The 72,089-nt window shown below is 52.4% G+C and overlaps 2 protein-coding genes across 2 annotated transcripts in view; one reads left to right on the top strand and one right to left on the bottom strand.

Annotated features, from left to right (window-relative positions):
• LOC139268203 (dispanin subfamily A member 2b-like) overlaps positions 1-10,006 on the top strand; it is a 16,833-nt gene extending 6,827 nt beyond the window's left edge. The window contains exon 2 of the mRNA XM_070886253.1: positions 9,576-10,006. Within this exon, the coding sequence (XP_070742354.1) occupies positions 9,576-9,758 (183 nt within the window). The 3' untranslated portion in view covers positions 9,759-10,006. The remainder of the gene's footprint in view (positions 1-9,575) is intronic.
• A 34,121-nt stretch (positions 10,007-44,127) lies between these two features.
• On the bottom strand, positions 44,128-61,758 carry LOC139269204 (ice nucleation protein-like). Its single transcript, XM_070888296.1, has 10 exons — positions 61,553-61,758; positions 60,313-60,799; positions 58,796-59,092; positions 57,461-58,003; positions 56,585-56,862; positions 53,290-53,602; positions 51,955-52,497; positions 51,044-51,356; positions 47,768-48,088; positions 44,128-44,642 (listed from the first exon to the last, which is right to left on the bottom strand). The coding sequence occupies exons 1-10, from the start codon at positions 61,756-61,758 to the stop codon at positions 44,128-44,130; spliced, it is 3,816 nt and encodes a 1,271-aa protein (XP_070744397.1).
• Between the last annotated feature and the right edge of the window lie 10,331 nt (positions 61,759-72,089).

The following is a 72,089-nucleotide window of genomic DNA, read 5'->3' as shown; positions in this document are numbered from 1 at the left end:
GGGGGCAGAGCCCGGGGAGTGAGGGGGGCAGAGCCCGGGGAGTGAGGGGGGCAGAGCCCGGGGAGTGAGGGGGGCAGAGCCCGGGGAGTGAGGGGGGCAGAGCCCGGGGAGTGAGGGGGGCAGAGCCCGGGGAGTGAGGGGGGCAGAGCCCGGGGAGTGAGGGGGGCAGAGCCCGGGGAGTGAGGGGGGCAGAGCCCGGGGAGTGAGGGGGGCAGAGCCCGGGGAGTGAGGGGGGCAGAGCCCGGGGAGTGAGGGGGGCAGAGCCCGGGGAGTGAGGGGGGCAGAGCCCGGGGAGTGAGGGGGGCAGAGCCCGGGGAGTGAGGGGGGCAGAGCCCGGGGAGTGAGGGGGGCAGAGCCCGGGGAGTGAGGGGGGCAGAGCCCGGGGAGTGATGGGGGCAGAGCCCGGGGAGTGATGGGGGCAGAGCCCGGGGAGTGAGGGGGGCAGAGCCCGGGGAGCGAGGGGGGCGCACAGAGCGTGGGGAGCGAGGGGGGCAGAGCCCGGGGAGCGAGGGGGGGAACAGAGCGTGGGGAGCGAGGGGGGGAACAGAGCGTGGGGAGCGAGGGGGGGGAACAGAGCGTGGGGAGCGAGGGGGGGAACAGAGCGTGGGGAGCGAGGGGGGGAACAGAGCGTGGGGAGCGAGGGGGGGGAACAGAGCGTGGGGAGCGAGGGGGGGGAACAGAGCGTGGGGAGGGAGCGGGATGAGGCCCGGGGAGGGAGCCCAGGGAGGGAGCGGGAGGGGGCCTGGAGAGGGAGCCCAGGGAGGGGGCCCAGGGAGGGAGTGGGACGGGGCCCGGGGAAGGGGCCTGGAGAGGGAGCCCGGGGAGGGGGCCCGGGGAGGGAGCGGGACGGGGCCCGGGGAGGGGGCCTGGAGAGGAAGCCCCGGGAGGGAGCGGGACGGGGCCTGGGGAGGGGGCCCGGGGAGGGAGCGGGACCGGGCCCGGGGAGGGGGCCTGGAGAGGAAGCCCCGGGAGGGGGCCCAGGGAGGGAGTGGGACGGGGCCCGGGGAAGGGGCCTGGAGAGGGAGCCCGGGGAGGGGGCCCGGGGAGGGAGCGGGACGGGGCCCGGGGAGTGGGCCTGGAGAGGGAGCGGGACGGGGCCCAGGGAGGGAGCGGGACGGGGCCCGGGGAGGGGGCCTGGAGAGGAAGCCCCGGGAGGGGGCCCGGGGAGGGAGCGGGACGGGGCCCGGGGAGGGGGCCTGGAGAGGAAGCCCCGGGAGGGGGCCTGGGGAGGGAGCGGGACGGGGCCTGGGGAGGGGGCCCGGGGAGGGAGCGGGATGGGGCCCGGGGAGGGGGCCCGGGGAGGGAGCGGGACGGGGCCCGGGGAGGGGGCCTGGAGAGGGAGCGGGACGGGGCCCGGGGAGGGGGCCCGGGGAGGGAGCGGGACGGGGCCCGGGGAGGGGGCCTGGAGAGGAAGCCCCGGGAGGGGGCCTGGGGAGGGAGCGGGACGGGGCCTGAGGAGGGAGCCCAGGGAGGGAGCGGGATGGGGCCCGGGGAGGGAGCGGGATGGAGCCCGGGAAGGAGCGGGAGGGAGCCCGGGGAGGGAGCCCGGAGAGGGAGCGGAAAGGAGCCCGGGGAGGGAGCGGGATGGGACCCAGGGAGGGAGACGGGGGAGGGAGCGGGAAGGAGCCCGGGAAGGGAGAAGGGGTATGTGACTGACAGGAGAGTCTGCAGCAATGGGAACCTACTGGGGCCGGTAACGACCACTGCCGTCCCGCCCAAACCTTCCGTGAGGACACAGACCCGTGATACCCCGGGTCTACTCTGCTGTGGGTAATAATGGTAGCAACTTGCTGGGCAATCTCTGCCATCTTGGATATATTTTGAGACAGTCCCTTACACTGGAAACTGTTACAGACTGAATACATGTCACCAACAAGCTGAGATATTGGGCCGGATCAGCGGTGAACGAGCGGCACTAACCTCCGCCCACGGGCTGTTTGTGGCTTGTGCTGGAAATTTATGGTATTTAGAGTTCAGCACAGCGCCCTCTACAGGGGATCTGGGACTCCTCAACCAATCAGATTGAAGAATCCTCACCTGCCATGCAGGCAGTGTGAGGTAGAATATTTATTTCAATGTTATATCATGTCCAGGAAGCAAACTAAAGAGAATAAAAACATGGGATGAAGAGAGAGAGATAAAATTCTGGATAAAATTTAGATTTTAGCTAGGCTTTTGTTAAGGTCCCACATGGCAGACTGGTCACAAAAGTAAAAGCCCATGGGATTCAGGGCAAAGTGGCACGTTGGATCCAAAATTGGCTGAGAGGCAGGAAGCAAAGGGTAATGATTGAATGGTATATTTATGACTGGATGGCTGTTTCCAGTGGGGTTCCGCAGGGCTCAGTGCTGGGTCCCTTGCTTTTTGTGGTATATATCAATGATTTAGACTTGAATGTACGGGGTAGGATTAAGAAGTTTGCAGATGATACTAAAATTGTATGTGTGGTTGATTATGAAGAAAGCTGTAGACTGCAGGAAGATATCAATGAACTGGTCAGGTTGGCAGAAAAGTGGCAAATGGAATTCAAACCAAAATATTAGGTAATGCATTTGGGGAGGGCTAACAAGATAAGGGAATACACATTAAATGGTAGTACATTAAATGAGAAGTGTAGAGGAACAAAGGGACCTTTGAGAGATGTCCACAGATCCCTGAAGGTAGCAGGCCAGGTAGATAAGGTGGTTAAGAAGGCATACGGAATACTTGCCTTTATTAGCCGAGGCATAGAATACAAGATCAGGGAGGTTATGCTTGAACTGTATAAAACACTGGTTAGGCCACAGCTAGAGTACTGCATGCAGTTCTGGTCACCACATTACAGGAAAGATATGATTGCACTAGCGAGGGTACAGAGGAGATTTACGAGAATGTTGCCTGGACTGGAGAATCTTAGCTATAAGGAAAGATTGGATAGGCTGGGGTTGTTATCTTTGGAACAGAGGAGGTTGAGGGGAGACCTTATTGAGGTATATAAAATTATGAGGATAAAGTGGATAGGAAGGACATATTTTCCTTAGCAGCGGGGTGAACAACCAGGGGGCATAGATTTAAAATAATTGGTAGGAGGTTTAGAGGAGATATATGGGGACATTTCTTCACCCAGAGGGTGATGGGGGTCTGGAACTCACTGCCTGAAAAGGTGATAGAGACAGAAACCCTCACCACATTTAAAGGAGGCTGACAGGAGACCTTATTGAGGTGTATAAAATTATGAGGGGCCTAGATAGAGTGGATAGGAAGGACCTATTTCACTTAGCAGAGGGGTCAACAACCAGGGGGCATAGATTTAAAGTAATTGATACCATAACCTACAGGGCTGCGTACCAAGAGCTAGGCAGTGGGATTAGGCTGGATAGCACTTTGTTGGCCAGTGCGGACATGATCGGCCGAAATGGCCTCCTTCCATGCTGTAAATTTCTATGATTCTATAATTCTATGATAAAAGATGCAAAGAAAAATTAAAAAAATGTATTTACATTTTTAACTTTTTAAAATCTTCAACAATAATTAAAATCTGAAGTATTGACACTCCACACTTGTAAAATAAATTGTCTGTGCCAGAGAGGTCGTTTGGTAGTAATTGAGCCTTAGGAAGCTGTTAAAAATTCACTTATTCTTGAATGCATTGTCCCAAATGTTTTCTGGTGTGTTTAGCGGCTAATTACCATAATTTCACGCCATTCGTGGTTTTAATGCCAAATCTCTTGGAGAGCTACCAGTGCAGCGAAGCTTGTGGAGAATCAGGGCAATTGGACAGCAACTTCCTGATTTCTGTGATCAGCCATGCACATGTGGAGGCCAGATGTTGTTGCTGTCCGATTTACTCCATAATAATGGTGAAAGTTGATAACTTCACTGTTATTCCTACTGCAAAATCCTGGCCCTTGAGTACACGTAATCAACACACTGTTACAGATTGAGTACATGTATCCTACAAATGATTACAGACTAGGTACATGTAACCAACAAAGTGTTACAGATTAAGGGTCTGGACCAGGGTCCGGACCGGGGTCAAGCAGGTCTGCGTCATCGCCCCAACCCTCTTCTCAATCTTCCTCGCTGCCATGCTCCACCTCACAGTTGATAAGCTCCCCGCTGGAGTGGAACCAAATTACAGAACCAGTGGGAAGCTGTTCAATCTCCAGGCCAGGTCCAAGACCACTCCGTCGTCGAGCTAAAGTACGCAGACGACGCCTGCGTCTGTGTACACACAGAGGCTGAACTCCAGGACATAGTCGACGTATTTACCGAGGCGTATGAAAGCATGGGCCTTACGTTAAACATTAGTAGGACAAAGGTCCTCCACCAGCCTGTCCTCACCGCACGGCACTGCCCCCCAAACATCAAGATGCATGGGGCGTGGCCCTGGACAACGTGGACCACTTCCCCTATCTCGGGAGCCTCCTATCAACAAGAGCAGGCATTGATGATGAGATCCAACACTGCCTCCAGTGCGCCAGTGCAGCCTTTTGCCACCTGAGGAAAAGAGTGTTTGAAGATCAGTCCCTCAAAACTGCCACCAAGCTCATGGTCTACAGGGCCGTAGTAATACCCGTCCTCCTGTATGGCTCAGAGATGTGGACCATGTACAGTAGACACCTCAAGTCGATGGAGAAATACCACCAGCGATGTCTCCGCAAGATCCTGCAAATCCCCTGGGAGGACAGGTGCACAAACATTAGCGTCCTCGTCCAGGCCATCATCCCCAGCATTGAAGCACTGACCACACTTGATCAGCTCCGCTGGGCAGGCCACATGGTTCGCATGCCAGACACAAGACTCCCAAAGCAAGCGCTCTACTCGGAACTCGTCCACAGCAAACAAGCCAAAGGCGGGCAGAGGAAACGTTACAAGGACACCCTCAAAGCCTCCCTGATAAAGTGCAACATCCCCACTGACACCTGGGAGTCCCTGGCCATAGACAGCCCTAAGTGGAGGAAGTGTATTCGGGAGGACGCTGAGCTCCTCGAGTATCGTCGCTGAGAGCATGCAGAAACCAAGCGCAGGCAGCGGAAAGAGCGTGAGGCAAACCAGGCTCACCCTTTCCCTCAACGACTATCTGTCCCACCTGTGACAGAGACTGTGGCTCTCGTATTGGACTGTTCAGCCACCTAAGAACCCATGCTAAGAGTGGAAGCAAGTCTTTCTCGATTCCAAGGGGCTGCCTATGATGACAGATTGAGTACATGGAATATAGAGATGTTTCCACTTGTGGGAGAGACTGAAACTATGGGCAATAAATATAATGAGTCACCAAAATAAGGCATTGAGTGGAAACTTCTTAGCTCAGAGAGTGGGTAGAATGTGGAATTTTCTACCACATTGAGTCATTGAGGTGAATAAGGTAGATGCATTTAAGCGGAAGCTACAAAAGTACATTTGGATGCTGCCGGTGTTAGCTGGAGAGGTGGGAGGAGGCTTGTGTGAAATATGAAGGCCAGCATAGACAGGTTGGGCCGAATGGCCTGATTCTGTGCTTTTAATTCCATGTAACCAGAGGAATTGCTAGTGTCTAAAGGAGATGTAGGTGAGACATTATTGGTCTGAGAATAAATGTCCCAGGTAGCCAAGTCTTACCACAAAGGATTCCAGCTAAGTCTTTATTCCTATAGTTCTCATCTGCAATAAACCTAATACAGGTTAAGATTTAGCTTTTCAGATTACTTGAAGTTTTTTTGGGTTTCACTGAATGAGTGAAACATAAGAACATAAGAAATAGGAGCAGAAGTCGGCCATTCGGCCCCTCGAGCCTGCTCCGCCATTCAATCAGATCATGGCTGATCTTCGTCCTCAACTCCACTTTCCTGCATTGTCCCCATATCCCTTGATTTCCCTCGAGTCCAAAAATCTATCGATCTCAGCCTTAAATATACTCAATGACGGAACATCCACAGCTCTCTGGGGCAGAGAATGCCAAAGATTCACCACCCTCTGAGTGAAGAAATTCCTCCTCATCTCCATCCTAAATGGCCAACCCCTTATCCTGAGACTGTGACCCCTGGTTCTAGACTCTCCAGTCAGGGGAAACAACCTCTCAGCCTCTACCCTGTCAATCCCCCTCAGAATCTTGTATGTTTCAATGAGACCACCTTTCATTCTTCTAAACTCCAGAGAGTATTGGCCCATTCTACACAATCTCTCATCATAAGACAGCCCTTTCATCCCAGGAATCAATCTAGTTTTATTCTACATTTTATGTTATATTCTATATTTTCTTGGCAAAATAGTCAGTAATCTCACTCAACTGCCATAGTGGCTCCCTATCAGTTGGTCTTCTCCTGGAATCTCCCACTTAAATTGAAGTGTAGGACTGGGATATCGCTGATCTTGTTTGAAGGAGCTGCAGAAATCCCACTGTTGCTGTGGGAAGGAATCACCAAGTTTAGGAAGCCAGAACACAATAAGAGTTGCTTCCTGATGTTGTCAGGGGTTTGTGAAAACTGCTGGTTCTACACCAGTACAGTCATCATAGGCAGTGCCTCGGAATCGAGGAAGACTTGCTTCCACTCTTAAAATGAATCCTTAGGTGTCTGAACAGTCCAATATGAGAACGACAGTCCCAGTCACAGGTGGGATAGATAGTCGTTGAGGGAAAGGGAGGGTGGGACAGGTTTGCCGCATGCTCTTTCCGCTGCCTGCTGAATATCTCTGTGTAATCTGTACCAAGGAGCCTCCGACATTAACACACCATCATGTCACCTCCATGATTTTTAAATGGATGCTTTTGCTGATAAATTCACTTGCATTACCACTATCATATTTTTGAAGGCTTTGGATCACTGTAAACACTTACCGATGGGAAAAAACGGATTCTCCTTTTATGGTGGTGACTGAAATCTGTCCTCTGGATGTTTGAGAAGCAACTTTCTTCCTTCAGAAGATGTTTAAATGCATTTGTCTCTCTCTCAGTGTCAGTTTTTGTAAGAGAGAATCGTTGTGCAGTGACTTTCAGATCCGTGGGATGTCCCAAAGCATTTTACAACCAACAAATTACTGGTGACGTGTAGTAGCAGTCATGTATGCCAATACGTGGTAGCCAATTTATACAGCGAGATCCCAGAACAGTGATGAGATAAATGACCAATCTGTTTCAATGTTTTAGCTGACCAATAAATGTTGACCAGGACACAAGGAGAACTCCCTGCTCTACTTTCAGTTGTGCCATAGGATCTTTTCTATCCACCTGGAAGATGACATCTCTGGCAATACAGCACTCCATTAGCAGTCCTGCAAGTGTCTGATGTATTGGGCTCAAGTCCTGGAGTGGGGCCTGAACCCATGGTCTGATGACAGCTGTCAGCGCTTTCAATCATCCACGCTGACATTTACACCAGCATTCATTTTACTTTGAGTCATGTGGCATGAGACAATTCACCAATACAGAGTCCAGTCCACCTGCCAGACCGGACAGCTTCTAACATTATACTTACTATAACAGTAGGGGCCCCTCGAGCCTGCTCCGCCATTCGATAAGATCATGGCTGATCTGATCTTTGCCTCAATTCCACTTGCCTGCCTGCTCCCCATAACCCTTCACTGCCTTACCGTTCAATAATTTGTCTATCCCCATCTTAAATATATTCAATGACCGAGCCTCCACAGCTCTCTGGGGCAGAGAATTCCACAGATTCATGACCCTCTGAGAGAAGAAATTTCTCCTCATTTCTGTTTGAAATGGGCAACCCTTTATTCTGAAACTATATCCCCTAGTTCTAGATTCCACCACAAGGAGAAACATCCTCTCTGCATCGACCCTATCAAGCTACCTCAGAATCATACACCTTTCAATAAGATCACCTCTCATTCTTCTAAACTCCAATGAGTATAGGCCTAACCTGCTCAACCTTTCTTCATAAGACAACCCCTTCATCTAAGGAATCAACTTAGTGAAGCTTCTCTGAACTGTCTCCAATGCAAGTATATCCCTCCTTAAATAAGGAGACCAAAACTGTATGCAGTTAATTATGTGATGCCTACTGATCTATAGTTTCCTGCTTTCTGTTTCTCAACTTTTTTAAATAGGGGTATTACATTTGCGGTTTTCCAATCTGCTGGGACCTCTCCAGAATCCAGGGAATTTTGATAGATTACAACCAATGCATCCACTATCTCTGCAACCATTTCTTTTAAGACCCTAGGATGCAGGCCATCAAGTCCAGGGGACTTGCCCACCTTTAGTCCCAGTAGTTTGCCTAGTACCTTTTTTCTAGTGATAGTGATTATTTTAAGTTCCCCCCCTCCCAATAGCCCCATGATTATCCACTATTGGGATGCTTTTAGTGTCTTCTACCGTGAAGGCCAAAACAAAATATTTGTTCAAAGTCTCCGCCATTTCCCTGTTCCCCATTATTAATTCCGCAGTTTCATCCTCTAAGGGACCAATGTTTAGTTTAGTTACTCTCTTCCTTTTTGTATACCTGTAGAAGCTCTTTCTATCTGTTTTTATATTTCTTGCTAGTTTATTCTCATAAACTATCTTCTCTCTCTTTATTATTTTTTTTGTCGTCCATTGCTGGTTTCTAAAAATTTCCCAATCCTCTGGCCTCCCACTATTCTTCGCAACATTGTATACCTTTATTTTCAATTTGATACTATCCTTTACTTCCTTAGTTAGCCATGGATGGTTCATCCTTCTCTCAGCATCTTTATTTCTCACTGGAATATATCTTTGCTGAGAATTATGAAATATCTCCTTAAATGTTTGTCACTGCTCATCTACCATCTTACCCTTTCATCGATTTTCCCAGTCCACTTTAACCAACTCTGTCTTTATGCCTTTGTTTAAGTCCAGGACGCTAGTTTGAGACCTAGCTTTCTCACCCTCAAACTGAATTTGAAATTCTACCATATTATGATCACTCTTCCCAAGAGGATCCTTTAGTGTGAGATCATTAATTAATCCAGTCTCATTACACATTACCAGATCTAAAATAGTCTGCTCCCTAGTTGGTTACACAACGTATTGTTCCAAGAAACCATCCCGAATACAGTCTATGAACTCTTCCTCCAGACTACCTTTACCAATTTGATTTGTCCAATCTATATGAAGATTAAAATCATCCATGTTTATTGCCGTAACTTTCTCACAAGCCTCCATTATTTCTTGATTTATACTCTCTGCTACAATGTAGCTACTGTTAAGAGGCCTATAGACTACTCCCACCAGTGACTTCTTTCCCTTATTATTGCTCATCTCCAGCCAAACTCATTTTACGTTTTGATCTTCTGAGCCAATATCATGAAAGCTTGAGATAGAGTAAATAAAAAGAAATTGTTTGCAATGGCTGAAGGGTCGATAATGAGAGAGCACAGATTTAAGGTGAGTGGCAAAAGAACTAGAGGCAACATGAGGAAAATCTTTTTTACACAACGAGTGGTTAGGATTTGGAATGCGTTACCTGATAGGGTGGTGGAAACAGATTCAATCGTAACCTTCCAAAGGAAATCTGATAAATACTTGAAGGAGAACAAATTGCGGGGATATGGGGAGAGAGTTGGGGAGTGGGACTGACTCGATTGCTTTTCAAAAGAGGCGGCACAGATGTGATGTATTTACACTTGTTTCCTTTTAGTCTAGGGATCGGAAAGTGGTGGGAGATGTAGAAGGAGCTCGGCACTATGCATCTACAGCCCGATCACTCAACATTGCAACCACGGTGCTGAGCATCCTTGTCTTCATAATCCTCATTGCAGCGGTGATCGTTCCCTACATAATGTTGATCAACGCATTGAGAAATCAACATCGCATGTACTGAAGTGAAGTGAAGTGATTACGGCAGTGCTTTATTGTCCATGGCTGCAGCTGTTTTGGGACCAAACTCTTTCAGCACCTTGCTGCACTGTCTGTCTCTTACTTCTTTTCTATCTCTAATGTCTATGTAGTGAAGACATGTTTAACGTAATTGCCTCGCAGCGATACTGATATCTTCTGTAAAACTTGGGCAAGGTGTGGCCTTGATTTATATGAATAAAACAACCGATAACAAGTTTGGGGAGTCCTGTATTTTACTGGCAATCTTCATTATTTCGGCTGCAAAATCTTCCAAGAGGCAGTGCAAGAACCGCGTACTTGCATCCACATTGCATAGAACGGGCTCTTAGTAAATTGCACGGTGAAGTGCTATTGTTCCATGGCAGTGGTACACTTTGTTCCACTCTGGGAAACAGTAACTTGTAGAATGTCAATCAGTTTCACAGGGCTGAGGATCTTTAAGAATCAGATGCTTCTAATTATACTTTGGAGTTGCCATGACATGTCCCAGGGGTAGGATGCTAGCGACTAGAATTGGCCTGCTCAATAAAAGAAAAAGCAAGAAAGACTTGCATTTATATAGCGCCTTTCACAACCGCTGGACATCCCAAAGCACTTTACAGCCAATGAAGTACTTTTTGAAATGTAGACACTGTTGTAATGTAGGAAATGCGGCAGCCAATTTGCTCACAGCAAGCTCCCACAAAACAGCAATATGGTAATGACCAATCTGTTTTAGTGATGTTGATTGAGGGATAATTTTTTGCCAGGACACAGGGATTAACTCCCCTGCTCTCCTTTGAAAAAATGCCATGGAATCTTTCATGTCCACCTGAGAGGGCAGGCAGTGCCTTGGTTTAACACCACATCCAAAAGATGGCTCCTCCGACAGTGCAGCACTCTCTGAGCACTGCACTGGAGTGTCAGCTTAGATTTTTGTGCTCAAGTGTCTGGAGTGGGACTTGAACACACGACCTTGCAGCTCAGAGGCGAGAGTGCCTGAGCCACGGCTGTCTGAGGTGACTGCAGAGATGGGAGAAGCTTCTCTCCCAGGAGGTTACAGCGCTCCACGTAGGTACAGATATCGGAACCGTGATAAAGAAGGCGTCACAACCAAGAGGGCCAATCTGCATGGACCAGCGGGTCCTTTCCTGTCCTATATGTTCAGATGTAAACTGGTCTGTGCAGTTTTTGTTAGTGCGAGAAGGTTAAGGTCTGAACGAGGTGCTGAGAATCTGAGGCGTTTCAATAGCTTCCCTGATCGACCGGTTTCCGCTCATCAGTTAGGCTCTAACTAGGAAGCAGAGTCTATAATGGCCTCCTCTGTCTTGTAGATTTCTGCGACTAGAGTTGCCAACTCTGGTTGGAGGCATTCCTGGAGGTTAGATAATTTGACCATGAGACGTCTGCACAATGTTCTAAAGGTCGGGGCCGCAGTCGCTGAGGGGTTTTGCTTGTAGTTCTGAGCCAGCAACTGTTATGCTACAAGCTTTAAGAACCAGGAGGCCATCCGTGAGAAGGAGAGGGGGAAACTGCGCGGGGGGGAGGGGGAAGAGGGGGAGACTGGAGGGCAGGGACGGAGGGCGGGGAAAAGGGGGACGGAGGGGTAATTGAGGGCAGGGAAGAGAGGGGACAGAGGATAGTGTTGGGATTTGCAGAGGGGGAACTGGTGGGTGGGTCGATGGGGAATAGAGGGCAGGGATGAGGAGCGAACTGAGGGTGGTGGAGGAATTTGAAGAGGGGTAACTGGAGGTGGGACAAACTTGGATACTACTGAAGTTACACAGATAACTAATAGTCATACTGGTAAAGTTAACATTTCCCTCAACAGTAATATAATAACTTATCGATAGTCTGATTGTAACTGGTAGTTATATGTGTAATGTCTCAATATCCTCGCTGTAACTAGTAGTAATCCAACCAGCTACACGGCACATGGTGTGGTCAGTCATGAGGTTTCACTCCGCCCTTTACTGCCTCCTGCTCTCACTCTTCACCGTGCTGCTGCTTGGCTCTGCGGAAGATACTGATCCCCATGTCCAGCCCATTGCCCAGTCTCCCTCGCTTCCTGAATCATGACTCCTGGGCTCTCCCTTTATCCCCAATACCCACCGCAGTTCCCAACACAAATGTAATCCAATTAAATGTAACACTTTTCGTGGACAAACCGTTTGTCTTCATACATTTGCATTCAGAAAATGTCAATTCAATTTCAAAACTTGGCAACTAATGTTCCAGGAAGGAACTGGTACATGGCTTGATAAGGCAAGGTGTACCTGTGCAAAATGCTTTCAATGTTGAGTATGGCAGCGAATTGCTTCTCTTTAAACACATAATTGAATTGCTTACATTCTGTTCTGCACCTATCCACACCAGCTCCATCTGATCCCACATTTGCTCTGTGATGTGGGGAGCAAGTTGTCAGGACAACTATTTTGTTGAAATTATAAATCAAGTGCCCCCTTATTAAAGGGCACTAACACCGACAAATTTAAACAAATGAAACTTTAGACATTAAAGGACCAAATTAAAATTCTGTTCCCGGGGGTGATGATGCACTCCAGTCCCTCCGGCGCCCACTTCTTGTGGGAGGCCGCGAGCGTACCAGTGGACACCGCCTGCTCCATCTCCAGGGACACCCTAGCTAGTTATCGGTACATGCGTGGCGTTGGAGTCATCAGCATGTGATTCATCACGTGATTAATCCAGTGATTCCTTTGCACTCCAGTCTCTCCCGTGTGTATGTGTGGTCATAAGAACAGAGCAACATCGGAATAGAAGTAGTCCATTTAGCCCGGGGAGGGGGCCCGGGGCGGGAGCGGGACAGGGCCCGGGGAGGGAGCGGGACGGGGCCCGGGGAGGGAGCGGGATGGGGCCCTGGGAGGGGGCCTGGAGAGGGAGCCCAGGGAGGGGGCCCGGGGAGGGAGCGGGACGGGGACCAGGGAAGGGGCCTGGAGAGGGAGCCCGGGGAGGGGGCCTGGAGAGGGAGCCCCGGGAGGGGACCCGGAGAGGGAGCCCCGGGAGGGGACCCGGGGAGGGAGCGGGACGGAGCCCAGGGATGGAGCGGGATGGGGCCCGGGGAGAGGGCCCGGGGAGGGAGCGGGATGGGGCCCGGGGAGGGAGCCGAGGGAGGGAGCGGGAAGGAGCCCGGGAGGGAGCCTGGGGAGGGAGCGGGAAGGAGCCCGGGGAGGGAGCCGGGGGAGGGAGCGGGAAGGAGCCCGGGGAGGGAGCGGGATGGGGCGCAGGGAGGGAGACGGGGGAGGGAGCGGGATGGGGCCCAGGGAGGGAGACGGGGGAGGGAGCGGGAAGGAGCCCGGGGAGGGAGCCCGGGTGAGGGTGTTATTTCCCAGGGTAGGGACAGGGACCCGGAGAGGGGGTATGTGACTGACAGGAGGGTCTGCAGCAATGGGAACCTACCGGGGCCGGTAACGACCACTGCCGTCCCGCCCAAACCTTCCGTGAGGACACAGACCCGTGATACCCCGGGTCTACTCTGCTGTGGGTAATAATGGTAGCAACTTGCTGGGCAGTCTCTGCCATCTTGGATATATTTTGAGACAGTCCCTTACACTGGAAACTGTTACAGACTGAATACATGTCACCAACAAGCTGAGATATTGGGCCGGATCAGCGGTGAACGAGCGGCACTAACCTCCGCCCACGGGCTGTTTGTGGCTTGTGCCAGAAATTTATGGTATTTAGAGTTCAGCACAGCGCCCTCTACAGGGCATCTGGGACTCCTCAACCAATCAGATTGAAGAATCCTCACCTGCCATGCAGGCAGTGTGAGGTAGAATATTTATTTCAATGTTATATCATGTCCAGGAAGCAAACTAAAGAGAATGAATGAAAAGTGGGATTCGGGGAGAGAGCGATAAAAGAGACAGAAAGAAAAAGTAAAAAATAAATCTGATTTTAATTTTTAATTTTATAAAGTGTTCAACAACAATTAAAGTCTGCAGGAAGTACACCTTCAGTGCATCACAGGTTGTTTGGTAGTAACTAATATTTACCACGCCGTTAAAAATTCACTTACTCTTGAATGCACCAGCCCAAACTTTTTCTGTGTTTATTGGCACAACTTAACGCCCTTTATATCCTTCAATGCCAACATTCTCGGCGAGGTAGCAGTGTCGCGAAGATTGTGGAGGATCAGGGCAACTGTAACAGACTGTGGACATGTAACCTCCAAACTGTGAGAGTGAGGGAGCGACATTACACAGTTGTAGAGCGCACCTTTGAGTGGCCCCACTGTACCAAAAAAAAGTTCCAAGTTCCAGCGGCACAACCCCCACCGGCCCACTCCCCCCCCTCCCACCGGCCCACTCCCCCCCCCCCCCCCCCCACCGGCCCACTCCCCCCCCCACCAGCCCACTCCCCACCCCACCGGCCCACTCCCCACCCCACCAGCCCACTACCCCCCACCACCGGCCAACTACCCCCCCCCACCGGCCCACTCCCTCCCCCACCAGCCCACTCCCCCCCCCACCGGCCCACTCCCCCCCCCACCAGCCCACTCCCCAACCCACCGGCCCACTCCCCACCCCACCAGCCCACTACCCCCCACCACCGGCCAACTACCCCCCCCACCGGCCCACTCCCTCCCCCACCAGCCCACTCCCCCCCCACCGGCCCACTCCCCCCCCCACCAGCCCAATTCCCCCCCGCCACCGGCCCACTCCCCCCCACCCCCACTGGCGCACTCCCCCCCCCACCGGCCCACTCCCCGCCGACCCACTCCACCCCCCACCAGCCCATTCCCCCCCCCCACCAGCCCACTCCCCCCCCCACCCCACCGGCCCACTCCACTCCCCCCACCAGCCCACATCCCCCCACACCCACTGGCTCACTCCCCCGCCCCCCACCGGCCCACTCCCCCACCCCACCGGCCCATTGCCCCCCCCCCACCGGCCCATTCCACTCCCCCCACCAGCCCACTCCCCCGCCCCCCCACCGGCCCACTCCCCCGCCCCCTTCACCGGCCCACTCCCCCGCCCCCTTCACCGGCCCACTCCCCTCCCCCCCTCACTGGCCCACTTCCCCGCCCCGGCCCACTCCTCCCCGCCCCCCACCGGCCCTCTTCCTCCCCCCACCAGCCCACTCCCCCCCCCCACCAGCCCACTCCCCCCCCCAACGGCCCACTCCCCCCCCCAACGGCCCATTACCCCCCCTGCCGGCCCACTCCCCCCCCCCCCCCGCCAGCCCACTCCCCCCCACCGGTCCACTCCCCCCCCCACCGGTCCACTCCCCCCCCCACCAGCCCACTCCCACCCGCTCACCGGCCCACTTTCCCCCCACCGGCCCACTCCCACCCCCCACCGGCCCACTCCCACCCCCCCCACCGGCCCACTCCCACCCCCCACCAGCCCACTCCCCCCCTGCACCGGCCCACAGCCCCCCCACACCAGCCCACTCCCACCCCCCCACCGGCCCACTCCCCACCCCAGCAGCCCACTCCCACCCCCCCACCGGCCCACTGCCCACCCCAGCAGCCCACTCCCACCCCCCCACCGGCCCACTCTCTCCCCACCCCCCACTGGCCCACTCCCCCCCCACCACCTGCCCAATCCCCACCCAACCAGCCCGCTCCCACCCCCCCACCGGCCCACTTCCCCCCCCCCCCACCAGCCCACTCCACCCCCCACCAGCCCACTCCCACCCCCCCACCGGCCCACTCCCACTCCCCACCAGCCCACTCCCCCCCTGCACCGGCCCACTGCCCCCCCCCACCAGCCCACTCTCACCCCCCCACCGGCCCACTCCCCACCCCAGCAGCCCACTCCCACCCCCCCACCGGCCCACTCCCACCCCCCCTACCAGCCCACTCCCACCCCCCCACCAGCCCACTCCCCACCCCAGCAGCCCACTCCCACCCCCCCACCGGCCCATTCCCCCCCCGCCACCAGCCCACTCCCACCGCCCCACCAGCCCACTCTCTCCTCCCCCCACTGGCCCACTCCCCCCCCCCACCGGCCCACTCCCCACCCCACCAGCCCGCTCCCACCTCCCCACCGGCCCACTCCCCACCCCCCACCAGCCCACTCCCCCCTCCACCGCCCACTCCCCCCCTCCACCAGCCCACTCCCACCCCCCCACCGGCCCACTCCTACCCCCCCACCGGCCCACTCCCACCCCCCACCGGCCCACTCCCCCCCCCCCCACCGGCCCACTCCCCACCCTACCAGCCCGCTCCCACCCCCCCACCGGCCCACTCCCCCCCCCCCCCACCAGCCCACTCCCCCCCCCCCCACCGGCCCACTCGCTCCCCCCCCCCACAGGCCCACTCCCCACCCTACCAGCCCGCTCCCACCCCCCCACCGGCCCACTCCCCCCCCCCCACCAGCCCACTCCCCCCCCCCACCGGCCCACTCTCTCCCCCCCCCACCGGCCCACTCCCCCCCCCCACCGGCCCACTCCCCACCCCACCAGCCCACTCCCACCGCCCCACCAGCCCACTCTCTCCTCCCCCCACTGGCCCACTCCCCCCCCCACCGGCCCACTCCCCACCCCCCAGCCCGCTCCCCACCCCCCCACCGGCCCACTCCCCCCCCCCCACCAGCCCACTCCCCCCCCCCACCGGCCCACTCTCTCCCCCCCCACCCGGCCCACTCCCCCCCCCCCCCCCACCGGCCCACTCCCCACCCCAGCAGCCCACTCCCACCCCCCCACCGGCCCACTGCCCCCCCCCCCCACCGGCCCACTCCCAACCCCCCCCACCAGCCCACTCCCACCCCCCCACCAGCCCACTCCCCACCCCAGCAGCACTCCCACCCCCCCACCGGCCCATTCCCCCCCGCCACCAGCCCACTCCCACCCCCCCACCGGCCCACTCCCCACCCCAGCAGCCCACTCCCACCTCCCCACCGGCCCACTCCCCAACCCAGCAGCCCATTCCCACCCCCCCACCGGCCCACTCCCCACCCCAGCAGCCCACTCCCACCGCCCCACCAGCCCACTCTCTCCCCCCCCCCACCGGCCCACTCCCCCCCCCCACCGGCCCACTCCCCACCCCACCAGCCCGCTCCCACCTCCCCACCGGCCCACTACCCCCCCCACCAGCCCACTCCCACCCCCCCAGCAGCCCACTCCCAACCCACTACCGGCCCACTCCCCCTCCCACCAGCCCACTCCCACCCCCCCACCGGCCCACTGCCCACCCCAGCAGCCCACTCCCACCCCCCCACCGGCCCACTCCCACCCCCCACCGGCCCACTCCCCCCCCCCACCGGCCCACTCCCCACCCTACCAGCCCACTCCCACCCCCCCACCGGCCCACTCCCCCCCCCCACCCACCAGCCCACTCCCCCCCCCACCGGCCGACTCGCTCCCCCCCTCACCGGCCCACTCCCCACCCTACCAGCCCACTCCCACCCCCCCACCGGCCCACTCCCCCCCCCCCCCCCACTCCCCACCCCACCAGACCACTTCCCCCCAACCCCACTGGCCCATTCCCCCGCCCCCCCACTGGCCCACTCCCCACCGACCCACTCCCCCCCCCACCACCAGGCCACTCCCCCCCCCCCACCGGCTCATTCCCCCCCCCCCCCCACCAGCTCATTCCCCCCCCCCCCCACCAGCCCACTTTCCCCCACCCCCACTGGCCCACTCCCCCGCCCCCCCCCACCAGCCCACTCCCCGCCGACCCACTCCCCCCCCACCAGCCCACTCCCCTCCCCCCGTCACCGGCCCACTCCCCCCCCCACCAGCCCACTCCCATCCCCCCAGCAGCCCACTCCCAACCCCCTACCGGCCCACACCCCCTCCCACCAGCCCACTCCCACCCCCCCACCGGCCCACTCCCCACCCCAGCAGCCCACTCCCACCCCCCCACCGGCCCACTCCCACCCCCCACCGGCCCACTCCCCCCCCCCCCACCGGCCAACTCCCCACCCTACCAGCCCGCTCCCACCGGCCCACTCCCCCCCCCACCAGCCCACTCCCCCCCCCACCGGCCCACTCTCTTCCCCCCCCCCCCCCACCGGCCCACTCCCCACCCTACCAGCCCGCTCCCACCCCCCCACCGGCCCACTCTCTTCCCCCCCCCCACCGGCCCACTCCCCCCCCCCCACCGGCCCACTCCCCACCCCACCAGACCACTTCCCCCCACCCCCACTGGCCCACTCCCCTGCCTCCCCACTGGCCCACTCCCCACCGACCCACTCCCCCCACCCCCCACCACCAGGCCACTCCCCCCCCCCACCGGCTCATTCCCCCCCCCCACCAGCCCACTTCCCCCCACCCCCACTGGCCCACTCCCCCGCCCCCCCACCAGCCCACTCCCCGCCGACCCACTCCCCCCCCCCCCCCACCAGCCCACTCCCCTCCCCCCGTCACCGGCCCACTCCCCACCCCCCACCGGCCCACTCCCCTCCCCCCCTCACCAGCCCACTCCCCTCCCCGCCTCACCGGCCCACTTCCCCCCCCCCCGCACCGGCCCACTCCTCCGCGCCCCCCACCGGCCCACTCCCCACTCCCCCCACTGGCCCACTCCCACTCGCCCACTCCCCCCACGGGCCCACTTCCCCCTCCCCCCACCGGCCTGCTTCCCCCCCTGACAACGGCCCGCTCCCCCTCCCCCCCCACACATGCCAGCCCAGCGAGTTGCTGCAGTGCATCTTGTAGATGGTACACACTGCAGCCACGTGCGCCGGTGGTGGAGGGAGTGAATGTTTAAGGTGGTGGATGGGGTGTCAATCAAGCGGGCTGCTTTGTCCTGGATGGTGCGAGCTTCTTCAGTGTTGTCCGAGCTCCAGTGCACTGCAAGTGGAGAGTGTTCCATCACACTCCTGACTTGTGCCTTGTAGATGGTGGAAAGGCTTTGGGGAGTCAGGAGGTGAGACACTCACCGCAGAATACCCAGGGCCTGAAATTCATCATATTACCACCCACTTACCGCCCAGAAATACAAGTTACGTCCCAAAAAAATCAATTACTTCCCACTTACTGCCCACGCCCCCAAAAATGCAAATATAGATCACTAAGCTCGATTGACAGCCTGCCCTAAATACCGTCCTGAAAAGTAAAGTCTCGCCTGATCTTAGCCGATCTTAAAAGGATGGTGGTAGTGTGCCCTGGCAGCCCCCTCCCCACACCAGCTTTGTCTGCCCACTGTATGGAACCCTCATGACTGTTATCTTTCATTTCGTAAAAGTTAGACAGTGTACAAGCTTGGTTACATTCAATAATAAGATTTATACAACATTTTAGAACATTAAAACTTGGAAACCTTTGATAACTTTCAAAAGTGTGAAAAATGTAAAACTTTGTAAATTGTAAAATGTGCAAAATACTTTACTATCAACAGTAATAACATTTTAATCAAACAACATCGAAAACAACATCGACAACATTAACACAACAACCAGCACCTAGCCCTCTCGCCCTGACCACTCCCATCGCCTCTCTTCCCTCCACTTGTCCTCACCACCCCCCCATTCTCCCTATTTCAGGCCTGGCCCTCCCCGCATTGGCACCAAGACGTTGTGCATCGACGGACTGGGTGGTTCGTTCCACCGCGCCAATCAGCCTCCACGTGTTCTCATCATGTCGGGTTGGAAGTGCCGCAATGTTCCCAGCGATCGCAGCCGTGGCCTGGAGGAGCTCTCGAGCTCTGTCGAGGCTTATCCTCGACAGTCTGACCATGTGCGCCTGCCCTGTCTTGCAGCATTTCCTCTTTGCTGCAGCAACCTCTGTGGATGTGGCCCTGCAGCTTGAGGGGGGCATTGCTGCACATTGTTTGGACCCGATAGTTCGGAAGGGTCGGGGAACCTCGGAAATACCGATGCCAATGAGGAAGTGCTCTCAGCTGCAGACCCAGAGGTTACTTCAATGGCTTGTTGCTCCCCCCCTCTCTCCACTCCCCACCCCCCCCCCCCACCTCAACTGGCTCAACCAGCTCCCCTTCACCGCTCTCTTCTTCCTCTTAGTCTTGCTCATTCACCCAGATCTCCATGAAGAAGGCGGAGGTCAAGGCGGAAGCTCGATGTACGTCGGGGGTCGAGGGGGAGGGGTTTGGATGTGGGGGGTCAAGGGGGTGGGGTTTTGGATGTGGGGGGTTGAGGGGGCGGGGTTTGGATGTGGGGGGTCGAGGGGGTTGGGTTTTGGATGTGGGGGGTTGAGGGGGTGGGGTTTTGGATGTGGGGGGTTGAGGGGGCGGGGTTTGGATGTGGGGGGTCGAGGGGGTTGGGTTTTGGATATGGGGGGTCGAGGGGGAGGGGTTTGGATGCTGGGGGGTCAAGGGGGTGGGGTTTTGGATGTGTGGGGTCGAGGGGGTGGGGTTTTGGATGTGGGGGATCGAGGGGGTGGGGTTTGGATGTGGGGGGTTGAGGGGGTTGGGTTTTGGATATAGGGGGTCGAGGGGGTGGGGTTTGGATGCTGGGGGGTCAAGGGGGTTGGGTTTTGGATGTGTGGGGTCGAGGGGGTGGGGTTTTGGATGTGGGGGGTCGAGGGGGTGGGGTTTTGGATGTGGGGGGTCGAGGGGATGGGGTTTGGATGCTGGGGGGTCGAGGGGGAGGGGTTTTGGATGTGTGGGGTCGAGGGGGTGGGGTTTTGGATGTGGGGGGTCGAGGGGGTGGGGTTTTGGATGTGGGGGGTCGAGGGGGTTGGGTTTTGGATGTGGGGGGTTGAGGGGGTGGGGTTTGGATGCTGGGGGGTCGAGGGGGTGGGGTTTTGGATGTGGGGGGTCGAGGGGGTGGGGTTTTGGATGTGGGGGGTCGAGGGGGTTGGGTTTTGGATGTGGGGGGTTGAGGGGGCGGGGTTTGGATGTGGGGGGTCGAGGGGGTTGGGTTTTGGATGTGGGGGGTTGAGGGGGCGGGGTTTGGATGTGGGGGGTCGAGGGGGTTGGGTTTTGGATGTGGGGGGTTGAGGGGGTTGGGTTTTGGATGTGGGGGGTTGAGGGGGCGGGGTTTGGATGTGGGGGGTCGAGGGGGAAGGGTTTTGGATGTGGGGGTCGAGGGGGTTGGGTTTTGGATGTGGGGGGTTGAGGGGGCGGGGTTTGGATGTGGGGGGTCGAGGGGGTTGGGTTTTGGATGTGGGGGGTCGAGGGGGTGGGGTTTTGGATGTGGGGGTCGAGGGGGTTGGGTTTTGGATGTGGGGGGTTGAGGGGGCGGGGTTTGGATGTGGGGGGTCGAGGGGGAGGGGTTTTGGATGTGGGGGTCGAGGGGGAGGGGTTTTGGATGTGGGGGTCGAGGGGGTGGGGTTTTGGATGTGGGGGGTCGATGGGGTGGGGTTTTGGGTGTGGGGGTTCGAGGGGGAGGGGTTTTGGATGTGGGGGGTCGAGGGGGAGGGGTTTGGATGTGGGGGGTCGAGGGGGTGGGGTTTTTTGATGTGGGGGGTCGAGGGGGAGGGGTTTTGGATGTGGGGGTCGAGGGGGTGGGGTTTTGGATGTGGGGGGTTGAGGGGGCGGGGTTTGGATGTGGTGGGTCGAGGGGGTGGGGTTTTGGATGTGGGGGGTCGATGGGGTGGGGTTTTGGATGTGGGGGGTCGAGGGGGAGGGGTTTTGGATGCCGTGGGGTCGAGACGGTGGCTACCTTGGTGTCATCCGAATCAGCATCTGCAAGTCCAAAACAACATTGCAGTGGTTAGCAGCAGGGGAGCGGTCAGGGTGACATGAGTACCGTCACGTAGCACAGTCTTATTTCAAGGACCACCACCACTGCTGCATTACTACATTATTTATGGCCGACAGACAATACATTAAAATGCATGACCCCCAACATCACAGTACATTATATTATTTGGAGATGACATTACATGACTGCAACTTATCATGCTGCGGCAAGGGATTAGCCTCACTGTAGGTGGTTGCACGTCTGTGCCCACCCATCAAGGCCAAGGCACGCTGCTCTAAATCACTTATGTCCAGCACCTTTGGTGGTTCTCCTCCCGGGCGCCGCTGCTCAGAGGCGTTGGTTGACAATTTCTTCTGCAGAAATTAAAGTAGCAATCTTTAACTGATTTGTGCATCCGACACACACACACACAAATAGCCATCAAAACACTCGTCCTTAGTTTTATGTCCCATTAATTCCATTTAGATTTACATTGTAAGTAGTAAGAGAGTGCATCAATAAAATCATTACTCACTCTGGCTGTGGCTACAATGTCATTGCACCTTTTGTGACATAAGAACATAAGAAATAGGAGCAGGATTCGGCCATACGGCCCCTCGAGCCTGCTCCGCCATTCAATAAGATCATGGCTGATCTGATCATGGACTCAGCTCCACTTCCCCACCCGCTCCCCATAACCCTTTACTCCCTTATCGCTTGAGAAACTGTCTATTTCTGTCTTAAATTTATTTAATGTTCCAGCTTCCACAGCTCTCTGAGGCAGTGAATTCCACAGATTTACAACCCTCAGAAGAAATTTTTCCTCATCTCAGTTTTAAATGGGCTTCCCCTTATTCTAAGATCATGCCCTCTAGTTCTAGTCTCCCCCATCAGTGGAAACATCCTCTCTGCATCCATTTTGTCAAGCCCCTTCATAATTTTATACGTTTCGATAAGATCACCTCTCATTCTTCTGAATTCCAATGAGTAGAGGCCCAACCTACTCAACCTTTTCTCATAAGTCAACCCCTCATCCCCGGAATCAACCTAGTGAACCTTCTCTGAACTGCCTCCAAAGCAAGTGTATCCTTTCGTAAATATGGAAACCAAAACCAAAACCAGTCCCTCACGATTGTCTCCACTGCAGACATGACCTCCCCAATTTCCTTCCCGTGGCGCTGGTACTGGATCGAGGGGAGCTTTCCACGACCACCCTTCCTTAAGTCGGGATACCTCTCCGTGATATTCTCCAGCAGGGCAGGTAGCTCCGTCTCGTCGAAGACAGGCGCCCTCAACCTCCCGTCCTTCTCAGTGTTTCTGTGCTTCGACTTCTTTTTCAGTATTTCCATTATATTTATGTTTATTATATTTTTATATGATTTTTTATTTGGAAAAGATGTATTATTATTGTTGATATTGTATTATTATTATTTGTTATTATTATTAGACGACTCTGGAATCTCTGATGAATACAACTGACCCTTGAGTACCTTGCTGCTCCTTCTCTCTCTCTCTCCCTTGACTCCAACTCTCTGCGCATGCGCAGGTGACCCCTGACCCCCGAAATCGCGGGGGAAAAGCATCTGTGAAAACAACCCCCCCCCCCGCAAAAAAACAAAATTTGCGCATGCACAGTGGAGTGCTGCACTGTCCATCGACAATAAAGTTGATCTTGATCGACTACAATGCTGCACACCACTGAAAAAAATGTCACCAAACTAGCGCTCTTCGGTCTTGGCGGTATTCCGCCGGTTTTAAAGGATGCACTGCTGGACTACAACCGAGAAATAGGCGGACCTTACATCCTGATGAATTCCGGGCCCTGTGCAGTCATCAGCGAACATTCTCACTTCTGACCTTATGATGGAGGGAAAATCATTGATGAAACAGCTGAAGATTGTTGGACCGTGTACACTGTCCTGAGGAACTCCTGCAGTGGTGTCCTGGGGCTGTGATGATTGGCCTCGAACAACCACAACCATCTTCCTTTAGAAACATGGAAACATAGAAATTTACAGAGCAGAAGGAGGCCATTTCGGCCCATCGTGTCCGCGTCGGCCGACACAGCCCTTGTCAGCAGCCCTGAAGGTTACATATAAACCTATGAACAATGAACAATGACGGAAAGGTAAAGAGCACGAAGCCCAACCAGTCCGCCCCGCACAACTGCAACACCCCTTGCAGCAAAACATTCTACACTCCACACCAACCGGAGCCGTGTGATCTCCTGGGAGAAGCAACAATCAGATAAAAACCCAGGCCAATTGGGGGGAAAAAATTCTGGGAAAATTCCTCTCCGACCCATCCAGGCGATTGAAACTAGTCCAGGAGATCACTGTAGCCGTTATCTGTTCCCTGCAGTACTTACAATCGTATCTGTGGCAGCCAATTAAAGGTCATCCAGTCTAATCCGACTTAGAAACATAGAAACATAGAAAATAGGCGCAGGAGTAGGCCATTCGGCCCTTCGAGCCTGCACCACCATTCAATATGATCATGGCTGATCATGCAACTTCAGTACCTCTTTCCTGCTTTCTCTCCATACCCCTTGATCCCTTTAGCCATAAGGGACACATCTAACACCCTTTTGAATATATCTAACCAACTGGCCTCAACAACTTTCTGTGGCAGAGAATTCCGCAGGTTCACAATTCTCTGAGTGAAAAAGTTTCTCCTCATCTCGGTCCTAAATGGCTTACCCTTATCCTTAGACTTTGACCCCTGGTTCTGGACTTCTCCAACATCGGGAACATTCTTCCTGCATCTAACCTGTCCAATTCCGTCAGAATTTTATATGTTTCTATGAGATCCCCTTTCATTCTTCTAAATTCCAGTGAATATAAGCCTAGTCAATCCAGTCTTTCCTCATATGTCAGTCCTGCCATCCAGGGAATCAGTCTGGTGAACCTTCTCTCTAGGTCCGTAACCCTGCAGGTTACGGCACTTTACGTGCCCATCCAACCATCTCTTAAAAGTGGTGAGGGTTTCTACATCCACCACTCTTCCAGGCAGCGAGTTCCAGATCCCCACAACCCTCTGTGTAGGGAAGCCCCCCCTCAAATCATCTCTAAACCTTCCACCACCCACCTTAAAACTATGCCTCCTAGTAATTGACTCCTCCACTAATGGCCCCTCAATATTTTGTAAACCTCAATGAGGTCTCCTCTCAACCTCCTCTGTTCCAATGAGAATAAACCCAGCCTATCCAATCTGTCCTCATAACTAAGATTCTCCATTCCAGGCAGCATCCTAGTAAATCTCCTCTGCACCCTCTCTAGTGCAATCACGTCCTTACTATAATACGGTGACCAGAACTGCAAGCAGTACTCCAGCTGTGGCCTAACCAGAGTATTATACAATTTCAGCACAACCTCCCTGGTCTTTTATTCTATGCCTCGGCAAATAAGCATTCCATATACCTTCTTAACCACTTTATTCACCTGGCCTGCTACTTTCAGGGATCTGTGGACTAGCACTCCAAGGTCCCTTTGTTCATTTACACTTTTAAGTGGCCTATTGCTTAATGTGTATACCCTTTCCTTATTAGCCCTCCCAAAGTGCATCACCTCACACTTTTCCAAATTAAATTCCATTTGCCACTGCTCTACCCACCTGACCAGTAGATTGATATCCTCCTGCAGTCCATGACTTTCCTCTTCATTATCAACCACACAGCCAATTTTAGTGTCACCTGCAAACTTCTTAATCATACTCCCTATATTCAAATCTAGATCATTGATATATACCACAAAAAGCAAGGGACCCAGTACTGAGATCTGCGGAACCCCACTGGAAACATCCTACCAGTCACAAAAACATCCATCAACCATAAGAATATAGGATCATAAGAAATAGGAGCAGGAGTAGGCCATACGGCCCCTCGAGCCTGCTCCGCCATTTAATACGATTGTTGTGTATCTGTAAAGCATGAACCAGGGAGCTCATCCCCTGAAGCCCCAAGGGATCCCAGCCTCCCTTGGGAGCACTGTATATAAGCCGGCCCCTAAGGGCTGTTCCTCACTCTGGAGTGTCTTATTAAAGACTGAGGTCACTGTTACTTTAACCTCCCTGTGTGCAGCCTCATCTGTGTTAGGAACACAATAACTGGCGATGAGAATACGAATCCAACACAAAGATGCAGTGAACTGTGGGCATCCTGGAGAAGTTCTCGGAGGGTGAGGACTGGGAAGCCTATGTCGAATGGTTAGACCAGTACTTTGTAGCCAACGGGCTGGACGGAGAAGGAAGCGCTGCAAAAAGGAGAGCGGTCCTCATGAAGAATCTTCTGGCTCTGGTAAAACCCACATGTTGTAGGAGGTAGGCACCTTTAGAAGATACCAGAATACTAGGCATTAGGCACCTGCTAGATATATCTAAACGCATATAAGTTTAAAGTGGACACACACATAAAATGGCTGCCCAGGCATGATGGGAAATCAGGTAGTCAAGCTGTGAACTGTTGAACGTTCAATGACCAAGCAATAACCCTGTGAGGCCCACTGTAGGAATGCCTGGGATGCGGGAAGACAGAGATAAGAAGGAAACCATCTCCTGTGAACAAGGTCATAAACCAATTAATTCCCCAGGAAGAAAGATAAGAGGGAAACCATCTCCTGTGAACAAGGTCATAAACCAATTATTTCTCCCAGATGAAAGAACTAGGGAGAGAACCTATAAAGTCATCGATCAGCCCAAGCTGACAATAACCGAACATATGGTTCCCTGGATACTAGGGGAATTCTATTGGGTTAAAAGAACCTATATGTAATCTATAATCGTTGTGATTGGCTTGTGTCCAGCCGTGATGGGCTGTGTAGCTGTAGTAAACTGTTTTGTAACTGTTGTGAAACATATAAAGGTGCATGTAACCCTTTGTTCGGTGGAGAGAAACCTGGATATGGTCCTGAGTTTTTCCTCCCCGCTGAGCGTAATAAAAGCCGCATCAGCATTGGAACCGACTCTGAGTGTTGAGTGATTCTTCTGAGAAAACACTAACGCTAACAATGGCGTAGTCGACGGGATTTCCCGGAGTCGCTGGACGCCCTTGGAAAAAACCCGGGTGAGTATAAAAAACAATTTTTATGTATAAAGGGTGCGGAAGGTGGAAGCTGGTTGATCGACATGAGGAGACGGTCTAATATCTCAAACGCCTAGCCTGAGCCTGAATTAAGAGGACTTTTGTCCCACGTGACAGCCAGGAACCAAGTAGGCGTAGGGAACACACTTAGACCGTGGGATCGTGATACCGAGAGACATCTTCCGGACCCAGTAGTGTAATTTGAAATACCCCGGGGTAGAACCAAGCGGTGTACAGCGGCTAACGGAATCCAAACCTGTGAACAGGGTCGGACCAACAGGCTGAGCGGTGGTAGGTAGTCGTTAAGGATACGTAGAGCACTGCGGGAATTGCTTAAACGCGTTTTTAAGAATTGTATAAGTTTGTGTAACAGCAGAACTTGTGACCTGACAGTAGCCAAGAGACAGTTTACTACAAGTCGCGCTAGAAAGAAAGCGGACCTCTGAGAGTAGATTCCTAACGGTACTAGTCCTACCCAGGAATGGCCATGAAAACAAGTAAACTCGAGTGGGGACCAGAAGGGTCGCTTACCCGCCACCTGGCGGAAAAACAAAAGAAGCTAATTGAAAAAATGATTAAAGCAGGGTGGAATCCTCAGGAACTAGTTATGTGAGGAATTATTTAGATAAAACTACGAATTCCCTGAAAGGTCATGGATCCAAAAATAGAGCCGGCCAAAACAAGAAGAGAGACTGTTGTAAATGTCTGATCGTTGAGTGAGAAGTGTGATTTTTGACTGCAGAATGAATTTTTTTATGTTTTCATGTTCCGAAAGCCTGGTTGGAAGAGGAATGCAAGTGTCTGTTTATTTTAGAAACAGAGTGAAAGTCTTTTTTTAACCCTTTGTAATGTTGTCCTGTATGTGGGAAGTTTTAAGACATTTAAGTTAGAAACGCAGGTGTGGATTTATTCGGATGATAAGTTACGGAGCTAGGAAAATAAACAAATAAAGGATAGGTTTGTTGAGCAAAATATTTATTTGACACGCTCACTTACTTGCCGAAAGAAAACATGCAATGATTGATTGGGTTGAAAGACATAAATTTAGTCTCGGAATGAGATAAAGAATGCTTTAAAAAAAAAGAGATTCTAAAAAAAAAGTTTTAAATAAGGATTGAAATTACAAAGTTTGAATTGGGATTTTGAGATATTCAGAGAAGGCACAGAAAATACTGAGGTGGATTTAAAAAAAAGAAAAAGATTAAATTAAATCTGATCAGGTCAAACTCCTGGGCAAGTGGCGAGCTATCTGCGAAGGTGTAAAAGGAACTTTTGGAAAATGTTAAAAACAGCAAGCTTTAGTAACGACTTTGAAACTGGAGCATTTTGAGATAACGAAAGGCAGCACTCAAACTCTCAAAGCTGGTCTCCATTCCAGTTATGGAGAAAAAGAAAAAGATAAAGACGCCACTTTGAAAGTAAACAAATGATTTTAAATTAACAACTTTATGGAGTTACGAACCCTCCGTGAAAAATACAAAACCTAATTTGAAGAAAGAAAAAAAGATGTAACGGACTAAATGGAAAAAGACATAACTTACTAAATACTAGTTGATGTTTGCTGTGAAAAAGATATTGGTTTAATTAGAAGGAAAAAAAAAAATTGGAATAAGTAAAAAACACTCTACATGGATTCGAATTTTCAATTATGAAAACGTTTCAATGCAGTTTGAAAAGATTTCCAAAATGGACAGTGTTTATCAAAAATGTCCCGAACAGTTTAAACAAGCAGGAGGGTTTTGAAGATAACGAGGAGAAAGAGAGAAATTAAAAAAAAACAGAATTGAATTTCAGTAAACAAAATTGCTATTGTATGTGTGGTCTTGTTTTAAAACAATTAAAAAAAAAATTATTTGGCAAGTACTTGAATTAGAAGTTAAGAAAACATTGGAGTTTACTCTAATGATTTATGCTGTTTTTAACGGATTCCTAATTTCGAAGCCAGTTTTGAAGGCACAAAGACTTTTTTTTTCAGATGATTACGTGAAGTCACGTAATGACATCAGGTCTTCTTACAAACCTGGAAAGGAGTTAACCCTTTCCATTGACAGCCGTTTTATACTGAACATTATTAATTTGGATTTCTTAATAGGAAAAAAAAAGACTCACCTAACAGAGGAAACAAAAATAAAAACAGAACTAGCTTATGTAATAATACTTGCCTGATACAATAAAGAAATAGATATTCAATAAAACAAATTGAAGAGTTAAAAGCTAAGATAAACAGGCTGGAAGAGATAACGGGACTAGACGGATAGTGCAGTGCGCAGCCATAGCACCATCACCTCTGGCAATAGAGCCAATGTACCTCACGGTGGGTAGGTGTAGTCCACAAACCCAACCTAACGGTAAAGCAGACAGCGATGTTTGGAGGAATAGCTTTGGCCTTGGTCATAGCAGTTTGGGTAATATTTAAGTGGGTAAAGACATGGGCGCACGCCCTACAGATTCAGCTCGAAATGGTTCGATTATAACCTTGTGCTTCTGATTTTGCAGGGTGACAGGGACACTCGTAGAGCAAAAAACTTAACCCCTGGTGACGACCAGGCCGTCTGTTTAAAATTACAGATAATACTTACCGGAATGGGAATACGAAAGGCGCTACTCGTAATATGGATAGCCCTGCGACATGCACGTACCCTGGGCAACACCGACGGACAGCAGAGCATGCTGGAAATAAACAACTACCTGAACTATGGAGTCTTGTTTAATTTAACGGACGGAATGTGCATCCCAGCAGCCAAGGACTGGAGCAAGGACAGGACTTATTTTAATGCATGGTTACAAGTGAATCCTAATAAGAATCCTAATAAGAATAAGAGTATGTGTACAGTGCTCCACGGGTATAAGGAGCAGATGCATTAAACGGAGGGATGTCAAAGGGCCTGATGAATGTACTTTCGGCATAATTTGCGCGCCTCCGGGACAATCCCAGCAATCAGTCATCCGCAAGAAGGGAATGGGGCTGTGTGGGTATTACGAGGAGGCAGGGGCGGCTGCAATATCATTGTATGTATGTTTCTCACCCCCTCCGACACCGCGCCCCATAAGAATCACTACATTGCCCGAGGAACGCCTTGCCCCATAACTACGAAGGGACCAGAGAATGGGATTGTAATGTACAATGAGGGGGAACTGTTGTATGATAATGTTAAACATGAAATTGTGCCTGTTCTGATCAATATTTCAGGCATCCAGATGCCGGAATACTGTACAGAACAGTCAAGGAAGATGTACAATGTATTAAGTAAAGTTGTAATGCAGCAGGCTGCCGATGCAATGGGTGCCAGTAGGTTCCAGGGACAGGGGTTAGCCCCCAGGATAAAGAGGGAAATAGTTAATGATGTTGCTACCGTTTTCAATACAGGGACCTCCGTAGTGAACTCGATAGACATACAAGGATTAAATGAGAGGGTGGAACAGCTTAGAGGGGTGATGAAGGGGTTATTGGAGAGGGTGGAGCAAAACCAGGAAGACCAAGCCAACCTAGGAAAGGAGGGTGCCAAAATCCAGCTGGATGGCATCTCAGTCCTGGAAGCTCACGCCAGAACCATCAATCACCTCATTGATAGAGAACAGGAAGATACAGGGAAAGCAAAGACAGGGGCAACTCTGTCACGCTTATGGTCTGTGGATGGTGGGACAGATCCGCCACAATCTCGACCAGATCCAACGCGGGGAAGAACCCGATTGGATAGACAGTTCACATTTAGCTCAGTTGGCTAACCAAAGGGGGACACTGGATAATTGTACTCTGAAGGGACTGACCAGAGTATACCCAGCAATTCCAGATTGCCAGATGGGTAGGACTACCGGGATAGGGATAGTCCTGATGATCCCTATAGCCACGCCGGACTCAGGGCCGTTCCCCCTATACCAACGAGAGAATATCGGAATAATACGGTAAAATGTCTCCATACGCTACTACCTGACCACCACCTCTGCCGTTCGTCGAAACAACATACTTACCGGGATTTCCCTAGCAGATTGCAAGCAAAAGGGGGAAATCACAGTATGCCCTCACCCGGTGGGCAGAGGGGAGCGAGACGAGTGCGGGTTAACCGAACCGACGGGTGTGTACTAGAAATAGTGCCCGCACACATGCACTTCGCGAGGGCAGGCTACGGAGGGAAGGGAAGATACTGCGTCTCTACTACTGAGCGTTCATTCCAGTATAATGACCTGCAGTGCCCTATACCACAGCCAAACTTTTGCTTTACACCACTACGACCTGTCGCGATCGGGCAAGCGCATATCACCCAGGTTAGGCGCCGGAAGTCCGAAGTTATTGAGGTAACCGATCAGCTCCATGATCATTTACAGGCTTATGATGAACCAGATCAGGTCCTTATCCCACATCTAACCGAAGTATTACGAGAGTTGAGGCTCAGAGTGGGTCAATCCGTAAAGCTCTACCACCAACTACAAACTAAAATCAAAGTACTGGAAGAAGATACCGAGGTAGACTTACAAAGTCAGAGTTGGTGAAGAAAGGTCTGGGACTGGGGAATAAATGTGAACATCCACCCATGGATTCGAATAATTTCACATATACTGGTCGGGATACAATTGATCTTAGCAATAACATGGGGCGTAATGGCCTGCCAGGCATGCAGACACCACGCACAGCGAAGACGGACAAATCACCGTTCCCCGGATACTAAACAAGCCTGTTTTATAAGCGGGCAGGAGGATTTGGCCTTTGTCAATTCGATTTAAGCAACCGGGACTCCTGAAACCGCGTGACTGGCCAGCACGTTGAGGCAGGGAGTACCGGGCCGTGCACAAAATCTAATAAAGGTCGAATGGTCGGTTAAAAGGGGACTAGGACTAGTCCCTTTACCGAAAGGGGGAGTTGTTGTAGGAGGTAGGCACCTTTAGAATATACCAGAATACTAGGCATTAGGCACCTGCTAGATATATCTAAACGCATATAAGTTTAAAGTGGACACACACATAAAATGGCTGCCCAGGCATGATGGGAAATCAGGTAGTCAAGCTGTGAACTGTTGAACGTTCAATGACCAAGCAATAACCCTGTGAGGCCCACTGTAGGAATGCCTGGGATGCGGGAAGACAGAGATAAGAAGGAAACCATCTCCTGTGAACAAGGTCATAAACCAATTATTTCTCCCAGATGAAAGAACTAGGGAGAGAACCTATAAAGTCATCGATCAGCCCAAGCTGACAATAACCGAACATATGGTTCCCTGGATACTAGGGGAATTCTATTGGGTTAAAAGAACCTATATGTAATCTATAATCGTTGTGATTGGCTTGTGTCCAGCCGTGATGGGCTGTGTAGCTGTAGTAAACTGTTTTGTAACTGTTGTGAAACATATAAAGGTGCATGTAACCCTTTGTTCAGTGGAGAGAAACCTGGATACGGTCCTGAGTTTTTCCTCCCCGCTGAGCGTAATAAAAGCCGCATCAGCATTGGAACCGACTCTGAGTGTTGAGTGATTCTTCTGAGAAAACACTAACGCTAACACAGATAAGTCGTATGAGGAGCTGCGTACACTGGTTCGGGAGCATCTTAACCCGAGGGAGAGCGTGCTGATGGCGAGGTATCGGTTCTACACGTGCCAGCGATCTGAAGGTCAGGAAGTGGCGAGCTACGTTGCTGTGCTAAGGCGATTTGCAGGACAATGTGAGTTTGTTGGCTACCTGGAGCAAATGCTCAGAGACTTTTTTCTATTGGGCATTGGCCACGAGACCATCCTACAAAAACTTTTGACTGTAGAGACACCGACCCTCAGTAAGGCCATTGCGATAGCACAGGCGTTTATGTCCACCAGTGATAACACCAAACAAATCTCTCAGCACACAAGTGCTAGCAATGTTCATAAATTAACTGGAAATGTGTTTGTGAGCAGAAATGTACAGGGCAGAACCCACGAGTCTGCAACTGCCAGCAGCCCTCAGGTGACCCAGATGACTCAGAGTCTCACCAAAGAATGAATGGAAGGCAATTCACACCTTGTTGGCGTTGTGGAGGCTTCCATTCAGCCTATTCATGCCGCTTCAAAGAGTATGTTTGCAAGAGCTGTGGAACAATGGGGCACCTCCAACGAGCTTGCAAACGAGCTGCAAGCTCTGCAAAACCTGCTAACCATCACATGGCAGAGGAAGACGGCCCATGATGGATCAAAGCAATTTTGAGCCTCAGAAAGAGGAGGCAGATGCTGAAGTATAGGGGGTGCACACTTTCGATGAAATGTCCACCTATAATGCTAAACGTAAAATTGAATGGCTTACCCATAGCCATGGAACTGGCCACTGGCGCTAGCCAATCCATCATGTGTAAAAAGATGTTTGAGAGACTGTGGTGCAACAAGGCATTCAGACCAGCCCTGAGCCCCATCCACACGAAACTGAGAACGTACACCAAAGAGCTTATCACTGTCCTGGGCATCGCCATGGTCAAGGTCATCTATGAGGGGACGGTGCACGAACTGCCATTCTGGATTGTCCCGGGCGATGGCCCCACACTGCTTGGAAGGAGCTGGCTGGGCAAAATCTGCTGGAACTGGGATGACATCCGAGCGTTATCACATGTCGATGAGGCCTCATGTACCCAGGTTCTTAACAAATTTTCTTCCCTTTTTGAGCCAGGCATTGGAAACTTTTCCGGGGTGAAGGTGCAGATCCACTTGGTCCCAGAGGCACGACCCATTCACCACAAGGCGCGAGCGGTACCTCACATGATGAGGGAGAGAGTGGAAATCGAGCTGGACAGACTGCAATGCGAGGGCATCATCTCCCCAGTGGAATTCAGCGAGTGGGCCAGCCGAATTGTTCCAGTACTCAAAAGTGATGGCATGGTCAGGATTTGCAGCGATTATAAAGTAACTATTAATCGTTCCTCGCTACAGGACCAATACCCACTACCTAAAGCAGACGACCTATTTGCGACGCTGGCAGAAGGCAAGACGTTCACCAAGACCGACTTGACTTCGGCCTACATGACGCAGGAGCTGGAGGAGTCTTCGAAGGGCCTCACCTGCATCAACACACACAAGGGACTGTTCATCTGCAATAGATGCCCATTTGGAATTCGGTCGGCTGCAGCGATCTTCCAGAGAAAAATGGCTAGCCTACTCAAGTCGGTACCACACACGGTGGTCTTTCAGGACGACATATTGGTCACGGGTCAGGACACCGCCGAGCACCTACAAAACCTGGAGGAGGTCCTCCAGCAACTGGATCGCGAAGGGCTGTGGCTGAAGAGGTCGAAATGCATCTTCATGGCAACAGAAGTAGAGTTTTTGGGGAGAAAGATCGCAGCGGACAGTATTCGGCCCACAGACACCAAGACAGAGGCTATCAGGAATGCTCCCAGGTCACAGAACGTCACGGAGCTGCGGTCGTTCCTGAGACTCCTCAACTATTTTGGTAACTTCCTACCGGGGTTAAGCACCCTTTTGGAGCCCCTACAAGTGTTATTGGGCAAAGGTGAGAACTGGGTATGGGGAAAAAAAACAAGAATTTGCTTTTGAGAAAGCCAGAAACATTTTATGCTCCAACAAGCTGCTTGTATTGTATAACCCGTGTAAAAGACTTGTGCTAGCATGTGATGCGTCGTTGTATGGAGTCGGGTATTACAACAAGCTAGCATTGTGGGGAAGTTGGAACCTGTCGCCTATGCTTCCAGGAGCTTGTCTAAGGCCGAGAGGGCCTACAGCATGATTGAGAAAGAGGCATTAACGTGTGTATTCGGATAAAGGAAATGCATCAGTACCTGTTTGGCCTCAAATTTGAGCTGGAAACCGATCACAAGCCCCTCATATCCCTGTTCACTGAAAACAAGGGGATAAATACTAATGCCTCAGCCCACATACAAAGGTGGGCACTCGCGCTATCAGCGTATAACTATACCATCCGCCACAGGCCAGGCACCGAGAACTGTGCGGATGCTCTCAGTCGGCTACCATTGCCCACCACGAGGGTGGAAATGGCGCAGCCTGCAAACTTGTTGATGGTGGTGCAGCCCGCAGACTTGTTGATGGTCATGGAAGCGTTTGAAAATGATAAATCACCTGTCATGGCCCGCAGGATTATGACTTGGACCAGCCAAGATCCTCTGCGGTCCCTAGTAAAAAACTGTGTACTGCATGGGAGCTGGGCCAGCATCCCCGTTGAAATGCAAGAGCTAATCAAGCCATTCCAGCGGCGAAAGGATGAGCTGTCCATTCAGGCAGACTGCCTGTTGTGGGGTAACCGCGTAGTGCTACCAAAAAAGGGCAGGGAGACGTTCATCTCGGATCGCCACAGCACACACCCGGGTATAGTAATGATAAAAGCGATAGCCAGATCCCACGTGTGGTGGCCCGGTATCGACTCTGAATTAGAGTCCTGTGTACGGCAATGCAGCGTATGTGTTCAGTTGAGCAACGCGCCCAGAGAGGCACCACTAAGTTTGTGGTCCTGGCCCTCCAGACCATGGTCAAGGATCCATGTGGACTATGCGGGTCCGTTTCTCAGTAAAATACTCCTGGTGGTGGTGGATGCTTTTTCAAAATGGATTGAATGTGAAATAATGTAGGGAAGCACTGCCACCGCCACCATTGAAAGCCTGAGGGCCATCTTTGCCACCCACGGCCTGCCTGGCATACTGGTCAGTGACAACAGGCCATATTTCACCAGTGCCGAATTTAAAGAATTCATGACCCGCAATGGGATCAAACATGTCATCTCAGCCCCGTTTAAACCAGCCTCCAATAGGCAGGCAGAGCAGGCAATACAAACCATCAAACAGAGCGTTAAATGACTCACAGAAGGCTCACTCCAAACCCGCCTGTCCCGAGTACTGCTCAGCTACCGCACGAGACCCCACTCGCTCATAGGGGTGTCCCCGGCTGAGCTAATCATGAAAAGGACACTTAAAACCAGACTCTCACTGGTTCACCCCAACCTGCATGATCAGGTAGAGGGCAGGCGGCAGCAACAAAATGTAAACGATGGTCGCGCCACTGTGTCACGGGAAATTGATCTGAATGACCCTGTGTATGTGCTAAACTATGGACATGGTCCCAAGTGGATCGCGGTCATGGTGATAGCTAAAGAAGAGAGTAGGGTGTTTGTAGTCAAACTAGACAATGGACAAATTTGCAGAAAGCACCTGGACCAAACGAGGCTGCGGTTCACAGACTGCCCTGAACAACCCACAGCAGACACCACCTTTTTCGAGCCCACAACAGACACCCAAAGGATCAACGACACCACGACAAATCGAACCCATCACACCCAACAGCCCAGCAAGGCCAGGCTCACCTAGCAGCCCTGCAGGGCCAACAACACGCCAGCCCAGCGAGGGCACAGCCAACACACCAGAGCAGACATTTGTACTGAGGTGGTCCACCAGGGAAAGATAGGCTCCCGACCGCCTCACCTTGTAAATAGTTTTCACTTTGACTTTGGTGGGGGAGTGATGTTGTGTACCTGTAAAGCATGCACTCCCATGTTCCGCCACCAGGGAGCTCATCCCCTGAAGTCCCAAGGGATCCCAACATCCCTTGGGAGCACTGTATATAAGCCGGCCCCTAAGGCCTGTTCCTCACTCTGAAGTGTCTTATTAAAGAATGAGGTCACTGTTACTTTAACCTCCCTGTGTTCAGCCTCATCTGTGTTAAGAATAATATAAATAAAGCATCTGACTGGATACCGTGCGCTCAAAGTAAAGTGTGACCTTAGTCTTTTATTGCAGGTCTCCAGAGTGACTCTCCAGCCTGTGAGGCCTCCTTAAGTATCTGTGCTCCCAAGGGATTGTGGGATCCCATGAGACTTCAGGGGATGAGCCCTCTGGTGGCTGTACAAGGTATATGCAAGTTCACATACATAACAACACTCCTCCCCCCCCCCGCCAAAGTCAACAGTGTAACAATTTACAAGGTGAGTTGATCTGGGGTCTTTCTTTCCCTGGTTGATCGTCTCGGTGCAAATGCTGGTTTTGGTGAATAGTTTGTTGGGCCCTCGCTGGGCTGCTGTGCAGCTGGCCTTGCTGGGCTGCCTGGTGTGGTGAGTCCTGCTGGGCTGCTGTGGATGATGGATTCTGCTTCGTGGCCAACCGCAGTGCCGGTTGCCACTGGTGTGTATGTTGGGGGGGGTCAAAGAAGGTAGGGTCCAAAGTTGGTTGCTCAGGGTAGTCCGTGAATCTGAGTTTGATTTGGTCCAAGTGTTTCCGGTGAATGAGTCCATTTGAAAGTTTGACCCAAAACACCCTGCTCCCATTTTTGGCCACGACAGTGCCGGGCCACTTGGGACCTTGTCCATAATTTAATACAAATACAGGATCATTGATTTCAATTTCGCGTGACACATTTGCGCTATCATGATATGTACTTTGTTGAAGCCGCCTGCTCTCTACCTGTTCATATAGATCAGGGTGAACTAACGAGAGCCTTGACTTAAGTCCCTTTTTCATGAGCAGTTCAGCAGGTGGGATCCCAGTGAGTGAGTGGGGTCTCGTACGTGTTGCTAAGCAGGACTCGGGATAGGCAAGTCTGCAGTGAGCCTTCAGTTACCCTCTTCAAGCCTTGCTTGATGGTTTGCACTGCTCTCTCTGCCTGACCATTGGATGATGTTTTGAATAGGGCAGATATAACATGTTTGATCCAGTTACGTTTCATGAACTCTTCGAACTCGGCACTGGTAAAACATGGCCCATTGTCGCTCACAAGGACATCAGGTAGTCCGTGCGTGGCAAACATGGCCCGTAGGCTTTCAGTGGTGGCAGCGGACATGCTTGCCAACATTTTCTCACATTCAATACTTTTGGAGTACGCATCAACAACCACAAGGAACATTTTACCCAAAAACGGGCCTGCATAGTCAACATGGACCCTGGACCACGGTATGGAGGGCCATGACCATAAATTTAGTGGCGCCTCCCTGGATACATTGATTAACTGCAAGCATATGTTACATCTGTGCACGCAGGACTCTAAGTCCACATCGATACCAGGCCACCACACGTGGGATCTGGCTATCGCTTTCATCATTACAATGCCTGGGTGGGTACTGTGGAGGTCATTGATGAAGGTGTCTCTGCCCTTCTTGGGGACCACTACCTGATTACCGTACAGAAGGCAGTCTGCCTGTATAGACATTTCATCTTGCACTGCTGGTACGGCTTTATCTCTTCTTGCATTTCCACTGGGACACTGGACCAGCTCCCGTGAAGCACACAATTTTTTACTGGGATCAGTAAAGGGTCCTGGCTCATTCAGGTTCTTAACTGTCGGGCTGTGACGGGTGATTGCTCACTCTCGAATGCTTCCATAACCATGACTAAATCTGCGGGCTGTGCCAGTTCCACCCCCGTGGTGGGCAATGGCAGCCTACTGAGAGCATCGGCATAGTTTTCTGTGCCTGGCCTTTGGCAGATGGCGTAGTTGTATGTGGACAACATGAGCGGCCATCTCTGGATGCGGGCCGATGCATTAGTATTTATCCCCTTACTCTCAGAAAACAGGGATATTAGTGGCTTATGGTCCATTTCCAATTCAAATTTTAGCCCAAACAGGTATTGATGCATTTTCTTTACCCCATAGACACACGTTAACGCTTCTTTCTCAATCATGCTATCAGCTCTCTCAGTCTTAGACAGACTCCTGGATGCATAGGCAACTGGTTGCAATTTCCCAGATTCATTAGCTTGTTGCAATACACACCCGACGCCGTATGATGACGCATCACATGCTAGTACCAAACGCTTACATGGATCATATCACACAAACAATTTGTTTGAGCATAACAATTTTCTAGCTTTTACAAAGGCATTTCTTGGCTTTTGCCCCAAACCCATTCATCCCCTTTACACAGTAAGACATGCAGTGGTTCTAACAGTGTGCCGAGACCCGGTCTGAAGTTACAAAAGTAGTTCAGGAGTCCTAGAAACGACCGCAGCTCCGTTATGTTCTGTGGCCTCAGTGCGTTCTCGATTGCCTCCGTCTTCAAATCGGTGGGCCTGATGCTGTCCACCTCAATTCTTCTCCCCAGGAACTCCACTTCAGGCGCCAGGAAAACGCACTTCAAGAGTTTCAACCTAAGCCCCACACGGCTGAGTCGACTAAGAACGTCCTCCAGGTTCTGCAGATGCTCGACTGTATCCCGACCTGTTACCAAGATGTTGTCCTGGAAGACCACCGTGCGCGAGACCGACTTCAGTAAGCTTTCCATGTTTCTCTGGAATATCGCCTCGGCTGATCGAATTCCAAATGGGCATCTGTTGTAAATGAAGAGACCTTTGTGCGTGTTGATACAGGTGAGGCCCTTCGATGATTCTTCCAACTCCTGCGTCATGTGGGCCAAGGTCAAGTCCAGCTTCGTGAACGTCTTTCCTCCCGCCAGCGTAGCAAAAAGGTCAACGGCCTTTGGTAGTGGGTATTGATCCTGCAGGGAGAAACGATTGATAGTTACTTTGTAATCGCCACAGATTCTGATGGTGCCGTCTCCCTTGAGGACGGGAACAATTGGACTGGCCCACTCGTTGAATTTGATCGGTGAAATGATCCCCTCTCATTGCAGCCGGTCCAGCTCGATCTCTACCCTTTCTCTCATCATGAAAGGTACCACTCACACCTTGTGATGGATGGGTCGTGCCCCCGGAATTAGTTGGATCTGCACATTTGCTCCTTGGAACTTCTCGGTGCCTGGTTCGAACAGCGAAGGGAACTTGTTTAAGACTTGGGCACACGAAGTGTCGTCAGTGGGCGAGAGTGCTCGGATGTTGTCCCAGTTCCAGTGTATCTTTCCCAGCCAGCTCTTGCCGAGCAGCGTCCGGTACCACAAAGCGTGGTGGCTTGTGCACCACTCCATCATAGGAGACCTTTACAGTAGCACTGCTGATTACAGGAATCAGTTCCTTTGTGTAAGTTCTCAGTTTCGTGCGAATGGGAGTCAGGACTGGCCTTGAGGCCTTGCTGCACCACAATTTTTCAAAAGTCTTTTTGCTCATAATGGACTGGCTCGTGCCCGTGTCCAGCTCCATTGACACCGGCAGTCCATTTAATTCAACCTTCAGCATTATCAGGTGACACTTTGTGGTAAATATGTGCACCCCATATACCTCTGCTCCTCGGTCTAAGGCTCTGGTTTGTTGTGATCCACCGTGGATCTGTCCTCCTCTGCAACATGGTGGTTTTCAGGATTAACAGGGTTTGCAGCTCGGCTCCACATATGTTGGAGGTGTCACATTGTTCCATAGCCCTTCCAAATGTCGCCTTTGAATCGGCATGAATGGAAACGATGATCACCCCTGCAGCGCCAACAAGGTGTTAATGGCCTTGCATTCATCACCCTTGATGGTGGACTCTGAGACATCTGCGGTCGTGCAGCTGCAGGTATGTGTGACCTGCCTTGTACGTTGCGATTTGAAAACAACATCACTTTGTTCACAGTACTTGTAGCAGCACTCGTGTGCTGGGAGATTTGCTTAGTATTGTCACTGGTGGCAATGAACGCCTGGGCTATCGCTACGGCCATACTCAAGGTTGGGGTCTCTACAGTCAAAAATTTGTGAAGTATCACTTCATGGCCAATGCCAAGTACGAAAAAGTCTCTGAGCATGTGCTCCAAATGTCCTTCAAATTCGCAATGTCCTGCAAGGCGTCTTAGCTCGGCGACATAACTCGCTACTTCCTGGCCTTCAGACCTTATGTAGGTGTAGAACCGGTACCTCGCCATCAGAACGCTTTCCTTCGGGTTCAGATGCTCCCGGACCAGTGTGCACAAATCATCATACGATTTCTCTGTGGATTTCGCTGGAGCAAGCAGATTTTTCATGAGGTCATATGTTGGTGCCCCACAAACGGTGAGGAGAATCGCCCTTCGTTTGGCAGCGTTCGCTTATACTTCCAGCTCGTTGGCCACGAAGTATTGGTCGAATCGCTCCATGAAGATTTCCCAATCATCTCCCTCTGAGAATTTCTCCAGGATGCCCACTGTTCTCTGCATCGTTAGGTTCGTCATCTGTATCTTGTCGCCAGTTGTTATATATGAATAAAGAATCTGACTGAATACTGTGAGCTCAAAGTAAAGTGTGACCGTAATCTTTTATTGCAGGTCTCCAGAGTGCCTCTCCAGCCTGTGAGGCCTCCTTAAGTACCTGTGCTCCCAAGGGATTATGGGATCCCTTGGGACTCCGGGGGATGAGCCCTCTGGTGGCTGTACAAGATATATACGTTCACATACATAACAGTTACCTCTTCAAAAAATTCAATCAGGTTATTCAAACATGATCTTCCTTTAACAAATCCGTGCTGACTGTCCCTAATTAATCCTTGCCTATCCAAGTGTAAATTTAGCCTGACTTTCAGGATTTTTTCCAATAATTTTTCCACCACTGAGGTTAGACTGACAGGTCTGTAATTACTCGGTCTATCCCTTTCTCCCTTCTTAAACAAGGGTACCATATTAGCAGTTGTCCGGCACCATGCCCAAATCCAAAGAGGACTGGAAAATGATGGGCAAGGCCTCTGCTATTTCCTTTTATACTTTGCTCAACAGCCTGGGATGCATTTCATCTGGACCTGGGGACTTAACTACTTTCAAAGCTGCTAAACCCCTTAATACCTCTACACTCACGATGTTTATTTCATCCAGAGTTTCGCTCTCCTCCTTGATAGCAGTATCTGCATTGCCCCTTTCCTTTGTGAAAATAGACGCAAAATATTCATTGAGATCCCTACCAACACCTTCCGCCTCCACACAAAGATTACCCTCATGGTTTCTAATAGGCCCTATCCTTTCTTTAGTTATTCTCTTGCTCTTAATATATTTATGGAACATCTTTGGGTTTTCCTTAAGTTTACTAGCCAATAATTTTTCATGTTCTCGCTTAGAATTCCTATTATCCTTTTTAACTTTCTATATTCCTCCAAAGATTATACAGTATTTAGCTGTTGGTATATGACATAAGCATCCCTTCTTTTCTTTATTCTCCCCTGTAAGTCCCTCGACATCCAGGCTCTAAAATTGTTATTCCCACCCTTTTTCTTTAAGGGAACATGTTTGGCCTGAGCCTTCCGGATCTCCTCCTTGAATGCCTCCCACTGTTCCGACACTGATTTACACACAAGTAGCTGTTTCCAGTCCACTGTGGGCAAATCACTCTTCAACTTAGCAAAGTTAGCTTTTCCCCAATTTGGGACTTTTATTCCTGCTCTATCCTTATCCATAACTAACTTGAATCTGACTGAATTATGGTCACTGGCACCCAAGTGCTCTCCCACTGATACCCCTTCAACCTGCCCAGCTTCATTCCCCAAAACTAAATCCAAGACCGCCCCCTCTCATGTTTGGCTTGAATCTCGGACTCTTGGACCTCCCGATTTCTCGAACTCCCGAACTCCCGAACTCCCGAATTGTCTAACTGCCGAATCTCGGACTCTCGGAATTCCCGAACTCCCGAACTCCCAAACTCTCGGACCTCCTGAACTCCCGAACTCTCGGAACTCCCGAACTCTCGGACGTCCCGAATTCTCGAACTCCCGAACTCCGAATTCTCAAACTCCTGAACTCCCGACCTCCCAAACTCTCAGACCTCCCGAACTCCAGAACTCCTGAATTCCCGAACTCCCGAACTCCCGAATCTCGGACTCTCGGACCTCCCGAACACTCGGACCTCCCGAACTCCGGACCTCCCGAACTCCAGAACTCTCGAATTCTCGAACTCCCGAACTCCCGAATCTCGGACTTCCCGAACTCTCGGACCTCCCAAACTCCCGAACTCTCAGACCTCCCGAACTCTTGAACCACCCGAACTCCCGAATTCTCGAACTCCCGAATTCTTGAACTCCCGAACTCTCGGACATCCCGAACTCTTGGACCTCCCGAACTCTCAGACCTGCCAAACTCTCGGACCTCCCGAACTCCCGAATTCCCGAACTCCCGGACTCTTGAACTTCCGAACTCTCGGGCTCTTGAACTCCCGAACTCTCGGACCTCCCAACCTATCAAACTCCCGAACCTCCCGAACTCTCCGACCTCCCAGAACTCCCGAACTCTCGGAATTCCTGAGCTCTTGGATTCCCGGACTCCCGACCTCCCGAACCCCTGAACTCTTGGACTCATGAACTCCCAAACTCTTGAACTCCCGGACTCCTGAACTTTTGAACTCCCAAACTCGCGAACTCTCCGACCTCCTGAACTCCCGGACTCCCAAGCTCTCCGACCTGCTGAACTCACGGACTCCCGAACTCTCAAACTCCCGAACTCCCGAACTCTCGAACTCCAGAATTCCTGAACTCTTGAACTCCCGAACTCTCCAACCTCCCGAGCTCCCGAACTCTCCGACCTCCCGAACTCCCGAACTCTCGAACTCCTGAACTCCCGAACTCTCGAACTCTCGGACCTCCCGAACTCCCAAACTCTTGAACTCCTGAACTCTCGGACCTCCCAAACACCCGAACTCCCGACCTCTCGAACTCCAGAACTCCCGAACTCTCGAACTCCCGAACTCCTGAACTCTTGAACTCCTGAACCCACAGACCTCCCGACTTCCCGAACTCCTGAACTCCCGAACTCTCGAACTCCCGAACTCTCGAACTCCCAAACTCTCCGAGCTCCCGAGCTCCCAAACTCTCCAACCTCCCAGAGCTCCCAAACTCTTGGAGCTCCCGAACTCACGAGCTCCTGAACTCTCCGACCCCCTGAATTCCCGAAATCTCCAACCTCCCAAACTCACAAACTCTCGGACTCCTGAACTCTCCGAGCTCCCGAGCTCCCAAGCTCCCGAACTCCCGAACTCTCTGACCTCCCGAACTCCCAAACTCCTGAACTCTTGGACACCCTGAACTCCCGAACTCCAGATCTCTCGAACTCCCGAACTCCTGAACTTCCAAATGCTCAGAACTCTCAAACTCTCGAAATCCAGAACTCACGAACGCTCAGACCGCACGAACTCCCAAACTCTTGGACTGCCCGAAATCCCGAACTCCTGAACTCCTGAACCCTCGGACCTCCTGAATTCTCGAACTCTCGAACTCTCGAACTCATTAATCTCTTGGACCTCCTGAACTCGAGAATTCCCGAACTCCTGAACTCCCGAACTCTCGGACACCACGGACTCCCGACCTCCCAAACTCCCAAACTCCCGACCTCCTGAACTCTCGGACCCCCCTAACACCCGAACTACCCAACTCTTGAACTCCTGAACTCCCAAACTCTCGACATTCCGAACTCCTGAACTCTCGGACTGTCGAACTCCCGAACTCAAGAATTCCCGAACTGCCGAACTCTCGAACTCTCGAACTCCCAAATTCCCAAACTGCCGAACTCTCGAACTCCCGCACTCCCGAATTCCCGAACTGCCGAACTCTCGAACTCGTGAACTCTCGAACTCCCGAACTCCTGAATTCTCGAACTGCCGAACTCTCGAACTCTCTAATTCCCGAACTGCCGAACTCTTGAACTTTCGAACTCTCGAACTCACGAACACCAGAACTCCCGAATTCCCGAACTGCCGAACCCTCGAACTCCCGAACTCCCGAACTGCCGAACTTAAAACTCTAGAACTCTCGAACTCCCGAACTCCCGAATTCCCGAACTCTCGAACTCTTGAACTCTCGAACTCTCGAACTTCCGAACTCCCGAATTTCCGAACTGCCGAACTCTCGAACTCTCGAACTCCCGAACTCCTGAATGCCCGATCTGCCGAACTCTCGAACTCTCGAACTCTCGAACTCCCGAATTCCCGAACTGCCGAACTCTCGAACTCTTGAACTCTCGAACTCCCGAACTCCCGATTACCCGAACTGTCGAACTCTCGAACTCTCGAACACCCGAACTCCCGAATTGCCGAACTGCCGCACTCTCGAATTCTCGAACTCCCGAACTCCCGAATTCCGGAACAGCCGAACTCTCAAACTCCCGAACTCCCAAACTGCCGAACTCTTGAACTGTCGAACTCCCGAACTCCCGAATTCCCGAACTGCCGAACTCTCGAACTCTCGAACTCTCGAACTCCCGAATTGCCGAACTGCCGAAATCTCGAACTCCTGAATTCCCAAACTCTCGAACACTTGAACTCTCGAACTCTCGAACTCCCGAACTCCCGAATTCCCGAACTGCCGAACTCTCGAAATCCCAAACTCCCGAATTTCTGACCTGCCGAACTCTCGAACTCCCGAACTGCCGAACTCTCGAACTCTCGAACTCTCGCACTCTCGAACTCCCGAATTCCCGAACTGCCGAACTCTCGAACTCCCGAACTCCCGAACTCCCGAACTGCCAAACTCTCGAAGTCTCGAACTCCCGAACTCTAGAATTCCAGAACTGCCGAACTCTCGAACTTTCAAACTCTCGAACTCACGAACTCCCGAATTCCCGAACTGCCGAACTCTCGAACTCTCGAACTCTTGAACTCACAAACTCCAGAACTCCTGAATTCCCGAACTGCCGAACCCTCGAACTCCCGAACTCCCGAACTACCGAACTTAAAACTCTAGAACTCTAGAACTCTCGAACTCCCGAACTCCCGAATTCCCGAACTCTCGAACTCTTGAACTCTCGAAGTCTCGAACTCCCGAACTCCCGAATTCCCGAACTGCAGAACTCTCGAACTTCCGAACTCCCGAATTTCCGAACTGCCGAACTGTCGAACTCTCGAACTCCCGAACTCCTGAATGCCCGATCTGCCGAACTCTCGAACTCTCGAACTCTAAAACTCCCGAATTCACGAACTGCCGAACTCTCAAACTCCTGAACTCCCGAATTCCCGAAATGTCGAACTCTAAAACTCTCGAACTCACGAACTCACGAACTCATGAATTCCCGAACTGCCGAACTCTCGAACTCTCGAACTCTCGAACTATCAAACTCCCGAATTCCCGAACTGCCGAACTCTCGAACTCCCGAACTCCCGAACTCCCGAACTCCCGAACTGCCAAACTCTCGAAGTCTCGAACTCACAAACTCTAGAATTCCAGAACTGCCGAACTCTCGAACTTTCAAACTCTCGAACTCCCGAATTCCCGAACTGCCGAACTCTCGAACTCTCGAACTCTCGAACTCACGAACTCCAGAACTCCCGAATTCCCGAACTGCCGAACCCTCTAACTCCCGAACTCCCGAACTACCGAACTTAAAACTCTAGAATTCTCGAACTCCCGAACTCCCGAATTCCCGAACTCTCGAACTCTTGAACTCTCGAACTCTCGAACTCCCGAACTCCCGAATTCCCGAACTGCCGAACACTTGAACTCTCGAACTCCCGAACTCCCGAATTCCCGAACTGCCGAACTCTCGAAATCCCAAACTCCCGAATTTCTGACCTGCCGAAGTCTCGAACTCCAGAACTGCCGAACTCTCGAACTCTCGAACTCTCGCACTCTCGAACTCCCGAATTCCCGAACTGCCGAACTCTCGAACTTCTGAACTCCCGAACTCCCGAACTCCCGAACTCCCGAACTGCCAAACTCTCGAAGTCTCGAACTCCCGAACTCTAGAATTCCAGAACTGCCGAACTCTCGAACTTTCAAACTCTCGAACTCACGAACTCCCGAATTCCCGAACTGCCGAACTCTCGAACTCTCGAACTCTCGAACTCACGAACTCCAGAACTCCCGAATTCCCGAACTGCCGAACCCTTGAACTCCCGAACTCCCGAACTACCGAACTTAAAACTCTAGAACTCTCGAACTCCCGAACTCCCGAATTCCAGAACTCTCGAACTCTTGAACTCTCGAACTCTCGAACTCCCGAACTCCCGAATTCCCGAACTGCAGAACTCTCGAACTTCCGAACTCCCGAATTTCTGAACTGCCGAACTCTCGAACTCCCGAACTCCTGAATGCCCGATCTGCCGAACTCTCGAACTCTCGAACTCTCGAACTCCCGAATTCCCGAACTGCCGAACTCTCGAACTCTTGAACTCTTGAACTCCCGAACTCCCGAACTCTCTGACCTCCCGAACTCCTGAACTCTTGGACACCCTGAACTCCCGAACTCCAGATCTCTCGAACTCCCGAACTCCTGAACTTCCAAATGCTCAGAACTCTCAAACTCTCGAAATCCAGAACTCACGAACGCTCGGACCGCACGAACTCCCAAACTCTTGGACTGCCCGAAATCCCGAACTCCTGAACTCCTGAACCCTCGGACCTCCTGAATTCTCGAACTCTCGAACTCTCGAACTCATTAATCTCTTGGACCTCCTGAACTCGAGAATTCCCGAACTCCTGAACTCCCGAACTCTCGGACACCACGGACTCCCGACCTCCCAAACTCCCAAACTCCCGACCTCCTGAACTCTCGGACCCCCCTAACACCCAAACCACCCAACTCTTGAACTCCCGAACTCACAAACTCTCGACATCCCGAACTCCTGAACTCTCGGACTGTCGAACTCCCGAACTCATGAATTCCCGAACTGCCGAACTCTCGAACTCTCGAACTCTCGAACTCCCAAATTCCCGAACTGCCGAACTCTCTAATTCCCGAACTCCCGAATTCCTGAACTGCCAAACTCTCGAACTCTCGAACTCTCGAACTCCCGAATTCCCGAACTGCCGAACTCTCAAACTCCTGAACTCCCGAATTCCCGAAATGTCGAACTCTAAAACTCTCGAACTCACGAACTCACGAACTCATGAATTCCCAAACTGCCGAACTCTAGAACTCTCGAACTCTCGAACTATCAAACTCCCGAATTCCCGAACTGCCGAACTCTCGAACTCCCGAACTCCCGAACTCCCGAACTGCCAAACTCTCGAAGTCGCGAACTCCCGAACTCTAGAATTCCAGCACTGCCGAACTCTCGAACTTTCAAACTCTCGAACTCACGAACTCCCGAATTCCCGAACTGCCGAACTCTCGAACTCTCGAACTCTCGAACTCTCGAACTCACGAACTCCAGAACTCCCGAATTCCCGAACTGCCGAACCCTCGAACTCCCGAACTCCCGAACTGCCGAACTTAAAACTCTAGAACTCTCGAACTCCCGAACTCCCGAATTCCCGAACTCTCGAACTCTTGAACTCTCGAACTCTCGAACTCCCGAACTCCCGAATTCCCGAACTGCAGAACTCTCGAACTTCCGAACTCACGAATTTCCGAACTGCCGAACTCTCGAACTCTCGAACTCCCGAACTCCCGAATGCCCGATCTGCCGAACTCTCGAACTCTCGAACTCCCGAATTCCCGAATTGCCGAACTCTCGAACTCTTGAACTCTCGAACTCCCGAACTCCCGATTACCCGAACTTTCGAACTCTCGAACTCTCGAACACCCGAACTCCCGAATTGCCGAACTGCTGCACTCTCGAATTCTCGAACTCCCGAACTCCCGAATTCCGGAACAGCCGAACTCTCAAACTCCCGAACTCCCAAACTGCCGAACTCTCGAACTCTCGAACTCCCGAACTCCCGAATTCCCGAACTGCCGAACTCTCGAACTCTCGAACTCTCGAACTCCCGAATTGCCGAACTGCCGAAATCTCGAACTCCTGAATTCCCGAACTCTCGAACACTTGAACTCTCGAACTCTCGAACTCCCGAACTCCCGAATTCCCGAACTGCCGAACTCTCGAAATCCCAAACTCCCGAATTTCTGACCTGCCGAACTCTCGAACTCCCGAACTGCTGAACTCTCGAACTCTCGAACTCTCGCACTCTCGAACTCCCGAATTCCCGAACTGCCGAACTCTCGAACTCCCGAACTCCTGAACTCCCGAACTCCCGAACTGCCAAACTCTCGAAGTCTCGAACTCTAGAATTCCAGAACTGCCGAACTCTCGAACTTTCAAACTCTCGAACTCACGAACTCCCGAATTCCCGAACTGCCGAACTCTCGAACTCTCGAACTCTCGAACTCACGAACTCCAGAACTCCCGAATTCCCGAACTGCCGAACCCTCGAACTCCCGAACTCCCGAACTACCGAACTTAAAACTCTAGAACTCTCGAACTCCCGAACTCCCGAATTCCCGAACTCTCGAACTCTTGAACTCTCGAACTCTCGAACTCCCGAACTCCTGAATTCCCGAACTGCAGAACTCTCGAACTTCCGAACTCCCGAATTTCCGAACTGCCGAACTCTCGAACTCTCGAACTCCCGAACTCCTGAATGCCCGATCTGCCGAACTCTCGAACTCTCGAACTCTCGAACTCCCGAATTCCCGAACTGCCGAACTCTCGAACTCTTGAACTCTCGAACTCCCGAACTCCCGATTACCCGAACTGTCGAATTCTCGAACTCTCGAACACCCGAACTCCCGAATTGCCGAACTGCCGCACTCTCGAATTCTCGAACTCCCGAACTCCCGAATTCCGGAACAGCCGAACTCTCAAACTCCCGAACTCCCAAACTGCCGAACTCTCGAACTCTCGAACTCCCGAACTCCCGAATTCCCGAACTGTCGAACTCTCGAACTCTCGCATTCCTGAACTCCCGATCTCCCGAATTCCAGAACTCTTGAACTCTCGAACTGCCGAACTCCCGAATTCCCGAACAGCCGAACTCTCGAACTACCGAACTCCCGAACTCCCAAACTGCCGACCTCTAACTCCCGAACTCCCGAACTCCCGAATTCCCGAACTGCCGAACTCTCAAACTCTCGAACTCTCGAACTCCCGAACTCCCGAATTCCCGAACTCTCGAACTCTCGAACTCTCGAAATCTCGAACTCCTGAACTCCCGAATTCCCAAACTGCCGAACTCTCGCACTCCCGAACTCCCGAATTACCGAACAGCCGATCTCTCGAACTCTCGAACTCCCGAACTCCCGAATGCCCGAACTCTCGAACTCTCGAACTCTCGAAATCCCGAACTCCCAAATTCCCGAACTACCGAACTCTCGAACTCCCGAACTCTCGAACTCCCGAATTCCCGAACTGCCGAACTCTCGAACTCCCGAACTCTCGAAATCCCGAATTCCCGAACTCTCAAACGCTCGAACTCTTGAACTCTCAAACTCCCGAACTCCCGAATTCCCGAACTCTCGAACTCTTGAACTCTCGAACTCTCGAACTCCCGAACTCCTGAATTCCCGAACTGCAGAACTCTCGAACTTCCGAACTCCCGAATTTCTGAACTGCCGAACTCTCGAACTCTCGAACTCCCGAACTCCTGAATGCCCGATCTGCCGAACTCTCGAACTCTCGAACTCTCGAACTCCCGAATTCCCGAACTGCCGAACTCTCGAACTCTTGAACTCTCGAACTCCCGAACTCCCGATTACCCGAACTGTCGAATTCTCGAACTCTCGAACACCCGAACTCCCGAATTGCCGAACTGCCGCACTCTCGAATTCTCGAACTCCCGAACTCCCGAATTCCGGAACAGCCGAACTCTCAAACTCCCGAACTCCCAAACTGCCGAACTCTCGAACTCTCGAACTCCCGAACTCCCGAATTCCCGAACTGTCGAACTCTCGAACTCTCGCATTCCTGAACTCCCGATCTCCCGAATTCCAGAACTCTTGAACTCTCGAACTGCCGAACTCCCGAATTCCCGAACAGCCGAACTCTCGAACTACCGAACTCCCGAACTCCCAAACTGCCGACCTCTAACTCCCGAACTCCCGAACTCCCGAATTCCCGAACTGCCGAACTCTCAAACTCTCGAACTCTCGAACTCCCGAACTCCCGAATTCCCGAACTCTCGAACTCTCGAACTCTCGAAATCTCGAACTCCTGAACTCCCGAATTCCCAAACTGCCGAACTCTCGCACTCCCGAACTCCCGAATTACCGAACAGCCGATCTCTCGAACTCTCGAACTCCCGAACTCCCGAATGCCCGAACTCTCAAACGCTCGAACTCTCGAAATCCCGAACTCCCAAATTCCCGAACTACCGAACTCTCGAACTCCCGAACTCTCGAACTCCCGAATTCCCGAACTGCCGAACTCTCGAACTCCCGAACTCTCGAAATCCCGAATTCCCGAACTCTCAAACGCTCGAACTCTTGAACTCTCAAACTCCCGAACTCCCGAATTCCCGAACTCTCAAACTCTCGAACTCTCGAACTCCCGAACTCCCGAACTGCCGAACTCTAAAACACTCGATCTCCCGAACTGCCGAACTCTAAAACACTCGAACTCCTGAACTCCCGAATTACTGTACTGCCGAACTCTCGAACTTTCGAACGCTCGAACTCCCGAACTCCCAAATATCCCGAACTGCCGCACTCTCGAACTCTCGAACTCCAGAACTCCCGAATTCCCGAAGTGTCGAACTCTCGAACTCTCGAACTCTAGAACTCTCGAACTCCCGAACTCCCGAATTCCCGAACTCTCGAACTCTTGAACTCTCGAACTCTCGAACTCCCGAACTCCCGAATTCCAGAACTGCAGAACTCTCGAACTTCCGAACTCCCGAATTTCCGAACTGCCGAACTCTCGAACTCTCGAACTCCCGAACTCCCGAATGCCCGATCTGCCGAACTCTCGAACTCTCGAACTCTCGAACTCCCGAATTCCCGAATTGCCGAACTCTCGAACTCTTGAACTCTCGAACTCCCGAACTCCCGATTACCCGAACTTTCGAACTCTCGAACTCTCGAACACCCGAACTCCCGAATTGCCGAACTGCTGCACTCTCGAATTCTCGAACTCCCGAACTCCCGAATTCCGGAACAGCCGAACTCTCAAACTCCCGAACTCCCAAACTGCCGAACTCTCGAACTCTCGAACTCCAGAACTCCCGAATTCCCGAACTGCCGAACTCTCGAACTCTCGAACTCTCGAACTCCCGAATTGCCGAACTGCCGAAATCTCGAACTCCTGAATTCCCGAACTCTCGAACACTTGAACTCTCGAACTCTCGAACTCCCGAACTCCCGAATTCCCGAACTGCCGAACTCTCGAAATCCCAAACTCCCGAATTTCTGACCTGCCGAACTCTCGAACTCCCGAACTGCTGAACTCTCGAACTCTCGAACTCTCGCACTCTCGAACTCCCGAATTCCCGAACTGCCGAACTCTCGAACTCCCGAACTCCCGAACTCCCGAACTGCCAAACTCTCGAAGTCTCGAACTCTAGAATTCCAGAACTGCCGAACTCTCGAACTTTCAAACTCTCGAACTCACGAACTCCCGAATTCCCGAACTGCCGAACTCTCGAACTCTCGAACTCTCGAACTCACGAACTCCAGAACTCCCGAATTCCCGAACTGCCGAACCCTCGAACTCCCGAACTCCCGAACTACCGAACTTAAAACTCTAGAACTCTCGAACTCCCGAACTCCCGAATTCCCGAACTCTTGAACTCTCGAACTCTCGAACTCCCGAACTCCTGAATTCCCGAACTGCAGAACTCTCGAACTTCCGAACTCCCGAATTTCCGAACTGCCGAACTCTCGAACTCTCGAACTCCCGAACTCCTGAATGCCCGATCTGCCGAACTCTCGAACTCTCGAACTCTCGAACTCCCGAATTCCCGAACTGCCGAACTCTCGAACTCTTGAACTCTTGAACTCCCGAACTCCCGATTACCCGAACTTTCGAACTCTCGAACTCTCGAACACCCGAACTCCCGAATTGCCGAACTGCCGCACTCTCGAATTCTCGAACTCCCGAACTCCCGAATTCCGGAACAGCCGAACTCTCAAACTCCCGAACTCCCAAACTGCCGAACTCTCGAACTCTCGAACTCCCGAACTCCTAAATTCCCGAACTGTCGAACTCTCGAACTCTCGCATTCCTGAACTCCCGAACTCCCGAATTCCAGAACTCTTGAACTCTCGAACTGCCGAACTCCCGAATTCCTGAACAGCCGAACTCTCGAACTACCGAACTCCCGAACTCCCAAACTGCCGACCTCTAACTCCCGAACTCCCGAACTCCCGAATTCCCGAACTGCCGAACTCTCAAACTCTCGAACTCTCGAACTCCCGAACTCCCGAATTCCCGAACTCTCGAACTCTCGAACTCTCGAAATCTCGAACTCCTGAACTCCCGAATTCCCAAACTGCTGAACTCTCGCACTCCCGAACTCCCGAATTACCGAACAGCCGATCTCTCGAACTCTCGAACTCCCGAACTCCCGAATGCCCGAACTCTCGAACTCTCGAACTCTCGAAATCCCGAACTCCCAAATTCCCGAACTACCGAACTCTCGAACTCCTGAACTCTCGAACTCCCGAATTCCCGAACTGCCGAACTCTCGAACTCCCGAACTCTCGAAATCCCGAATTCCCGAACTCTCAAACGCTCGAACTCTTGAACTCTCAAACTCCCGAACTCCCGAATTCCCGAACTCTCAAACTCTCGAACTCTCGAACTCCCGAACTCCTGAACTGCCGAACTCTAAAACACTCGATCTCCCGAACTGCCGAACTCTAAAACACTCGAACTCCTGAACTCCCGAATTACTGTACTGCCGAACTCTCGAACTTTCGAACGCTCGAACTCCCGAACTCCCAAATATCCCGAACTGCCGCACTCTCGAACTCTCGAACTCCAGAACTCCCGAATTCCCGAAGTGTCGAACTCTCGAACTCTCGAACTCTAGAACTCTCGAACTCCCGAACTCCCGAATTCCCGAACTCTCGAACTCTTGAACTCTCGAACTCTCGAACTCCCGAACTCCCGAATTCCCGAACTGCAGAACTCTCGAACTTCCGAACTCCCGAATTTCCGAACTGCCGAACTCTCGAACTCTCGAACTCCCGAACTCCCGAATGCCCGATCTGCCGAACTCTCGAACTCTCGAACTCTCGAACTCCCGAATTCCCGAATTGCCGAACTCTCGAACTCTTGAACTCTCGAACTCCCAAACTCCCGATTACCCGAACTTTCGAACTCTCGAACTCTCGAACACCCGAACTCCCGAATTGCCGAACTGCTGCACTCTCGAATTCTCGAACTCCCGAACTCCCGAATTCCGGAACAGCCGAACTCTCAAACTCCCGAACTCCCAAACTGCCGAACTCTCGAACTCCCGAACTCCCGAATTCCCGAACTGCCGAACTCTCGAACTCTCGAACTCTCGAACTCCCGAATTGCCGAACTGCCGAAATCTCGAACTCCTGAATTCCCGAACTCTCGAACACTTGAACTCTCGAACTCTCGAACTCCCGAACTCCCGAATTCCCGAACTGCCGAACTCTCGAAATCCCAAACTCCCGAATTTCTGACCTGCCGAACTCTCGAACTCCCGAACTGCTGAACTCTCGAACTCTCGAACTCTCGCACTCTCGAACTCCCGAATTCCCGAACTGCCGAACTCTCGAACTCCCGAACTCCCGAACTCCCGAACTGCCAAACTCTCGAAGTCTCGAACTCTAGAATTCCAGAACTGCCGAACTCTCGAACTTTCAAACTCTCGAACTCACGAACTCCCGAATTCCCGAACTGCCGAACTCTCGAACTCTCGAACTCTCGAACTCACGAACTCCAGAACTCCCGAATTCCCGAACTGCCGAACCCTCGAACTCCCGAACTCCCGAACTACCGAACTTAAAACTCTAGAACTCTCGAACTCCCGAACTCCCGAATTCCCGAACTCTTGAACTCTCGAACTCTCGAACTCCCGAACTCCTGAATTCCCGAACTGCAGAACTCTCGAACTTCCGAACTCCCGAATTTCCGAACTGCCGAACTCTCGAACTCTCGAACTCCCGAACTCCTGAATGCCCGATCTGCCGAACTCTCGAACTCTCGAACTCTCGAACTCCCGAATTCCCGAACTGCCGAACTCTCGAACTCTTGAACTCTCGAACTCCCGAACTCCCGATTACCCGAACTGTCGAATTCTCGAACTCTCGAACACCCGAACTCCCGAATTGCCGAACTGCCGCACTCTCGAATTCTCGAACTCCCGAACTCCCGAATTCCGGAACAGCCGAACTCTCAAACTCCCGAACTCCCAAACTGCCGAACTCTCGAACTCTCGAACTCCCGAACTCCCGAATTCCCGAACTGTCGAACTCTCGAACTCTCGCATTCCTGAACTCCCGATCTCCCGAATTCCAGAACTCTTGAACTCTCGAACTGCCGAACTCCCGAATTCCCGAACAGCCGAACTCTCGAACTACCGAACTCCCGAACTCCCAAACTGCCGACCTCTAACTCCCGAACTCCCGAACTCCCGAATTCCCGAACTGCCGAACTCTCAAACTCTCGAACTCTCGAACTCCCGAACTCCCGAATTCCCGAACTCTCGAACTCTCGAACTCTCGAAATCTCGAACTATTGAACTCCCGAATTCCCAAACTGCCGAACTCTCGCACTCCCGAACTCCCGAATTACCGAACAGCCGATCTCTCGAACTCTCGAACTCCCGAACTCCCGAATGCCCGAACTCTCGAACTCTCGAACTCTCGAAATCCCGAACTCCCAAATTCCCGAACTACCGAACTCTCGAACTCCCGAACTCTCGAACTCCCGAATTCCCGAACTGCCGAACTCTCGAACTCCCGAACTCTCGAAATCCCGAATTCCCGAACTCTCAAACGCTCGAACTCTTGAACTCTCAAACTCCCGAACTCCCGAATTCCCGAACTCTCGAACTCTTGAACTCTCGAACTCTCGAACTCCCGAACTCCTGAATTCCCGAACTGCAGAACTCTTGAACTTCCGAACTCCCGAATTTCTGAACTGCCGAACTCTCGAACTCTCGAACTCCCGAACTCCTGAATGCCCGATCTGCCGAACTCTCGAACTCTCGAACTCTCGAACTCCCGAATTCCCGAACTGCCGAACTCTCGAACTCTTGAACTCTCGAACTCCCGAACTCCCGATTACCCGAACTGTCGAATTCTCGAACTCTCGAACACCCGAACTCCCGAATTGCCGAACTGCCGCACTCTCGAATTCTCGAACTCCCGAACTCCCGAATTCCGGAACAGCCGAACTCTCAAACTCCCGAACTCCCAAACTGCCGAACTCTCGAACTCTCGAACTCCCGAACTCCCGAATTCCCGAACTGTCGAACTCTCGAACTCTCGCATTCCTGAACTCCCGATCTCCCGAATTCCAGAACTCTTGAACTCTCGAACTGCCGAACTCCCGAATTCCCGAACAGCCGAACTCTCGAACTACCGAACTCCCGAACTCCCAAACTGCCGACCTCTAACTCCCGAACTCCCGAACTCCCGAATTCCCGAACTGCCGAACTCTCAAACTCTCGAACTCTCGAACTCCCGAACTCCCGAATTCCCGAACTCTCGAACTCTCGAACTCTCGAAATCTCGAACTCCTGAACTCCCGAATTCCCAAACTGCCGAACTCTCGCACTCCCGAACTCCCGAATTACCGAACAGCCGATCTCTCGAACTCTCGAACTCCCGAACTCCCGAATGCCCGAACTCTCAAACGCTCGAACTCTCGAAATCCCGAACTCCCAAATTCCCGAACTACCGAACTCTCGAACTCCCGAACTCTCGAACTCCCGAATTCCCGAACTGCCGAACTCTCGAACTCCCGAACTCTCGAAATCCCGAATTCCCGAACTCTCAAACGCTCGAACTCTTGAACTCTCAAACTCCCGAACTCCCGAATTCCCGAACTCTCAAACTCTCGAACTCTCGAACTCCCGAACTCCCGAACTGCCGAACTCTAAAACACTCGATCTCCCGAACTGCCGAACTCTAAAACACTCGAACTCCTGAACTCCCGAATTACTGTACTGCCGAACTCTCGAACTTTCGAACGCTCGAACTCCCGAACTCCCAAATATCCCGAACTGCCGCACTCTCGAACTCTCGAACTCCAGAACTCCCGAATTCCCGAAGTGTCGAACTCTCGAACTCTCGAACTCTAGAACTCTCGAACTCCCGAACTCCCGAATTCCCGAACTCTCGAACTCTTGAACTCTCGAACTCTCGAACTCCCGAACTCCCGAATTCCAGAACTGCAGAACTCTCGAACTTCCGAACTCCCGAATTTCCGAACTGCCGAACTCTCGAACCCTCGAACTCCCGAACTCCCGAATGCCCGATCTGCCGAACTCTCGAACTCTCGAACTCTCGAACTCCCGAATTCCCGAATTGCCGAACTCTCGAACTCTTGAACTCTCGAACTCCCGAACTCCCGATTACCCGAACTTTCGAACTCTCGAACTCTCGAACACCCGAACTCCCGAATTGCCGAACTGCTGCACTCTCGAATTCTCGAACTCCCGAACTCCCGAATTCCGGAACAGCCGAACTCTCAAACTCCCGAACTCCCAAACTGCCGAACTCTCGAACTCTCGAACTCCCGAACTCCCGAATTCCCGAACTGCCGAACTCTCGAACTCTCGAACTCTCGAACTCCCGAATTGCCGAACTGCCGAAATCTCGAACTCCTGAATTCCCGAACTCTCGAACACTTGAACTCTCGAACTCTCGAACTCCCGAACTCCCGAATTCCCGAACTGCCGAACTCTCGAAATCCCAAACTCCCGAATTTCTGACCTGCCGAACTCTCGAACTCCCGAACTGCTGAACTCTCGAACTCTCGAACTCTCGCACTCTCGAACTCCCGAATTCCCGAACTGCCGAACTCTCGAACTCCCGAACTCCCGAACTCCCGAACTGCCAAACTCTCGAAGTCTCGAACTCTAGAATTCCAGAACTGCCGAACTCTCGAACTTTCAAACTCTCGAACTCACGAACTCCCGAATTCCCGAACTGCCGAACTCTCGAACTCTCGAACTCTCGAACTCACGAACTCCAGAACTCCCGAATTCCCGAACTGCCGAACCCTCGAACTCCCGAACTCCCGAACTACCGAACTTAAAACTCTAGAACTCTCGAACTCCCGAACTCCCGAATTCCCGAACTCTTGAACTCTCGAACTCTCGAACTCCCGAACTCCTGAATTCCCGAACTGCAGAACTCTCGAACTTCCGAACTCCCGAATTTCCGAACTGCCGAACTCTCGAACTCTCGAACTCCCGAACTCCTGAATGCCCGATCTGCCGAACTCTCGAACTCTCGAACTCTCGAACTCCCGAATTCCCGAACTGCCGAACTCTCGAACTCTTGAACTCTTGAACTCCCGAACTCCCGATTACCCGAACTGTCGAACTCTCGAACTCTCGAACACCCGAACTCCCGAATTGCCGAACTGCCGCACTCTCGAATTCTCGAACTCCCGAACTCCCGAATTCCGGAACAGCCGAACTCTCAAACTCCCGAACTCCCAAACTGCCGAACTCTCGAACTCTCGAACTCCCGAACTCCTAAATTCCCGAACTGTCGAACTCTCGAACTCTCGCATTCCTGAACTCCCGAACTCCCGAATTCCAGAACTCTTGAACTCTCGAACTGCCGAACTCCCGAATTCATGAACAGCCGAACTCTCGAACTACCGAACTCCCGAACTCCCAAACTGCCGACCTCTAACTCCCGAACTCCCGAACTCCCGAATTCCCGAACTGCCGAACTCTCAAACTCTCGAACTCTCGAACTCCCGAACTCCCGAATTCCCGAACTCTCGAACTCTCGAACTCTCGAAATCTCGAACTCCTGAACTCCCGAATTCCCAAACTGCTGAACTCTCGCACTCCCGAACTCCCGAATTACCGAACAGCCGATCTCTCGAACTCTCGAACTCCCGAACTCCCGAATGCCCGAACTCTCGAACTCTCGAACTCTCGAAATCCCGAACTCCCAAATTCCCGAACTACCGAACTCTCGAACACCTGAACTCTCGAACTCCCGAATTCCCGAACTGCCGAACTCTCGAACTCCCGAACTCTCGAAATCCCGAATTCCCGAACTCTCAAACGCTCGAACTCTTGAACTCTCAAACTCCCGAACTCCCGAATTCCCGAACTCTCAAACTCTCGAACTCTCGAACTCCCGAACTCCTGAACTGCCGAACTCTAAAACACTCGATCTCCCGAACTGCCGAACTCTAAAACACTCGAACTCCTGAACTCCCGAATTACTGTACTGCCGAACTCTCGAACTTTCGAACGCTCGAACTCCCGAACTCCCAAATATCCCGAACTGCCGCACTCTCGAACTCTCGAACTCGAGAACTCCCGAATTCCCGAAGTGTTGAAATCTCGAACTCTCGAACTCTAGAACTCTCGAACTCCCGAACTCCCGAATTCCCGAACTCTCGAACTCTTGAACTCTCGAACTCTCGAACTCCCGAACTCCCGAATTCCCGAACTGCAGAACTCTCGAACTTCCGAACTCCCGAATTTCCGAACTGCCGAACTCTCGAACTCTCGAACTCCCGAACTCCCGAATGCCCGATCTGCCGAACTCTCGAACTCTCGAACTCTCGAACTCCCGAATTCCCGAATTGCCGAACTCTCGAACTCTTGAACTCTCGAACTCCCAAACTCCCGATTACCCGAACTTTCGAACTCTCGAACTCTCGAACACCCGAACTCCCGAATTGCCGAACTGCTGCACTCTCGAATTCTCGAACTCCCGAACTCCCGAATTCCGGAACAGCCGAACTCTCAAACTCCCGAACTCCCAAACTGCCGAACTCTCGAACTCTCGAACTCCCGAACTCCCGAATTCCCGAACTGCCGAACTCTCGAACTCTCGAACTCTCGAACTCCCGAATTGCCGAACTGCCGAAATCTCGAACTCCTGAATTCCCGAACTCTCGAACACTTGAACTCTCGAACTCTCGAACTCCCGAACTCCCGAATTCCCGAACTGCCGAACTCTCGAAATCCCAAACTCCCGAATTTCTGACCTGCTGAACTCTCGAACTCTCGAACTCTCGCACTCTCGAACTCCCGAATTCCCGAACTGCCGAACTCTCGAACTCCCGAACTCCCGAACTCCCGAACTGCCAAACTCTCGAAGTCTCGAACTCTAGAATTCCAGAACTGCCGAACTCTCGAACTTTCAAACTCTCGAACTCACGAACTCCCGAATTCCCGAACTGCCGAACTCTCGAACTCTCGAACTCTCGAACTCACGAACTCCAGAACTCCCGAATTCCCGAACTGACGAACCCTCGAACTCCCGAACTCCCGAACTACCGAACTTAAAACTCTCGAACTCTCGAACTCCCGAACTCCCGAATTCCCGAACTCTCGAACTCTTGAACTCTCGAACTCTCAAACTCCCGAACTCCTGAATTCCCGAACTGCAGAACTCTCGAACTTCCGAACTCCCGAATTTCCGAACTGCCGAACTCTCGAACTCTCGAACTCCCGAACTCCTGAATGCCCGATCTGCCGAACTCTCGAACTCTCGAACTCTCGAACTCCCGAATTCCCGAACTGCCGAACTCTCGAACTCTTGAACTCTCGAACTCCCGAACTCCCGATTACCCGAACTGTCGAACTCTCGAACTCTCGAACACCCGAACTCCCGAATTGCCGAACTGCCGCACTCTCGAATTCTCGAACTCCCGAACTCCCGAATTCCGGAACAGCCGAACTCTCAAACTCCCGAACTCCCAAACTGCCGAACTCTCGAACTCTCGAACTCCCGAACTCCCGAATTCCCGAACTGTCGAACTCTCGAACTCTCGCATTCCTGAACTCCCGAACTCCCGAATTCCAGAACTCTTGAACTCTCGAACTGCCGAACTCCCGAATTCCCGAACAGCCGAACTCTCGAACTACCGAACTCCCAAACTGCCGACCTCTAACTCCCGAACTCCCGAACTCCCGAATTCCCGAACTGCCGAACTCTCAAACTCTCGAACTCTCGAACTCCCGAACTCCCGAATTCCCGAACTCTCGAACTCTCGAACTCTCGAAATCTCGAACTCCTGAACTCCCGAATTCCCAAACTGCCGAACTCTCGCACTCCCGAACTCCCGAATTACCGAACAGCCGATCTCTCGAACTCTCGAACTCCCGAACTCCCGAATGCCCGAACTCTCGAACTCTCGAACTCTCGAAATCCCGAACTCCCAAATTCCCGAACTACCGAACTCTCGAACTCCCGAACTCTCGAACTCCCGAATTCCCGAACTGCCGAACTCTCGAACTCCCGAACTCTCGAAATCCCGAATTCCCGAACTCTCAAACGCTCGAACTCTTGAACTCTCAAACTCCCGAACTCCCGAATTCCCGAACTCTCGAACTCTTGAACTCTCGAACTCTCGAACTCCCGAACTCCTGAATTCCCGAACTGCAGAACTCTTGAACTTCCGAACTCCCGAATTTCCGAACTGCCGAACTCTCGAACTCCCGAACTCCTGAATGCCCGATCTGCCGAACTCTCGAACTCTCGAACTCTCGAACTCCCGAATTCCCGAACTGCCGAACTCTCGAACTCTTGAACTCTCGAACTCCCGAACTCCCGATTACCCGAACTGTCGAATTCTCGAACTCTCGAACACCCGAACTCCCGAATTGCCGAACTGCCGCACTCTCGAATTCTCGAACTCCCGAACTCCCGAATTCCGGAACAGCCGAACTCTCAAACTCCCGAACTCCCAAACTGCCGAACTCTCGAACTCTCGAACTCCCGAACTCCCGAATTCCCGAACTGTCGAACTCTCGAACTCTCGCATTCCTGAACTCCCGATCTCCCGAATTCCAGAACTCTTGAACTCTCGAACTGCCGAACTCCCGAATTCCCGAACAGCCGAACTCTCGAACTACCGAACTCCCGAACTCCCAAACTGCCGACCTCTAACTCCCGAACTCCCGAACTCCCGAATTCCCGAACTGCCGAACTCTCAAACTCTCGAACTCTCGAACTCCCGAACTCCCGAATTCCCGAACTCTCGAACTCTCGAACTCTCGAAATCTCGAACTCCTGAACTCCCGAATTCCCAAACTGCCGAACTCTCGCACTCCCGAACTCCCGAATTACCGAACAGCCGATCTCTCGAACTCTCGAACTCCCGAACTCCCGAATGCCCGAACTCTCGAACTCTCGAACTCTCGAAATCCCGAACTCCCAAATTCCCGAACTACCGAACTCTCGAACTCCCGAACTCTCGAACTCACGAATTCCCGAACTGCCGAACTCTCGAACTCCCGAACTCTCGAAATCCCGAATTCCCGAACTCTCAAACGCTCGAACTCTTGAACTCTCAAACTCCCGAACTCCCGAATTCCCGAACTCTCGAACTCTTGAACTCTCGAACTCTCGAACTCCCGAACTCCTGAATTCCCGAACTGCAGAACTCTCGAACTTCCGAACTCCCGAATTTCCGAACTGCCGAACTCTCGAACTCTCGAACTCCCGAACTCCTGAATGCCCGATCTGCCGAACTCTCGAACTCTCGAACTCTCGAACTCCCGAATTCCCGAACTGCCGAACTCTCGAACTCTTGAACTCTCGAACTCCCGAACTCCCGATTACCCGAACTGTCGAATTCTCGAACTCTCGAACACCCGAACTCCCGAATTGCCGAACTGCCGCACTCTCGAATTCTCGAACTCCCGAACTCCCGAATTCCGGAACAGCCGAACTCTCAAACTCCCGAACTCCCAAACTGCCGAACTCTCGAACTCTCGAACTCCCAAACTCCCGAATTCCCGAACTGTCGAACTCTCGAACTCTCGCATTCCTGAACTCCCGATCTCCCGAATTCCAGAACTCTTGAACTCTCGAACTGCCGAACTCCCGAATTCCCGAACAGCCGAACTCTCGAACTACCGAACTCCCGAACTCCCAAACTGCCGACCTCTAACTCCCGAACTCCCGAACTCCCGAATTCCCGAACTGCCGAACTCTCAAACTCTCGAACTCTCGAACTCCCGAACTCCCGAATTCCCGAACTCTCGAACTCTCGAACTCTCGAAATCTCGAACTCCTGAACTCCCGAATTCCCAAACTGCCGAACTCTCGCACTCCCGAACTCCCGAATTACCGAACAGCCGATCTCTCGAACTCTCGAACTCCCGAACTCCCGAATGCCCGAACTCTCGAACTCTCGAACTCTCGAAATCCCGAACTCCCAAATTCCCGAACTACCGAACTCTCGAACTCCCGAACTCTCGAACTCCCGAATTCCCGAACTGCCGAACTCTCGAACTCCCGAACTCTCGAAATCCCGAATTCCCGAACTCTCAAACGCTCGAACTCTTGAACTCTCAAACTCCTGAACTCCCGAATTCCCGAACTCTCAAACTCTCGAACTCTCGAACTCCCGAACTCCCGAACTGCCGAACTCTAAAACACTCAATCTCCCGAACTGCCGAACTCTAAAACACTCGAACTCCTGAACTCCCGAATTACTGTACTGCCGAACTCTCGAACTTTCGAACGCTCGAACTCCCGAACTCCCAAATATCCCGAACTGCCGCACTCTCGAACTCTCGAACTCCAGAACTCCCGAATTCCCGAAGTGTCGAACTCTCGAACTCTCGAACTCTTGAACTCCCGAACTCCCGAACTCCCGAATTCCCGAACTCTCAAATGCTCGAACTCTCGAACTCTCGAACTCCCGAACTCCCGAATTCCCGAACTGCCGAACTCTCGAACTCTCGAACTCCCGAACTCTTGAACTCCTGAATTCCCGAACTGCCGAACTTTCGAACTCTCGAACTCACGAACTCCCGAATTCCCGAACTGACGAACTCTCGAACTCTCGAACTCTCGAATGCCGAACTCCCGAATTCCCGAACTGCCGAACTCTCGAACTTGCGAACTCTCGAACTCCCGAATTCCCGAATTCCCGAGCTGCCGAACTCTCGAACTCTCGAACTCCCGAACTCCCGAATTCCCGAACTGCAGAACTCTCGAACTCTCGAAATCTCGAATGCCGAACTCTCGAATTCCCGAACTGCCGAACTCTCGAACTCTCGAACTCTCGAACTCACGAACTCCCGAATTCCCGAACTGACGAACTCTCGAACTCTCGAACTCTCGAATGCCGAACTCCCGAATTCCCGAACTGCCGAACTCTCGAACTTGCGAACTCTCGAACTCCCGAATTCCCGAATTCCCGAACTGATGAACTCTCGAACTCTCGAACTCTCGAATGCCGAATTCCCGAATTCCCGAACTGCCGAACTCTCGAACTCTCGAACTCTACAACTCACGAACTCCCGAATTCCCGAACTGACGAACTCTCGAACTCTTGAACTCTCGAATGCCGAACTCCAGAATTCCCGAACTGCCGAACTCTCGAACTCTCGAACTCACGAACTCCCGAATTCCCGAACTGACGAACTCTCGAACTCTCGAACTCTCGAATGCCGAACTCCCGAATTCCCGAACTGCCGAACTCTCGAACTTGCGAACTCTCGAACTCCCGAATTCCCGAATTCCCGAACTGATGAACTCTCGAACTCTCGAACTCTCGAATGCCGAATTCCCGAATTCCCGAACTGCCGAACTCTCGAACTCTCGAACTCTACAACTCACGAACTCCCGAATTCCCGAACTGACGAACTCTCGAACTCTTGAACTCTCGAATGCCGAACTCCAGAATTCCCGAACTGCCGAACTCTCGAACTTGCGAACTCTCGAACTCCCGAATTCCCGAACTGCCGAACTCTCGAACTCTCGAACTCTCGAACTCCCGAACGCCCGAATTCCCGAACTGCAGAACTCTCGAACTCTCGAACTCTCAAACTCCCGAACTCCCGAATTCCAGAACTGCCGAACTGCCGAACTCTCGAACTCCTGAACTCACGAATTCCCGAACTGCTGAACTCTCGAACTCTCGAACTCTCGAACTCCCAAACTCCCGAATTCCCGAACTGCCGAACTCTCAAACTCTCGAACTCTCGAACTCCCAAACTTCCGAATTCCCGAACTCTCGAACTCTCGAACTCTCGAAATTTCGAACTCCTGAACTCCTGAATTCCCAAACTGCCGAACTCTCGAACTCTCGAACTCCCGAACTCCCGAATGCCTGAACTCTCGAACTCTCAAACTCTCGAAATCCCGAACTCCCGAATTCCCGAACTACCGAACTCTCGAACTCCCGAACTCTCGAACTCCCGAATTCCCAAACTGCCGAACTCTCGAACTCCCGAACTCTCAAAATCCCGAATTTCCGAACTCTCAAACGCTCGAACTCTTGAACTCTTGAACTCCCGAACTCCCGAATTCCCGATCTGCCGAACTCTCGAACTCCCGAACTCTCGAACTCCCGAATTCCCGAACTGCCGAACTCTCGAACTCTCGAACTCTCGAACGCCCGAACTCCCGATCTCTCAAACTCTCAAACTCTCGAACTCCCGAACTCCCGAATTCCCGAACTGCCGAACTGTCGAACTCCCGAACTGCCGAATACACGAACTCCTGAACTCACGAACTCTCGAACTCCCGAACTCCCGAATTCCCAAACTCTCAAACTCTCGAACTCTCGAACTCCCAAACTCCAGAATTCCCGAACTGCCGAACTCTCGAACTCCCGAACTCCCGAATTCCCGATCTGCCGAACTCCCGAACTCCCGAACTGTCGAACTCCCGTATTCCCGAACTGCCGAACTCTCGAACTCTCGAACTTTCGAACTCCCGAACTCCCGAACTCTCAAATGCTCTAACTCTCGAACTCTCGAACTCCCGAACTCCCGAATTCCCGAACTGCCGAACTCTCAATCTCTTGAACGCTCGAACTCCCGAACTCCCGAATTCCCGAACTCTAAAACTCTCGAACTCTCGAACTCCCGAACTCCCGAATTCCTGACCTGCCGAACTCTCGAATTGCCGACCTCTCGTAATTCCCGAATTCTCGAACTGCCGAACTCTCGAACTCTCGAACTCTCGAACTCCCGAATTCCCGAACTACCGAACTCTCGAATTCCCGAACTCCCGAATTCCCGAAGTGTCGAACTCTCGAACTCCCGAACTCCCGAACTCCCGAATTCCTGAACTCTCAAATGCTCAAACTCTCGAACTCCCGAACTCTCGAACTCCCGAATTCCCGAACTGCCGAACTCTCGAACTTTCGAACTATCGAACTCCCGAACTCCCGAATTCCCGAACTCTCATACTCTCGAACTCCAGAACTCCCAAATTCCCAAACTGCCGAAGCCTCGAACTCACGAACTCCCGAATTCCCGAACTGCCGAACTCTCAATCTCTTGAACTCTCGAACTCACGAACTCCCGAATTAACCGAACTCTAAAATGCTCGAACTCTCGAACTCTCGAACGCCCGAACTCCCGAATTCCCGAACTGCCGAACTCTCAATCTCTTGAACTCTCGAACTCACGAACTCCCGAATTAACCGAACTCTAAAATGCTCGAACTCTCGAACTCTCGAACGCCCGAACTCCCGAATTCCCGAACTGCCGAACTGTCGAACTCCCGAACTGCCGAATACCCGAACTCTTGAACTCACGAATTCTCGAACTCCCGAACTCTCAAATTCCCAAACTCTCAAACTCTCGAACTCTCGAACTCCCAAACTCCAGAATTCCCGAACTGCCGTACTCTCGAACTCCCGAACTCCCGAATTCCCGATCTGCCGAACTCTCGAACTCCCGAACTGTCGAACTCCCGAATTCCCGAACTGCCGAACTCTCGAACTCCCGAACTCCCGAACTCCCGAACTCTCAAATGCTCTAACTCTCGAACTCTCGAACTCCCGAACTCCCAAATTCCCGAACTGCCGAACTCTCAATCTCTTGAACGCTCGAACTCCCGAACTCCCGAATTCCCGAACTCTAAAACTCTCGAACTCTCGAACTCCCGAACTCCCGAATTCCCGAACTCTCAAATGCTCTAACTCTCGAATTCTCGAACTCCCGAACTCCCAAATTCCCGAACTGCCGAACTCTCAATCTCTTGAACGCTCGAACGCCCGAACTCCCGAATTCCCGAACTGCCGAACTGTCGAACTCCCGAACTGCCGAATACACGAACTCTTGAACTCACGAACTCTCGAACTCCCGAACTCTCGAACTCTTGAACTCTCGAACTCTCGAACTCCCGAACTCCCGAATTCCCGAACTGCAGAACTCTCGAACTTCCGAACTCACGAATTTCCGAACTGCCGAACTCTCGAACTCTCGAACTCCCGAACTCCCGAATGCCCGATCTGCCGAACTCTCGAACTCTCGAACTCTCGAACTCCCGAATTCCCGAATTGCCGAACTCTCGAACTCTTGAACTCTCGAACTCCCGAACTCCCGATTACCCGAACTTTCGAACTCTCGAACTCTCGAACACCCGAACTCCCGAATTGCCGAACTGCTGCACTCTCGAATTCTCGAACTCCCGAACTCCCGAATTCCGGAACAGCCGAACTCTCAAACTCCCGAACTCCCAAACTGCCGAACTCTCGAACTCTCGAACTCCCGAACTCCCGAATTCCCGAACTGCCGAACTCTCGAACTCTCGAACTCTCGAACTCCCGAATTGCCGAACTGCCGAAATCTCGAACTCCTGAATTCCCGAACTCTCGAACACTTGAACTCTCGAACTCTCGAACTCCCGAACTCCCTAATTCCCGAACTGCCGAACTCTCGAAATCCCAAACTCCCGAATTTCTGACCTGCCGAACTCTCGAACTCCCGAACTGCTGAACTCTCGAACTCTCGAACTCTCGCACTCTCGAACTCCCGAATTCCCGAACTGCCGAACTCTCGAACTCCCGAACTCCTGAACTCCCGAACTCCCGAACTGCCAAACTCTCGAAGTCTCGAACTCTAGAATTCCAGAACTGCCGAACTCTCGAACTTTCAAACTCTCGAACTCACGAACTCCCGAATTCCCGAACTGCCGAACTCTCGAACTCTCGAACTCTCGAACTCACGAACTCCAGAACTCCCGAATTCCCGAACTGCCGAACCCTCGGACTCCCGAACTCCCGAACTACCGAACTTAAAACTCTAGAACTCTCGAACTCCCGAACTCCCGAATTCCCGAACTCTCGAACTCTTGAACTCTCGAACTCTCGAACTCCCGAACTCCTGAATTCCCGAACTGCAGAACTCTCGAACTTCCGAACTCCCGAATTTCCGAACTGCCGAACTCTCGAACTCTCGAACTCCCGAACTCCTGAATGCCCAATCTGCCGAACTCTCGAACTCTCGAACTCTCGAACTCCCGAATTCCCGAACTGCCGACTCTCGAACTCTTGAACTCTCGAACTCCCGAACTCCCGATTACCCGAACTGTCGAATTCTCGAACTCTCGAACACCCGAACTCCCGAATTGCCGAACTGCCGCACTCTCGAATTCTCGAACTCCCGAACTCCCGAATTCCGGAACAGCCGAACTCTCAAACTCCCGAACTCCCAAACTGCCGAACTCTCGAACTCTCGAACTCCCGAACTCCCGAATTCCCGAACTGTCGAACTCTCGAACTCTCGCATTCCTGAACTCCCGATCTCCCGAATTCCAGAACTCTTGAACTCTCGAACTGCCGAACTCCCGAATTCCCGAATTCCCGAACAGCCGAACTCTCGAACTACCGAACTCCCGAACTCCCAAACTGCCGACCTCTAACTCCCGAACTCCCGAACTCCCGAATTCCCGAACTGCCGAACTCTCAAACTCTCGAACTCTCGAACTCCCGAACTCCCGAATTCCCGAACTCTCGAACTCTCGAACTCTCGAAATCTCGAACTCCTGAACTCCCGAATTCCCAAACTGCCGAACTCTCGCACTCCCGAACTCCCGAATTACCGAACAGCCGATCTCTCGAACTCTCGAACTCCCGAACTCCCGAATGCCCGAACTCTCGAACTCTCGAACTCTCGAAATCCCGAACTCCCAAATTCCCGAACTACCGAACTCTCGAACTCCCGAACTCTCGAACTCCCGAATTCCCGAACTGCCGAACTCTCGAACTCCCGAACTCTCGAAATCCCGAATTCCCGAACTCTCAAACGCTCGAACTCTTGAACTCTCAAACTCCCGAACTCCCGAATTCCCGAACTCTCGAACTCTTGAACTCTCGAACTCTCGAACTCCCGAACTCCTGAATTCCCGAACTGCAGAACTCTCGAACTTCCGAACTCCCGAATTTCCGAACTGCCGAACTCTCGAACTCTCGAACTCCCGAACTCCTGAATGCCCGATCTGCCGAACTCTCGAACTCTCGAACTCTCGAACTCCCGAATTCCCGAACTGCCGAACTCTCGAACTCTTGAACTCTCGAACTCCCGAACTCCCGATTACCCGAACTGTCGAATTCTCGAACTCTCGAACACCCGAACTCCCGAATTGCCGAACTGCCGCACTCTCGAATTCTCGAACTCCCGAACTCCCGAATTCCGGAACAGCCGAACTCTCAAACTCCCGAACTCCCAAACTGCCGAACTCTCGAACTCTCGAACTCCCGAACTCCCGAATTCCCGAACTGTCGAACTCTCGAACTCTCGCATTCCTGAACTCCCGATCTCCCGAATTCCAGAACTCTTGAACTCTCGAACTGCCGAACTCCCGAATTCCCGAACAGCCGAACTCTCGAACTACCGAACTCCCGAACTCCCAAACTGCCGACCTCTAACTCCCGAACTCCCGAACTCCCGAATTCCCGAACTGCCGAACTCTCAAACTCTCGAACTCTCGAACTCCCGAACTCCCGAATTCCCGAACTCTCGAACTCTCGAACTCTCGAAATCTCGAACTCCTGAACTCCCGAATTCCCAAACTGCCGAACTCTCGCACTCCCGAACTCCCGAATTACCGAACAGCCGATCTCTCGAACTCTCGAACTCCCGAACTCCCGAATGCCCGAACTCTCAAACTCTCGAACTCTCGAAATCCCGAACTCCCAAATTCCCGAACTACCGAACTCTCGAACTCCCGAACTCTCGAACTCCCGAATTCCCGAACTGCCGAACTCTCGAACTCCCGAACTCTCGAAATCCCGAATTCCCGAACTCTCAAACGCTCGAACTCTTGAACTCTCAAACTCCCGAACTCCCGAATTCCCGAACTCTCAAACTCTCGAACTCTCGAACTCCCGAACTCCCGAACTGCCGAACTCTAAAACACTCGATCTCCCGAACTGCCGAACTCTAAAACACTCGAACTCCTGAACTCCCGAATTACTGTACTGCCGAACTCTCGAACTTTCGAACGCTCGAACTCCCGAACTCCCAAATATCCCGAACTGCCGCACTCTCGAACTCTCGAACTCCAGAACTCCCGAATTCCCGAAGTGTCGAACTCTCGAACTCTCGAACTCTAGAACTCTCGAACTCCCGAACTCCCGAATTCCCGAACTCTCGAACTCTTGAACTCTCGAACTCTCAAACTCCCGAACTCCCGAATTCCCGAACTGCAGAACTCTCGAACTTCCGAACTCCCGAATTTCCGAACTGCCGAACTCTCGAACTCTCGAACTCCCGAACTCCCGAATGCCCGATCTGCCGAACTCTCGAACTCTCGAACTCTCGAACTCCCGAATTCCCGAATTGCTGAACTCTCGAACTCTTGAACTCTCGAACTCCCGAACTCCCGATTACCCGAACTTTCGAACTCTCGAACTCTCGAACACCCGAACTCCCGAATTGCCGAACTGCTGCACTCTCGAATTCTCGAACTCCCGAACTCCCGAATTCCGGAACAGCCGAACTCTCAAACTCCCGAACTCCCAAACTGCCGAACTCTCGAACTCTCGAACTCCCGAACTCCCGAATTCCCGAACTGCCGAACTCTCGAACTCTCGAACTCTCGAACTCCCGAATTGCCGAACTGCCGAAATCTCGAACTCCTGAATTCCCGAACTCTCGAACACTTGAACTCTCGAACTCTCGAACTCCCGAACTCCCGATTACCCGAACTGTCGAATTCTCGAACTCTCAAACACCCGAACTCCCGAATTGCCGAACTGCCGCACTCTCGAATTCTCGAACTCCCGAACTCCCGAATTCCGGAACAGCCGAACTCTCAAACTCCCGAACTCCCAAACTGCCGAACTCTCGAACTCTCGAACTCCCAAACTCCCGAATTCCCGAACTGTCGAACTCTCGAACTCTCGCATTCCTGAACTCCCGATCTCCCGAATTCCAGAACTCTTGAACTCTCGAACTGCCGAACTCCCGAATTCCCGAACAGCCGAACTCTCGAACTACCGAACTCCCGAACTCCCAAACTGCCGACCTCTAACTCCCGAACTCCCGAACTCCCGAATTCCCGAACTGCCGAACTCTCAAACTCTCGAACTCTCGAACTCCCGAACTCCCGAATTCCCGAACTCTCGAACTCTCGAACTCTCGAAATCTCGAACTCCTGAACTCCCGAATTCCCAAACTGCCGAACTCTCGCACTCCCGAACTCCCGAATTACCGAACAGCCGATCTCTCGAACTCTCGAACTCCCGAACTCCCGAATGCCCGAACTCTCGAACTCTCGAACTCTCGAAATCCCGAACTCCCAAATTCCCGAACTACCGAACTCTCGAACTCCCGAACTCTCGAACTCCCGAATTCCCGAACTGCCGAACTCTCGAACTCCCGAACTCTCGAAATCCCGAATTCCCGAACTCTCAAACGCTCGAACTCTTGAACTCTCAAACTCCTGAACTCCCGAATTCCCGAACTCTCAAACTCTCGAACTCTCGAACTCCCGAACTCCCGAACTGCCGAACTCTAAAACACTCAATCTCCCGAACTGCCGAACTCTAAAACACTCGAACTCCTGAACTCCCGAATTACTGTACTGCCGAACTCTCGAACTTTCGAACGCTCGAACTCCCGAACTCCCAAATATCCCGAACTGCCGCACTCTCGAACTCTCGAACTCCAGAACTCCCGAATTCCCGAAGTGTCGAACTCTCGAACTCTCGAACTCTTGAACTCCCGAACTCCCGAACTCCCGAATTCCCGAACTCTCAAATGCTCGAACTCTCGAACTCTCGAACTCCCGAACTCCCGAATTCCCGAACTGCCGAACTCTCGAACTCTCGAACTCCCGAACTCTTGAACTCCTGAATTCCCGAACTGCCGAACTTTCGAACTCTCGAACTCACGAACTCCCGAATTCCCGAACTGACGAACTCTCGAACTCTCGAACTCTCGAATGCCGAACTCCCGAATTCCCGAACTGCCGAACTCTCGAACTTGCGAACTCTCGAACTCCCGAATTCCCGAATTCCCGAGCTGCCGAACTCTCGAACTCTCGAACTCCCGAACTCCCGAATTCCCGAACTGCAGAACTCTCGAACTCTCGAAATCTCGAATGCCGAACTCTCGAATTCCCGAACTGCCGAACTCTCGAACTCTCGAACTCTCGAACTCACGAACTCCCGAATTCCCGAACTGACGAACTCTCGAACTCTCGAACTCTCGAATGCCGAACTCCCGAATTCCCGAACTGCCGAACTCTCGAACTTGCGAACTCTCGAACTCCCGAATTCCCGAATTCCCGAACTGATGAACTCTCGAACTCTCGAACTCTCGAATGCCGAATTCCCGAATTCCCGAACTGCCGAACTCTCGAACTCTCGAACTCTACAACTCACGAACTCCCGAATTCCCGAACTGACGAACTCTCGAACTCTTGAACTCTCGAATGCCGAACTCCAGAATTCCCGAACTGCCGAACTCTCGAACTTGCGAACTCTCGAACTCCCGAATTCCCGAACTGCCGAACTCTCGAACTCTCGAACTCTCGAACTCCCGAACTCCCGAATTCCCGAACTGCAGAACTCTCGAACTCTCGAACTCTCAAACTCCCGAACTCCCGAATTCCAGAACTGCCGAACTGCCGAACTCTCGAACTCCTGAACTCACGAATTCCCGAACTGCTGAACTCTCGAACTCTCAAACTCTCGAACTCCCAAACTCCCGAATTCCCGAACTGCCGAACTCTCAAACTCTCGAACTCTCGAACTCCCAAACTTCCGAATTCCCGAACTCTCGAACTCTCGAACTCTCGAAATTTCGAACTCCTGAACTCCTGAATTCCCAAACTGCCGAACTCTCGAACTCTCGAACTCCCGAACTCCCGAATGCCTGAACTCTCGAACTCTCAAACTCTC

Source organism: Pristiophorus japonicus, chromosome 8 (genome assembly GCF_044704955.1).
Source record: "Pristiophorus japonicus isolate sPriJap1 chromosome 8, sPriJap1.hap1, whole genome shotgun sequence".
NCBI lineage: Eukaryota > Metazoa > Chordata > Chondrichthyes > Pristiophoridae > Pristiophorus > Pristiophorus japonicus.
This window is presented reverse-complemented; position numbering and strand designations above follow the sequence as displayed.

Bases quoted from the DNA above. Each gene is read 5' to 3' on its own strand.
- LOC139269204 (XM_070888296.1), bottom strand. From the start codon at position 61,758: ATGCGAGAGTTCGAGAGTTCGACAGTTCGGGAATTCGGGAGTTTGGGA. The intron at 53,603-56,584 runs GCAATTCGGGAG...CTGGAATTCTAG, and splicing joins TTCGAGATTTCGGCAGTTCG to AGTTCGAGACTTCGAGAGTT. The intron at 51,357-51,954 runs GTTCGGCAGTTT...CTGGAATTCTAG, and splicing joins GGGAGTTCGAGAGTTCGAGA to AGTTCGAGACTTCGAGAGTT.